The following is a 72089-nucleotide window of genomic DNA, read 5'->3' as shown; positions in this document are numbered from 1 at the left end:
GTATTGACGGTCTAGGCGTGGTTGAACTACAGGCAACACGAGCCGTACCTCCTTCCTGGTGTAATGACAAAGTGATCGGCTGTCGCACCCTCTTCGTCTAATACGTGCTGCTCATGCATGGTTGTTTACATATTTGGGCAGGCTTAGTGACATCTGTGAACAGTCAAAGGGACTGTGTCTGTGATACAATATCCACAGAGAACATCCATCTTCAGGAGTTCTGGGAACCAGGGTGATGCAAAACATCTTAGATTGTTTGTGTATATATTACAGCACACTAATCTAACTTCTTTTACATAATATTACCTATTCAATTGTAGTTTGACGATTAACATCATTATAGGGTGTTATCATTTAACTTTTCATCAACTGTGAGATCCGAGGTATTTTCTTGGCTGAAACGGATTATTATGGGGATGAAAATTATCATTACATTATTCAAAGGAACCATCAGGTGAGTTACAGAGTGGTGCAGCAACTGTCGTCGTAGGAAAGCTGGGCAGGATCAAAATTATTAGTGAACAGAGTAACACAGTAAACACAAGATTTACTTATATTTCTCGAAGTAAACGAAGTGTCAGTTCAAATCATTCTGTAGCAAATTGGGACCAGCTGTCTTAGTGTCAACAAGGATGAAGCACGAACGAAAGTGTCGTAGTATAGTGGCTCGAAGCGCAAGTGGCGTCTGGGGCCGGCGCCGGTCGTTCTATGCTGCAGCAGCAGAGGGTGTTTGTGGTTCAGCGGGTACGCCTCACTGGGTCTGTCAGATACCCCGTGACTGCTATCGGCCTCTGACGAAAACTTAATATTCCATTGCAAACCGTGGAAAGCCAGTGGGGTGGTATCAATACATGGTACCATAAATTTCATGTAGATTAGTGTAATAAATCCATTTAATTTTATCTCTCTTCAAGTCAACGTCCATTATAAAATGCCAGTAGCGACTTTAAAGGGAGCATGAGATACTTTATCTGACATGTAGCACGTGGCATTCGTGTTTGTCACTAGCTGTTGTCTCTTTCGGAAGTAACCATATTATGTCCATCATTACGAAGTGGGATGGTAACTGACTTGCATAGAATTTTTGATGTAACGTTCTATTTACAACGGAAACGTTTTCTCATTTCGGATAGGCGTCGTCACGCGTCAACTACTCCCGTCTTTATTTCATTATACTGCTACCGAGAAAACCCATTTACTTCTTCTTCACAAAGTGGACTGCTTCTTATTAAGCATTTCCTTTGTGTCCAAATGTATGTTCGCAATTTGTAAGTAATACCTGCGCTATAACATTTTCAGTAAGTACTTGATACTAGTCAAGTTATTTCTATTTAACCAAAAGCAATTGAGCACTTTCGTTCTCGTTATCTCGCTCAAGCCAATTTTCGTATTTTCTTGTTACAGGCATCAGTGCAATACACATTTAAGTAAACTACTTTTTTCGTTGTTTTGCTGTACGTATCAGACGTTTGTAACCAAATTACGCAGAACACCCCAGAGTAATGTAAGGAAATACCAACTTGACTGATTATATTGCTGTGAAACATGTTTAGTGCAATCAAGGACTTACCTTACTTGCAAGAGACGTTATCTGTATGATGTTTTCAATCGCCTACCTTTCGACAGGTAACTGCAGTGGTGCGCGCTGGAGGTAATTCGATGTGGCTTACGGTGGGCGTCACTGATGACTACTTGTCAACTGTTCTGTCCTGAGCTGTCCAATTATGACCCTCAGCAGGTGGCGGAAGGTGAGTACTGATCGTACATTCGCTATACATCATCTGATATGTCGTTGTCCTGTTACGCGGAGAAAGTTAAGGTCATTGAAATAAAATTAAAACCAGGATGTGAAAGTGATTCAGTTCTACTTTCAAAAAAGTCGAATATATTCTGATTACATGTGCTTTTGCTAGCTGAAAAGCACCACTACCTAGTATTTTTCACAATATACTTTTACAAGTATATTACTGACCATATAATATTTTATTAATGATAATGTTATGAGGATAGATTACTACTCAGCATATAGTGGAAATGTTGAGCAGGAGACAGGTACAAAAAAAAGAAAAAAAAAAGGAGAGAGAGAGAGAGAAATCCAGACTGCTGAACAAGCAAGCTTTCGGCCAATAGGCCTTCTCAAGTAGAGAAGGAAAACACACACACACACACAATCTTTGTGTTATTTATATAATACTTTCATTATTGGTTCCGGGATACCCTTGTTTAATATTTTATTACGTAGATAGACACGTTTGAAACTTCAGATTGCTTCTTGCTGTATTCTGACCGACATCACTACTTTTAGGAGCTTCTTCCATACCTAGTTGTCATTATTTCAGCAACGGTTGTGTTTGTAAAATTAACAACAAATTAACTTTAGAAACATAATGTAGTATATTAAGACAAATTATTTGATCCTGTGTAATCAGAGGTAGTTACAACGCGTTTTAAGCTTACAATTGTCAATCTTCTCTCAACTATTAGTACACTTAGCAGCACCTATGCAACTGCAAGTGTCACTTCCCAGATTGCTACACCACACCCACTTTACTCAGAAACATCTGCCATTTTGACTCTCTTTTCCCCGGAAAATGCTACGCCACTGAAGTCTGACAGCGCGTCTGGAACCTGCTCGGTCTACTATTGGCTATACACTGTTAAAACGCTCAGGTTAGAACATCACATTATTCGAGTAATTTTTCGGTGCAGTACCAAATTTGACTAGTTATAGAAAAAAGATAATATATTTCGTTTTCTGATATTCTCCGTTTTAGTTACATACCGGTTGTTTCGAATTTGAATTACTCGATGTTATAATACATTAGGTAAGTGCAGCCAGAAACATCCTGAGGCCAGTAGACTGTACTTTTGTCTGCAGTAGCTAATGTTACATTACCTTTGGATGTTCCTATTCATACGGCTGTAGTTTTGAGATTAACTTTAGGTACAAAAATATGGTCCCGGAGATTTAGATTCCGTCACAGGAATACAGCTGCGTTGCTACCGTGTCTAAGCTGCCAGTTTGTTGTAAGTCTGAAATGTTCCGCAAGTCTTTGGTATACCTCAACTTCCACTTCCCTTGAATAACTCTAGTTGTACAGAACAATACGTTAATGCAGCACTGGCAAATATAATGTTACAGATATGAAATTTTTGTGATGAATATATCGTGGCTTGTAGAGCTCTACGGGTTCGTAACAATTCTGGAACTCTCAGTGGCGTGGGGGTTTGTTGGTACTGTTGTAACTTCGTATTATTTTTTGGGGGAAGGGGACGAGCAGCTCGTTTCAAATGCTCATAAATATAAAGTTTGGCACACGACAAAACGCAGAAATGTAGTATCCTTGGCCTCCAATATCAATGAGATATAAGTGGATTCAGTTAATTCAGACAAATACGTGTATGAAAAGGACTATCGTACGTAATGAATGGGATGCACTCAGCCTCGTGATGGCAGCTGAGGAGCTACATAGTGAGACGTAGCGGCTCCAAGATCTAAGAAGTCTACAACGGCCGTAAGAACGGTGTGTTGATATCAAGCCTCCCCATATCGTATTCAGTGCCCCCACTGTTAAGGACGACGTGGCGGTCGGTCGGTTGCAACTGGTCAGTCAGAGCCAGAACGCCGAGTTTTCCTTGATTGCTTTGTCTCATCGAACTATCATATATACCTAGTTGTTGTCGGTTCAGTAGCAGGATACTAGGAAATGCAGTCAATGTACAAAGATTACTCACAAAACACTCATACGATCTTTTTTAGAATATTGCACAGGAGTGTGCGACCCGTATTAAGGTTGCAATCGTTGTGGCACCGACATCGGTGGATTCCGCAGACGACCAACATTGGTCAAAGGCTACCACAGTTTTCAAATCTGCGCGCCACTACGTGCGCGATCACGATACAGCCGATCTCTTCGCCCGGACGTACAGACTTCGGACTACGGTCAGTGAAATTCCAATCAGTTTGTTTTCTTCGGTCGTATCGGTCGACATTCTGACAAAAGAAATAACGACTGTGAGAAACTGATAACTTCATTCCAAGAAATAAGGGGTATGTGACAAGCTACATGATGATAAAAAATTTGTTAATCTGAGAATATCTCGGCATTTATGGGCTGAAATTGCATTATTATAGGAAACCAGACATAGGGAAATACTTTATCGGAAATGTGAGGCTTAAATTATAATCACAAAAAAATTGTCAAGTGACAAGGGTGCCATATTTTATGCTGTAAGTTACCGTACCGGGTATTTTTTCGGTTACGATAGGTGGTCATTATTTTTCTACATTTATTACTGCTTGCTGCGTTTTATCCCAGTAGGATGATTTTTTTTTGCATATGTGGAGTATGTTTTTCGACTTTTCACTGCTGTGGGTGTTCATAGTATCCTATCCTAACTTTTTTTTTTTATCTTTCAGCCGTGTGCTCAACGACGCTTACTGAAGTTTAACTGGCATATGTCTAGTTTGAAGAATTTATTAGAAGATGTACAAAGTGTTTGTTATTTTGCTTTTCATGTCACCACGAATCATCTGTAGTACATAATAGAACGTTTATCTCTTCCTCTCATGTATTCGTAAACCTTGTCTGGTTATTCCAATAACTGATGGAAGAGCGTGCAGCACTCACCATGTTCTTTTCGAGACAGATATAGCTCATTCACACACATTCGACATCTTTTCAATTGCAAAAGCCGCACTGCAGGAGTCGTCTCCAAGCACAGAGGCGCCCTTGCATTTATTCGGTCCAAAGAGGTTGAAATCTAACCTCGTCAATAGAACAAATTCCAACCAGACGTAACCTAGCCTTCTTGACACCGCCAAAAGCTGACGAAGGAGGTCGGACGCACTGTGACCAAGCTGATGGCCGATAGCGTCTGTTGACGACGCCTGGCTTCCGTTGTTGGTGCCACGGAGAACGCATAAAAGGAAAGGCGTCACGAAAGGTAACAGATTCGCTCTATCCATAAATGACAGGTACAGAGATGTTGAAAAAAGTGAAATCGGATGCTTGAAGAAATACACTAGCTGCCTCGTGAAACTCTGCTTACAAACTCTCAAACCAGAATTACGTGAGGGAACTAGCAATACCCTACAATCTTCTAGATACCACTACCGCCGAGATCGCGAAGACAAGGTTAAACTGATGGTAGCACACAAATTACTTTTCAGTCCCTCCATAATTATTACGATAGAAATTACTCTCAGCCATGTACATCACAGTGATTTGCTTAGTATTGATATAGAAGTGGATGTACGTAGTGTAGTAACGGGGATGGGATGTGTTGTTGGGATCGTGCATCAGCACCGTTATCCCTGGCGTCGCGCAAGTTTTTTTCAGTGTGGTCTACTATAGGCGAAGACAAACATAACTCTAAAAATGTTTGTGGTTGGTGCAGTTTTATCATTAAGGTATTCGTATGTGTGGCATGGTTTTTTACGTCCCATCAGTAATGATAAAGCTAAACGTTTAAGATTCGCTGTTGCTACAATTTTAGAATTTCGATATGCAGGGTGTCCAAAAACATTCTGACAAGCTTTAGGGGCAGGCCCTTACCCCCAAAAAAGAAAACATTATCTGGTAAGCACGGGCTCTAAAATGCGTTCCTTAAGACCGATGAGGACTTGTTCACCGTCGATACTTTGAAATACATCTCTTGTACTTCAAGCTCTCTGCTTCCCATAATTTGAGAGGAGGTAGTGTGGACCATAAGAGACATGAAGTCCAGTAAGTCTGGGATCTAAAATCCATACTTTAAGACATGAGCACTTGTACAGTAGAAGAGAGATTTTTCACACTAGCGAAGATGAACAAGTGCTCATAGCTTTTAAGGTATATGTTTTAGGGACCATGTTTGCTAGACATCTCTTTCCTGTTTCGGTGTAAGGAATATGTCCGTAAAGATTTTCGGTGTTTTTTGTGACACACTGTATAGTTTGCTTATGCAATCTAAACAAGGTGTCTATTTAGGTTACTGGGTGGATCAGTATGACCAGCATGTAAATTATTTCCGAATGGTAAAACCCATTTTTGTCATCCGTAGACGGTGACAATTTTCTAACACAGATTAATTTTATTACTTCATGTAGTGCATTACTGACCAGTTTCGACCTGAGGCCATTTGCAAATGCCTGCAATATCAAACACCAACGAACTGATAACGATGTAGCCAGCCGCGGTGGCCGAGCGGTTCTAGGCGCTTCAGTCCGGAACCCGCGACTGCTACGGTCGCAGGATCGAATCCTGCCTTGGGTATGGATGTGTGTCATGGCCTTAGGTTAGTTAGGTTTAAGTAGTTCTAAGTTCTAGGGGACTGATGACCTCAGATGTCAAGTCCCATAGTGCTCAGAGCCATTTGAATCATTTGATAACGATGTGGCAAATAAAAATGTCTAGGAGAACAGACTTCCAGCATATGAGAAAACGCAGCAGAGGAAAGGAAATACAGTACTAATCTGACTATAGTAGGTGTTGAACATTCATCTCTTAGACCCAACTCGCTTTATTTGTTCATGAGACCCAGAAAATATTAGATACAAGCTCCCAGGTAGATGCTATTTTTCTTGACTTCCGGAAGGCGTTCGATACAGTTCCGCACTGCCGCCTGATAAAGTAAGAGCCTACGGAATATCAGACCAGCTGTGTGGCTGGATTGAAGAGTTTTTAGCGAACAGAACACAGCATGTTGTTATCAATGGAGAGACGTCTACAGACGTTAAAGTAACCTCTGGCGTGCCACAGGGGAGTGTTATGGGACCATTGCTTTTCACGATATATATAAATTACCTAGTAGATAGTGTCGGAAGTTCCATGCGGCTTTTCGCGGATGATGCTGTAGTATACAGAGAAGTTGCAGCATTATAAAATTGTAGCGAAATGCAGGAAGATCTGCAGCGGATAGGCACTTGGTGCAGGGAGTGGCAACTGACCCTTAACATAGACAAATGTAATGTATTGCGAATACATAGAAAGAAGGATCCTTTATTGTATGATTATATGATAGCGGAACAAACACTGGTAGCAGTTACTTCTGTAAAATATCTGGGAGTATGCGTGCGGAACGATTTGAAGTGGAATGATCATATAAAATTAATTGTTGGTAAGGCGGGTACCAGGTTGAGATTCATTGGGAGAGTGCTTAGAAAATGTAGTCCATCAACAAAGGAGGTGGCTTACAAAACACTCGTTAGACCTATACTTGAGTATTGCTCATCAGTGTGGGATCCGTACCAGATCGGTCTGACGGAGGAGATAGAGAAGATCCAAAGAAGAGCGGCGCGTTTCGTCACAGGGTTATTTGGTAACCGTGATAGCGTTACGGAGATGTTTATTAAACTCAAGTGGCAGACTCTGCAAGAGAGGCGCTCTGCATCGCGGTGTAGCTTGCTCGCCAGGTTTCGAGAGGGTGCGTTTCTGGAAGAGGTATCGAATATATTGCTTCCCCCTACTTATACCTCCCGAGGAGATCACGAATGTAAAATTAGAGAGATTCGAGCGCGCACGGAGGCTTTCAGACAGTCGTTCTTCCCGCGAACCATACGCGACTCGAACAGGAAATGGAGGTAATGACAGTGGCACGTAAAGTGCCCTCCGCCACACACCGTTGGGTGGCTTGCGGAGTATCAATGTAGATGTAGATGTAGCACTTTTGGCCCATGATCAGCAAGTTGCTGAAAGCGGATCGAAGCTGATCTGCTGGAACTGCTGCAGTCTCAAACCAAATATTAAGCCGCAGTTCTTGAAGACTAAGAGGACTGTTGCGATACACATTAGACTTGAGGGCCCGCCACGCAAAGAAATCACACACTGGCAAATCAGGTGGCCTAGGTAGTCAGCTAGAGCCGTGACCAGCCTGATCTCCGCCAGCAACTCCGCCAGGCACGAAGATTGCGTGAATGTGCTCCAAGGTTCGGCTGGCTGTAGGGACAGTTGCTCCATCCTGCTTCAAGTAATTCAAGGTTTTTCCCTCCTCCATTAATGCCGCCACAACTGGTTTCAAAAAATGGTTCAAATGGCTCTGAGCACTATGGGACTCAACTGCTGTGGTCATAAGTCCCCTAGAACTTAGAACTACTTAAACCTAACTAACCTAAGGACAGCACACAACACCCAGCCATCACGAGGCAGAGAAAATCCCTGACCCCGCCGGGAATCGATCCCGGGAACCCGGGCGTGGGAAGTGAGAACGCTACCGCACGACCACGAGATGCGGGCAACTGGTTTCAAGCTGTTAGCAATGTAACACGCGGAAATCAGTGTCCGATGAAAGAAGATGGGACCAATAATGCACCATGCTGATATTATACAACGAACCTCAAGCTTCTTACCATGCAGTGGTGTTTTGTGGAAGCTATGCGGATTCTCCGCTGCCCAGAGCCTATGATTCTGGGAACTGTCATAAGGACTAAGGTGAAATTAGGCTTCGTCAGACATAAAGAAAAAAATCCATGTCCAAGCCACTTACTGTTATCTCAGCGAACAGCCACTCACAAAACTGAAAGCGCTGAACAGCATGTGCTGGTTTTAATACATTAACAACAGACATTTGTCAAGGATGCATGTGCAGGCCCTGGTGGGAGTACGTTTGGGAATGTTTTTTGACTTGTTTAAAACAGAACCTGCATGACGCCATTCCGGACTAAGCGTTGCTTGGAAATCTTTGCTGGTAATTTGACACCATTAAACTCCTCAGCAAACAGCTGCTCACACCTTTTCTATGAATTTCTTGCCATGTAACTTTCCACAATTAACAACCGCTGCTCTACTGTATCATCGTCCCCCTTTGCATTGCTCCGCTCACACTGACACAGCCCGCATTACGCTCTGAACCGGTGTGGATCACATGACGGGTGTACATGAGGTGTGCACGTCAAGGGGTGTGGTTATATACGTACATTCACGTCCAATCGTAACCACTCGTTCAGGCCACTTTTATTTGCCCTACCCTGAACAAATTAAAAAGGCAACACACTTTTCAACATTGTTACAATTAGCACATTGCAACAGCTTTTACATAACTTGCTATATAAATGTGGATTGTTATATTTAAAAACTGGTTAGGAACCACAAATAACTTAACCTGCATCTTCATTAGTGGGTCTAAGGTGCTCATATCCAAAATGCCAACTATGATTTTTCATCATAAAGCTGTCGTTCTAGATTACATGATTTCTTCTCTAGTTGTCGCAGTTATTCACCGCAGACTGCACAGCAATAAAGAACGTTTAGGTAATTTGTATATATGCATTCTATTGCTACACGTATCGAAAATGGCTGTAGCCACTTTGTATTTGACGCTTGGACACTGTGAAAAAATTGTGACTTAACTATTGCTTTGAAATGACTTAAACAAATTGAGTCTAATTAAACATTTAACACGTTTGTAAAAGACGCAAATTTTGATCTTATATTTAGTCTTAGCGACTGTCTGACATTACCTTTCCACCCGACCATCTTATGACGAATAACTGCAAATGGTACGTGTAGGTGGTAACTGTGCTGTTGTCTTGAGTGGGCATCATTTGTGACTACAAGTCAAATCTCCAAGTAATTATGATTACGATTCTCAACAGATGTCGTAGGGTCAGCTTAAATCTAGCATTATCTGTATATTATCTGATAGCTCGTTGTCCCATTGCACAAAGCTATGAATACCGGAAAGTGGAAATGGTTCACCTCTACTATTAAGAAATCCCAAAACATTGGGAGTCCATGCCCTTTTATTTGCTAAAATTGAACCAAAAACCGAAAATTATTCACAATATACTTTCCCTAAGTCGATTAATGGCACTTTGCCGGCCGAAGTGGCCGTGCGGTTCTAGGCGCTGCAGTCTGGAACCGCGAGACCGCTACGGTCACAGGTTCGAATCCTGCCTCGGGCATGGATGTGTGTGATGTCCTTAGGTTAGTTAGGTTTAACTAGTTATAAGTTCTAGGGGACTGATGACCTCAGAAGTTGAGTCCCATAGTGCTCAGAGCCCTTTGAACCATTAATGGCACTTTACCTAGCCCTAAAGTTAATCCAATCGCTCTACCATAATAATCGAACATTCTGACTATGTACTATTTTGCCTTGAGCAGAGGCGGGCCAGAAACCAACGATGGCCCTTCTTGTAGGGTTTCGATCATCGTTACAGCTGCCCTTCAACTTCAAACTTATTGCTGTTTCGCGTTTGATTGTAACTTGTCATCACTGAAGTAGCTCTTTTGTTTGAAGAACTTACCTACAAATTAACTTCATAAAACACAATCTCGTACATTAATGTGCAAGTCCCCCGCTACGTGTTTCTGTATGAAATGTACCCCAAATTTACTTCCCACTCTGTAAACGGCCTACTTATTACCAAAACTATGTTCCCAAAAACTGTTATCGAACTTAAACTCGTCTGCTAATCTTTGACTAACAGAACCTAATTTGAATCTAAGTGTAACTGGTCTCAACACACCTTGTCTTTTTATTAAATTCGCCACGGAAGTAAAACAAAAATGTGTTCCTAATCAAAATTTCCACTTACCTCTCGTCTTGACATCACTGTTCCAGATTTCTCGAAAGCACAACAGCAAACAGCAAGCAGGTAGCGGCTAAGCTACATTACTATTTTTTAAATGAAATTTCCGTACAATATTCAAACTGTTGCATGCCATATGGTGAAATGTCGTAATGCGTAAAATCTTCTTTAAACAGAGGGGTGGGGAGAGTAACTACTCCTACGAAATGACATCCCAAAATAAATATTTCAGGATAACGTGTATACTCAAGAAGAAAGTAAAACTTAGCGTGATCTTCATACATAACACTGGTCTGAACAGTACTATCCTTAAAGTGAACAATGATTTATGAAGCGTACAATGTTAACAGAGAGTGGGGTGGTCTTTCTCTCGGCTCTGAGCAAGTGAATGAAGTCATTTAGGTAAAAATCATTCCGACAAGCTAGCTGCTTAATGCTGCAGTCTTACCTCAAACTTGCTCTTTTCCAAATATAACATTGCTCAAATTTTGCATTATTTTTGCCTTTCTGTATACGCATTATATTCATCTTTGTGGTCCTTCACAATAAATCTTTCTTCATCTAACAGGTACAATCACATGTCAACAGAGTACTACTGAATACGACCGTCACCTATCATACTTCAATCACAGTTTAACTTAAAAGTCGCGACACTCCGTCTCGTTTATGTTACCCACAGTGAATCAGTTCTCCCAAGCGGCCAAAAAGCGATACTTCTGAAAACGATTACGCGTAAGTGCAAATACTAACGTTTTTGTTGGTCTGTAACCTAGTTTTTACAATAGGGAGTGTACAAAGTGGCAGTAAGTAAAATGTTACACCACATTTGTGATTATCTACTTTCCTACGGACCCTGAGAGATACTAAACCGTGCATTTACAGGACAGTTGATTTACGATTCTCTTGTAACGTACGAACATTTACTGAATGATGTCGTTTTCCTTTAATAACAAAAAATGCTAGTTAACACCAGGAGACCTAATGTTTTGCAGAAAGAAGTCATATCTACCCAACAAAGTAGAAATTTGTTCTCTACACTTTCAGGCGAACCATTGAATGTGGAATGTAGGAAACCTATATGGAATGTAATACCTTCACTGTTTAACGTATCAAATAAGCCACCGCAACTGTAATTAAGTGAAAACCATATAGATATGATAATAAATCGCAAAAAGCAACAAAACTGTATCCCAACACATAAGAAACTAAGTCTGCAATTGTTGCTATATCTGTCCCACCAACGCCAAGAATCTTCTACATATTCGCTCTTGAACAACAGTAATTAAATTTACAAAAATATTTGTGTTTTGGAAAGTCGAGATAAGTGCGAGAAAGGGCAAATCATTAGACTCCATAAAAAAATTTTAGGTGCCAAGGAAAATGCCTATGACAAATTCAACAGTAGACAACCTGCAGCCGGCCGCAGTGACCGAGCGTTTCTAGGCGCTTCAGTCCGGAACCGCGCTGCTTCTACGGTCGCAGGTTCGAATCCTGCGTCGGGCATGGATGTGTGTGATGTTCATAAGTTGGTTAGGTTTAAATAGTTCTAAGTTCTAGGGGACTGATGACCGCATATGTTAAATCCCATAGTGCTTAGAGTCATTTGAACCATTTTGAACAACCTGCAATTTACGATGCTCATGCGTGAAATGTGTTTATACTATCTCGCTTTCAGCGGAATAGGCCTCAAATGTAGACATACTAGAAAGTATTTCGTCATGAATTAGTTGTACGTACGCAATAGAATCAGTGTAATTCGGCTGTTTTTACATGTCCTTCACGATAAATCACGTCTCTGAGAAACTTACTAACGTATGGAACGCAAAAACACAACCACTATTCCGTTAGTTAAGTAGAAAGTAAACACAAACAAACACTATCCTTACGACCCAAGTGACTGCTTTCTCACTGCATGGTGCGCACGTGTCGCTCCAGATGTCAACCGGTAACAACTTTCTCAGTAGAGTGTGTCGTCAATGTACGTACAGGAGTGTCCTTCAACTAAGAATTTATCAGACGACGCAGACGCAAAGACTGTGCTACAACAAGACAACAGTTTGTTTAATAGTAACATCAGTTGCTCTCGCTCGGTGAAGTGCACATGGATAACATACAAAAATCAATATTACATGCCCACTTTCAAAATGTATAGATAATCATTCATGCATATTTTGGGACTGTGACAACGCTTTTTACATTTAAGATTATCGTTCTACTCTGAGTATGTTTGGGAATTTTAGTTCCGCCTTTGCAGCTAGTGGTCTGTGGCTCCCTTCCGTATTCGCCCAGCTAGAAACGTCACTACTCACTTTGCGTCTCCGTATGCATCTTACGCATCACCATTTGTTGCTTCGCTTCAGCTCTAACTGGCAAACGCTGTGACATTCAGCGTGTAACTGCTCATCCGAAGCCATCTAGTTTTATTATCAGATGTAGGGCGTTAATAACAATTTTAAAATTTCTTTTAACTGGAGAAGTGTTCCTTTGGCAAATTTTTCACAAATAATGGTGAACTTTCACCAGTCGCCGAAAGTCATGACCTTATTGTAGATTAGCGTGGCACATAGGAGGCGTACAGTTTCAGTAAGCCAGTATGTTAAACTTGCTAATAATGAATACGCCTCGCTACTCTGGATCTTCCACAGAATACGTATGGAGAACATCTGTGACCTCTAGTTTTAAGCAATGTATATTTATTCCCATTTCTTAAGCCTGTTCTCCTGCTATAATCATATCTATAGCTGTCGACGTATCGTCACTGATATATAGGTACATAGAGTTTAGGGTACTGTTGCTCGAGAACACCGAATTATTCAAAAAATGGTTCAAATGGCTCTGAGCACTATGGGACTTAACATCTGTGGTCATCAGTCCCCTAGAACTTAGAACTACTGAAACCTAACTAACCTAAGGACATCACACACATCCATGCCCGAGACAGGATTCGAACCTGCGACCGGAGCGGTCACGCGGTTCCAGACTGAAGCGCCTTTAACCGCACGGCCACACCGGCCGGCTACCGAATTATTAAAATAATTACTTGCTGATTTGGGAAAGAGTGAATTCCTTTGGTATATTTTGAGACTTTGGCCTCTTGCCTGCACTTTAATGGAAGTTTAGTTTATTTTCTTGTTCCATTCTTAAATTAAGGCACTCTCTTTTTATACGTTATAGTCACTTTGTGATGTTAGAAAAGTAACTCCTGAAAATTAAGATTTTTTTTCCAAATGTGAATACGTGTAGCAACTTACAACGTGGTTGTGTACCTAGTAACAAATATTCGACTGAAATTCAGAAGTGTTTCAATCGCGAAAATACTGTTAGTACTGCATTCAATACTCTGTTACATTATTGATCCATTACACACTAATAATAAGTAAGTGAATTCAAATTAGTCAGAAGTATTATCAAAAACCAGTTGCAACTTTTGCCGTGTACGACCCGGTTATTTAGGGTGACACTAGGCGTCTGCGTTGGCCGGAATACCCTGCCTATGTTGTGGAACTCTGAGTACGAAAGTTTTCTTTCTTTCTTTTTTTTTCGGTTTGTGCCCATACAGTCATCTCAATAGCAGAAAGACGATACGACAGTTTGTTTGAGACGATGTGACGCTACGAATGGAGGAACAACACACCATCCAGTTCCCGAGCGAAGAAATCTATCCGACTGAGAGTCGAACCCGGGCCCCTTCGATTAGCAATGTGCCCTGGTGACGATGCAGCTACCAAGATGGCCGAGGAAAGGTGTTTATCTTTATCTGTGGAAAGGGAGGCTTTGAAGAGAGAAAGATCTGTGGTTGTGGAGAGAGGGGACGGACGCACGGAGACGGAAGGAATGTTGTCGCGTGTGCAAAGCCGGATGCCAAGTGAGTGCGCCGGTGTTTGCTAGATGGAAACTACGCTGGCATGACAGGTTAGCTTCGTCCACAGAGGAAGAAGGAAACACGGTGACTACAAACTGACAGCAGTACAAGGAACGTGCCTCAAGAGGCCCGATACGTGATGTGTTATCGCAGCCGCAGGGTTAATGGAAAGTATGCAAAAGGTAACGCTATCCGTCAATATTATAGAATCACCGTTTTGTTCGAACGTTAAGTTATGATGCGTCGGTACCACATTGCTCATCCTTGTGGGTTAAAGTCTTGTCTTCCGTGGATTGTGCAGCCTTTGACGCAGGAACTAAATGGTTGCTTGATTGTGTTGTGTGAGAGGAGTGTCATAAAACGGTGCTTGTCACTAATTCTAGAATTTGTTGATACTCAGTTGTGTCTGGTTGTTTATTAACTACGCTGTTGTAAGGCCACAGCCGGCCGCGGTGGTCTAGCGGCTCTGGCGCTGCAGTCCGGAACCGCGGGACTGCTACGGTCACAGGTTCGAATCCTGCCTCGGGCATGGGTGTGTGTGATGTCCTTAGGTTAGTTAGGTTTAAGTAGTTCTAAGTTCTAGGGACTTATGACCTAAGATGTTGAGTCCCATAGTGCTCAGAGCCATTTTGTAAGGCCACACGTAGGGACTATGGCGTCAAATAGCTGCTGCTGAAGCTATATGCATTCAAAAATTTTTGTTATTCCTGGTGTCTGCTGATAAACTACTTCAAGTGTAGGAGTTGATCTTGTTGTACTTATGTGGTCTGAGGTAGATGCTTGGAACACATTGTTGGTCAGGGTGTGTGAAGGAGCAGCAGTTGTGACTCAACCAGGCATTACTGAAAGGAATGCAATGTTCCATTTTTACTTGTATCAAAATAATATTAGTAAGCATTAAGCAATTTCGTTACAACTGAGTGTCATATAAGTTCCAAACAAAATTTGTATATTCACTTGTATGTTCTTGTAAGTTTAAAGTTTTGATAGTTGATTTAGTTATTCTTATTGCGCCTCGTGAGTAAGTGTAGAAAAGAGGCAGTTGATTACTGCATTAAGTAAGTTTAAGGTAACTGAAATTACTTTAAAAAAAAGACTTGCGTAGAATTTTCGGTTCCCAGGATGTTAAATTGTCAATTTTATTTATCTCGTTGTAATTTTTTTGAAGATATTTATTTCTCATGGGAAGTGTCTACGCTGTACGTGATAACTGTATTGAGTATTGTTGTTGGGTTCTCAGTGACCATGTTGGTCCGCCTTCATAATTTTAAAATAAATGTTTAAAGTGTTAATGTCGTCCCTACGCAATCAATCGGTCCATCCTTTTCTAGTGTGGCCTTTTATGAGTAACGACATAAAACATTTTGAAACAGAAGCTATTGACAGATAACTAAAATTTCAATTCACGAGACAGGGAAAATTGTTATGACATTCATGGAACACAGTTCTTTTGCAAGTATCACGTGTTCCATGATAAAGTAATTCTGTTTCAAGGTAGGGGATGGCATACCACAAATTAATTGTTATTTCGTAGTCCATATTTTATATAACTAATTCTAAGAGTAATGAAACACAATTAAATTTTGTACCTGAAGAACTACCAATATATTCCTAACACCTGCAATATATTGCACAGCAATTATATGTGTGGGACGGGATATATTTACAAATGGTGCTTAAAATACAAACCCATACCTAATAGCAACATGAAGTGTAGAATGTGACGGAAACGGCTTATGTCAGTCTCTAGTGTACAATGCACACACTGCTACAAACGAATGTTGAAAATTAGTTTGAGTGATAAGGCAAGAAATGAGGAGGTTCTCTGCAGAATAGTCGAGTAAAGAAATATACCGTAAACATTGACAAGAAGAAGGAAGAGGATTGTAGGACAACTCTTAAGACATCAGGATTAACTTCAACGATTGAAGGTAAAAACTGTAGAGGGAAACAGAGATTGGAATACATTTAGAAAATAACTGACGACGGAGATTGCAAGTGCTTTTCTGAAATGAAGTGTTTGGTACAGAGGTATTCGTGGCAAGCCACATCAAACCAGCCGGAAGACTGATGACTAAAGAAAGGGCACAATGTTTAATATGATTCTAAAATATGTCACTAGACCGAAATACCGACCGAAGAACATCGTTTCTTCCCAGCTACACTATCCTCTACGTATAAAGCACTACCCTACTAAACTTGAATAGTTGAGGAAATACGTAACATATTTCGTATGCTCATTTGCTGTCCTTTAGTTCCATTTGGATGCTTAGAATCCAAGTTACCTGATACTCTAAAACTTGAGCTGAGTGTAGCCGAAACGCACCCTGTGACTGGTTAGTAGCGGTTTTCTTTGAATTATCCGATACACTGAAACTAATTTTATATTACACAAGGTTGTCCTTGTTCGTATAGCTACAATTTCGCAAGTATCAAAAAGTGAATTCCACCATTTAAATATGATATTAAAAACATTTTACACTTATCTTAAAGGGCTGTGTATGCAGTGCATTAGACATCACTTAAATAACTCATTTCTGGAGTTTAGTTGTGCAATACGCTAATAATGCTTTGGCTCTGAGCACTATGGGACTCAAAAGCTGTGGTCATCAGTCCCCTAGAACTTAGAACTACTTAAACCTAATTAACCTAAGGACATCACACACATCCATGCCCGAGGCAGGATTCGAACCTGCGACCGTAGCAGTCGCTCGTTTACGGACTGAAGCGCCTAGAACCGCTCGGCCACCGAGACCGGCTAATAATGCTTTATAGATTGATAAATGGAACAGTGTTTCACGTGTGCAGTGTACTTGTTGAATATAGTATGGTTTGCAGACCTATCTGGAGACAGAGTGCGAAATACTTCAAGTGGGTCTGAGCACTATGGGACTAAACTGCTGAGGTCATTAGTTCCCTAGAACTACTTAAACCTAACTAACCTAAGGACATCACAAACATCCATGCCCGAGGCAGGATTCGAACCTGCTACCGTAGCGGTCGCGCGGTTCCAGGCTGTGGCGCCTAGAACCGCTCGGCCACTCCGGCCAGCTGCGCAGTACTGCTGTTTTCCTCAGTCGCACTGACTTTTGTAGGAGGTTGGTTTGCAGTGGTTGTAACTTCGCAGTATTCTGTAAGGGAATGGAAGGAAGTAGGAGCAGCTGGGATTGCAACAATTTTCTATGTCAGAAACGGGGCAAAGGTAGTTCAAAGGAACTGACTTACTGGGAGTGTACTTGTTGCAATGCCTGCATGAGTTACACTTTAGTTAGAAGTGGAAAAATAATTGGCTGAACACTCTTCTTTTTTGGTATTGTGAACCGTATGGACCAGTCGATATATTCACTTTTCGACGCTGGTGAAAGGTAATTGGCTTGTAACACCGTCGAAGGGGTTCTCTGATGATTTGCGTCACTTTTAACAGGAACGGCTGGAATACCTTTGTGTTTAAGACATTTCCGGTTTTCCGTTTGATGTTCTTGACACTTTGTATTCTCGGAGAACAGTAACAAAAATATATAAGAAGAAGAATGAGTGTGGTAAGGGAATATGGAAGAGCGCCAGTCAACAGCAGAGTCGGAGGTAACAGCTGAGATCATTTATAACATTCCACACAGATTCTGACATCTGAATCGAAAACAGCAGACGTCAGAAGATTCGCGGTTAACAGTCACGGTAAACAGACACACTCCCTTGGTCGTAGTGAGACTGTTATTATTGTCTACGCTCTGGTATCTGACGAGGGTGGTCTACTTAACATACTTCCTACGTCTGGCCCCCAGTTCATGTAGGAGAAACACAGGATAGGGGAAGCGAGATTCTTCACTGGAGATAGCGCTGCCTGGTAAGTTAGTGGAGCAGTTCGCCATGATGTCTCCGGGAGCAACTTTCCATATCCTCATTTAGGACAACCAAATTCTGTCCCGGTCCACACAATCGAGCTGGTGTTATACACACTACACACAGCATGTTTCGGTTGTGCAGTGTTCAAATGGACGTTAGCATACATAATGAGGTATCTCGAGCATAATGTCATTCTCAAAGGGAGCCAGCATAGGTCCCACAAACATCGCACATGCGATAACCCAACTTGCGCTTCTCTAACACAACATTCTGAAGAATATGAATTAATGTGATCAGCTGTATGCAGTTTAGACTTCTAAATAGCATTTGATTCAGTATCATAAAACGCTTATTAAGAAGAAGTACGGTGATATAAGTAGTGCATAAAATAAAATTAGTGACTGTAGTGAGATAGTGTCGGAAGCTCCATGCGGCTTTTCGCGGATGATGCTGTAGTATACAGAGAAGTTGCAGCATTAGAAAATTGAAGCGAAATGCAGGAAGATCTGCAGCGGATAGGCACTTGGTGCAGGGAGTGGGAACTGACCCTTAACATAGACAAATGTAATGTATTGCTAATATATAGAAAGGAGAATCCTTTATTGTATGGTTATATGATAGCAGAACAAACACTGGTAGCCGTTACTTCTGTAAAATATCTGGGAGTATGCGTACGGAACGATTTAAAGTGGAATGATCATATAAAATTAATTGTTGATAAGGTGGGTGCCAGGTTGAGATTCATTGGGAGAGTGCTTAGAAAATATAGTCCATCAACAAAGGAGGTAGCTTACAAACCACTCGTTCGACCTATACTTGAGTATTTCTGATCAGTGTGGGATCCGTACCAGGTCGGGTTGACAGAGGAGATAGAGATGATCCAAAGAAGAGCGGAGCGATTCGTCACAGGGTTATTTTGTAAGCGTGATAACGTTACGGAGATGTTTAGCAAACTCAAGTGGCAGACTCTGCAAGAGAGGCGCTCTGCATCGCGGTGTAGCTTGCTGTCCAGGTTTCGAGAGGTTGCGTTTCTGGATGAGGTATCGAATATATTGCTTCCCCCTACTTATACCTCCCGAGGAGATCAGGAATGTAGAATTAGAGAGATTCGAGCGCGCACGGGGGCATTCTGGCAATCGTTCTTCCCGAGAACCATACGCGACTGGAAAATGTTCAAAAAATGGCTCTGAGCACTATAGGACTTAACTTCTGAGGTCATCAGGCCCCTGGAACTTAGAGCTACTTAAACCTAACCAACCTAAGGACATCACACACATCCATGCCCGAGGTAGGATTCGAACCTGCGACCGTAACAGCAGTGCAGTTCCGGACTCAAGCGCCTAGAACCGATCGGCCACAACGGCCGGCGACTGGAACAGGGAAGGGAGGTAATGACAGTGGCACGTAAAGTACCCTCTGCCACACTCCGTTGGGTGGCCTGCGGAGTATAAATGTAGATGTAGATCTATTGACAGGGGAGTGGATGAAGAGTAGTCGACAGATATGTAAGTAATTCGGGTATTCCACAGGGAGTATCGAAAGATATGTAAATAAATTCGGGTATGCCACGGGGAGGGTGTTGCCATACTTGTTGTTCACGTTGTACAGGGTAAATGCATATATTTTAACATGTGGTTTCTTAATATGTACACACATCAGTCTGTTGGAAGTTTTTTTCTCTGCAACACATTCTTTCTACAAACACATCGCAAAATTTACGACCTAATGTTTTGTGCGCAGTCGTAACCGCACCACTAAATCAACTGTGCCTGTCAGTACAGATTAACCATTTTGCGTCCTTCCGTCCACACTTCAGCACCTAGCCTGCTTCCCGTGGGAGCTAAACATTGATTGCTTGCTCTTGCCACATGTACTTGGAGGTATTAACCAGACAAAAAGCGTATGACTTGTAGTAACTATATTAGCTGGCAAATGACGTGAATACTGATGTAATGTTTTCAGTGCACCATCCTCAGTCACCAATAGAAATACCTGCAACTATGCCTGTTGCACGCTGTATATTAATGACCTGGCAAAAAATATTTACAGTAACCTCAGTTCCTGGAGAGGATACAGTTATTTATAACGAAGTACTGGCTGAAAAAAGCTCCAAAATATTAGGTCACATCTGGATTATACACATTTCAATGTGCTGCAAAGACTGGCCAATTTTCTTCAAACCAGGAATATGAAATTAAGCTCTTCGCAAAATGAAAACGTAGTATCTAATGAGTTTAATGAGTCATGGACTATGAGGAAGAAAGACAGAGAAAGGCTGGAGGCTTTTGAGATCTGGACATGGAGGATGGAAAGAATAAGTTAGATGGACAGAGTAAAAAATGTAGAGGTACTGAAAAGAGTGTGATAGAAAAGACAATTACTAGACGTAATAAAGTGAAGAAAAACAAACTGTATTGGGCATATATTAAGAAAGAATGACGGACTGATAAAAACAGTTTTAGAAGGTTATGTAGAAGGGAAAAGGAAGCGAGGAAGGAAGAGATTCCAGATACTGGATGACATGATGGACGGTACAACATACAGCAGCTTTAAGAAGGAAGCAATGGATCGCAGAAAATGGAGAGGCAAAGGACCTGCTAATATAGCAGAAAAATGATGATGATGAGATTCTAATGACTACTTCATCAGTGAGACACAAATGGACTCAGTGAACTAATACAAACAACTACTTATAGCGATAAATGAAGTGCCAGCATAGGTGCACCCGTGGTTAACGCAGGCGGCAGACGTAAGGTAATAGGTAGAATACTTGGAAAATTCAAGCAATGTATAAACGAGATTCCGTACAACACACTCGTAGGATCCATCCTAGAATATTGCTCACATGTGCACGTCTCCCATCTAATGTATACAAAGACAAACAACACGATCGTACAAAGGTTTTTCGACCCACGGAGATACTGGAATAACCTATCTAACAAACAGTTACAGATAAACGCCAATTATTTCGTGACAGCAAAGTTTCATGAACCAGTATCAACTGAGGAATCTACGACTACATGATATCCCTTACGTATGCAATCGAAGGTATCATGAAGACAAGGTTACACTAGATACAACAAATATGGAGGTACGTAATAAGTCGTTCTCCCTGTACCATACCTGAATCGTTAGGTAATTAACTGTGGTACAGTGAGAAGAACCCTTTGTCATGAACTTCAGAGTGGTAGAAAGCACGAAGGAATTTCGGAAAGTAAGTTACACTTGTCATACACGCAAAGACCATTGCGAAACAAGTGTGGTGCAGAGTCAGAAGAGAGTAGAGGGTCTGGATCTCTGCACAGACAGTTCTGCTACGGTACGGATAATAGTGTGGCAGTGAAATGGAGCGACATCGGAAGAAGTATTTCAAACATGTAAGTACGTGGGACAGTAGGAGTCTTGTTGGAAAAATGTCTAAATAGCGCATAGATTACCCATGGAATTCTAGCAATACATGGGCCAAACGAAATGTTAAAATAATTACTGTTACGGTCTTCTGGAAACGCTACTCGCTTCGTACATAGTATAGGTACCTATCGACGTCCACAGATACCTAGATACGACGAGCCAAGGTAACTTTTAATGAATATAGCACTACACTTCAGAGTAACAAATATACATGGCACTCATTTTCCAACGTAGTCTCCAAGTCCCTGAAAACAACGGTCAGAAAGTTTTGCCAGTTGTTCAGATCCTCGAGTATAGGAATCCGCTCCTTCGTCACGGAACAATTCGAGCCCCGCTATGAGAACGTCCTCATTTTTGGACAGCCTGTTCGCCACAAACGTTCTTTGCTTTGCATAAAGGTTGATAACGGATGGAGCAATATCTTGGCTTCCCGATATGCATGACCCACCCATACTTGTGAGATCTTTGTCTAATTGACGCCATTTCATTATAGCTGGATGAGAAATTGCAAACTATCGTACACCGTCAGAATTTCATGTTGACTTAGTGTGGCATTTAGACGTTTTGGAGACAAAAATCATACGGCTTCGAGTACCTGAACTTTGGAGTACGTTTCCAGTCTAGCGTCATTTCCATTGCACGCTATGATGCACCTGTTATCCGTACCGCAGCAGCACTGTGTGTGCATGAACGCTGGAACAAGTACTCTTTTCTGACAAAGCCCCACTCTTGTTACGCAATTGTCTCAGCGTGCGACGACGCAGCTATGCAGTCACGTCTCTGAAGTCTCTACGTAGGACCGGGTGTTGAAATCCAATGCAACAATACCAATCGCCGTTATTTAGGTTTTATTTTTAAGCTACAGTCTCGACTATACACTACGTCATCTTCACGTCTATACAGTGAAGGGTATAACAGTACGTATTAAAATACAGAGCGTATTGTCTAAAAGATGCAAGTGTTACATATTAATTTACACAATTAAAGGAACTCAGTCTTAATTAAAATCTACATGACACAAAGTAAGGCGTACTATCGGAAATCAATTAGTTATTCATGCATATTGTGAAATCCTCATTAACGTAATGGAAGTATTCATAAAGCAGAAGTGTCACAACAATGTAACCATCAGTCGAGTATACCCATTGCCTGCAAAAATGTATGGTTATACGTGGCAGACTACTGGTTGTGTCAAAAAGTAAAAGACGTGTAAAAGGACAGACTAATCGTATGTAAAGTAGGTAACAGGACCATATATCAGGTAATGTAAAAGGGGTACACTATAACCAAAGGGACTATTTATAGTAAGTATACATACAGGAACGATACATTAAAAAGGCATTACATCTATTGCAACACCAAAGCTGTACTCAATGGTTATTTAACAATTCCGCAAGGAGGAACCAAAAGAGCATTCTAGGATGATGACTGTAAGAAGTAAAAAATAAAAATACGAAAAGTAAAAAATAAGAAGTAAACATGTGTGCACCCATGTGGTAAGACATTAGATACCAGAGCCGAAAAGTGAATATTGCGTACGTTAACTTTTCAAAAAGCACATCTTTTCCAACAATAACAAGGGGTTTTGTTTCTATTTGTATGACCACTATTTGGAAGATGGAACCCACATCAGTAATTTGGGCAGAAAATTCCTAACATCATACTTCTGGGGAGTATCTACCGAACAAAGAAAATTAACAGTAGTCTCATTACAGGAAGTCGGGCAAAAAACACATATTATTAGGCTATGTCACTATGGATTTTAAATATTGAGTAGTGCTCAACCAAACCGGACGTTGACTGTTCCACATAAGTTGCAGGGGAACGCAAAAACCAAGAAGTAAACCCAAGTACATACCACGAAATGTTAAATCAAATCAGGGTCCACATTGTGTCCAAAATTATCAAAGTACAGGATTATATATACTTCATCATATAATACCCGAATATCTCGCTCCTTAATCATATAATCGCGGAAAAGTCACTAGAAAATAATCTCCACTACACAGACCATCGATATAACATTTAAATGCAGATGAAAATGGCATAGATGTGACAGTTACATCCATCATTAGGGTACTGTAAAACCGAATGGACAGAAACATCTACGTAACTAACTCTAAAGTTCTCATATTCTAATGGTATAACTGTACGAAATATGTTAGGTAAATCCACTTCTATTTGTTATGTCGGACCTGCATTAAGCCATAATTGACACAAAGACACAAATCAACACTAGAAGGTGTCTACTCATCTGCTTCAATCGAGTAACCTTCGTGTTACAAAGTACAGCAGCACTGGTCTCGTAACGATTATTCTGAAGAGAGAGGTCAACATGAGTAATAAAATAACTGAAAATTATCACAGATAAGGTCTGGTACCCTCAAACACATACTCACACGGGCGTGCGTGTTCCTTGGGCAACTGTCAGCAACTGTCAAAACATCCATTCAAACTAGAGGGCCAAAGATGACATCACAACCTGTTCCATATTGCCTGGAAGAGCCTACTTAAGACGAGTCGATACATCGCAGTTCAGTTACTGGCACAGGAAGGACTTAGGGTATATCATAAGAAGATGGACGCAAACTTGACAAGGAAGCCAATGAATGAACGACAAGCAATAAGTAGTGCCCACCTAAACCTACATATCAGGTACACCATCGTCAACCTCTAAAAATGCGTCGTAAAGATACCAGGGGAAATCGCAAGGTATAAAACTCACGAAAATTTTATAGGACGATATTCCATTACTATTAACACTTCTGTGTAACAAAGGTAGTCAGAAAGAAATGCACGTTACATAAAAACATAAGTGTAATTGATAAATTTAAAAGAAGTCACTAAATATTTCAAAGAACTGCTCATTTAACTGGTCATCAGGTTCATTACCAAATGGATAAATATCTCCATCTCTTAAATTAAATCTATCTTTCCCCCTTTATCTACAAAGTGTAAACAATGCTTTCCACGTGATGCTTATTAGTTTTGAGGTGTTCTTTAAACGTTGTAGTTTTAATTGTATGTAGGGATGTGTGCTCCCTGAATCGTTCCTTAAATGATCTAACAGTTAGGCTAATATAGAATGCATTACAATCACTACATCTAATTTTATAAATGCCAGACTTGATCAGAGGGTCAGTGTCCTCAATGGAATGTGTTAGTACTTTAAATAAAGTATTTTTATTACTGAAACCTACGTTAATATTAACGTTCTTAAACGCACTCGGTATCTTATTAGATATTTGGCCCTTGTACTCCATACATGTATAAATTTTATGCACTGAGTTTTCCAGGTCAAGAGTTATCTCATTTAACACGTTCGAATCTTTCCTCAATTTTCTAATATGAATGTTATCGACAATGTCCGGTGAGAAACCATTACTCACCGCTATGTCCTTGAGTATAGTCATTTCTTTTCTAATCTCCTCACTATCCAGTGGAAATCTAGTAAGCCTACTAACAAGGCAGTAAAAGGAGGACTTTTTGTACTGGTTGAAATCTGCTGAATGAAACGGAAGAACAGCATCTGATATGGAAGGTTTTCCATGAATTGCAAACTTGTGTGCGCCATTGTTGTTAATCAAAGCCAAATCTAAAAAATTAGTTTTAATATTATTTGGTGAAATGTCTCGTGCCTCCTTCCGATGCTTTTGTATATCGCTCCATCTGCGACTGAGCTCCTGATCGTCTTCACCGAGTAGAGCGCTACAGGGTGTGACTGACGTGGACGGGGAAGGAAGGTAGGTGGAAGATCAGGCTTTAACGCACGGTTGATAACGATGTCATTAAGAGGTGATAGGATGGTGAAGGAATTCAACCATCTCATTTTAAAAGGAACCATTCCAGCATTTGTGTTATGCGATTTACAGAAACAAGGAAAAACTAAATTTGGATAGCCGAACAGCAATTTGAACCGCCGTCGTAACGAAAGCGAAACCAGCGTTTTATCCTGTTCGCCACCTCGCTCGGTCGTACTGGAGCCACGAATTAAAAACGCAGGCAGCCGCACTGTGGTCTACTCCCTAAGGCTCCACACAGTTGTTACGCTGGAATACCAGTTAAAAAAACAATCATTTCACAAAGAGCCTGCAACAGCAAAGTCAGGCAGGTGTCCATCTAGTTATAGAGGCCACGTGATAGATGTGGCGCCCCTGGTTAATGAAAATGGACAAGTGGTGTTGTGGCTAATAACTACGGCTGACTCTAGCTCCCATATCGAGATAAAACAACATTTTCAGATAAAAATATATGTTTTTGTTTTACACAAGTAGTAATTAATGATGTAAATATTATTTAATATTGTGCGATAACTATAACCTAAAATATTTTGTATCATTTCATATCCCGAAGCGGCTAAACCGGTTCGTGTGACCCATTACCAGTTGTAAACTCCCTGTTTAACAGATTCCAGGTAGCGCAACTCGCAACTCACAACCCGCAAACATCTAGACTTTGTTCCTCCAATATTTGAGAATAGAGCATTTAGTGACAGCATAATTTCGAACATTTACGAAGTTTTTGGTCGCTGACCACCGCCCCCTTTCTATACACACACACATAAACGATGGAAAGCGTTTGTAGCTTAGTACACATTCGCTGTTGATGCAGTAAAACTGCCGAATCGGACATGACGTTTTAATTCATTTCTCCTTTAAAAAAAAAATAATGTGTGCAATCTTATGGGACTTAACTGCTAAGGTTATTAGTCCCTAAGCTTACACGCTACATAAACAAAATTATCCTAAGGACGAACACACACACCCATGCCCGATGGAGGACTCGAACCTCCGCCGGCACCAGCCGCACAGTCCAAGACTGCAGCGCCCTAGACCGCTCGGCTAATCCCGCGCAGCCATTTCTCCTTTATTACAAGCTATTCGCAACACATTTTTCGGGTAGTATCCACATATACGATAGAATTTACCTGCAAAATTATATCATTGTACGACAAATAATTCAAGAGACAAGGCGTCATGAACTTTGAGATGCGGAAAAAACTAGCTTCTGCCTCAAACCGAGCGTAAGTTAGCCAAGACTGTACTCGTGTAGTGTTCGATAATGAGAGAACTTAACTGCTTCCGGAGAACTTAAAACATAATTACAAAGCTTTCCTGACATTGTTTCTCGCTTGCGTACTTAAATTCAAATCTTAAACACCTTAACTCATTTGGAATGTAATCAGTAGCTCCAAGCTGTTATATGTTCGTATGACATTCCTAAGAGATATGTTGTTTGTTCACGACGTTCTGATAGAGTTCTCAGTGAGACGCGGGAAGAGCGGGAAGCAAGTTCCACCCACCAAAACCCAACGCCAATACAACCGCGGGGAGAACTGAAGTAAGGCTGGGGGGAACAAATTCCACATTCGTCACACGCTGTAGATGTGTTTAGGCTTTTCTGTATGCACGGTACGTCTTGCACTTCGTAATGGCTGCTTTACTCTGTATCGTATTTTTCGATCATCAGTGTTGGCAGTGGCCCGAGTTCGACCGACATACTGACTTCAGCGGATCCATGACTAGAAAACCCTTGTGTAGGACATAGTAAACAAATAGCAGGTTTCTTCCGAATGTCAAACAGATTATTTCTAATGTTGTTTATTTTCTTTTACCTGCGAGGAGAGAGCTCAGAAACAATTTTGTTGTAGTGACAGCGGGGTGTTATTTCATCTGCATCAGAAATTTAAAAAAATTCAATGACACCACTTATACAGTGTTGTACGTTAACACCGCTCACTATAACCCACTATTGTAGCAATAGGCCGAAAATCTCTAATCTGGCATATGTAGAAACACTAATAATTTAGTAAACAAACCGCCAAGACATGCGAGCTGCAGTTGCCTCACTGAATTATAGGGTTGTTCATTACTGTCAGCCAGCCCGCCAGGCTAGCCGCGCGGTCTAACGCTCTGCTTCCCGAACGGGAAAGCGTATCAGTCCCAGGCACGAACCCGCGGATTAGTGTCGAGGTCCGATGTGACGGCCAGCCTGTGGATGGTTTTTATGGCAGTTTTCCATCTACCTCGGCGAATGCTGACTGGTTCCCCATATTCGGCCTCAGTTACACTATGTCGGCGATTGCTGCGCACACACTGTCTCCACATACGCGTACACCATAATTACTCTACCTCACAAACATTTGCCGTTACACTCGTGCGGTCTGAGACGTACCCGGGGCAGGGGTGGTAGGGGGGGGGGGGGGAGCGGAAGGGGGGGGAATCTCCACTGGGGGCCGAACCGCACAGCAACCCTGGGTTCGTCTGAGACGGCGGTGGGGTGAGTGGACTGCTGTGGCCTGTTGTGAGGTTGTGAACCACTGAGGGCTACGACGGGACGAAGCCTCTAGGTCCCCGGTATAATACACAATACAGACTCAGACAGCAGTTTAAAAAATACGGGACTCGCGCGCTGAGGGTTCCTTTCTTTCCGTCTGTCTTTTGAGTTGTCTGATCCGGCCCACCACACATTCCTCTCGTGTGCCAACCTCTTCATCTCGGAGCAGAACTTGCAAGCAACTTCCTCACTTATTTGCCGGGTGTATTCCTGTCTCTGTCTTTCTCAATAGTTTCTATCCTACACAGCTCTCTCTAGCACCATGGGAATTATTCCCTGATGTCTTAACTGATGTCCTACCGTTCTGTCCCTTCTTCTGGTCAGTCTTTTCCATATAGTCCTCTCCTCACCGATTCTTCAAAGAACCTCCTCAGTCCTTACCCTATCAGACCACCTAATTTTCAACATTCTTCTGCAGCACCACGTTTCGAATGCTTCGAGCTTCTCCTCTTCCGGTCTTTCCATAGTACGTGTTTCAGTATCATACGGTGCTCTGCTCCAAACGTACATTCCCGAAAATTGCTTCTTCGAATACTAGTAGACTTCTCTTAGCCAGGAATGCCCTTTTCGGCCAGTGCTAATCTGCTTTTGAGGTCCTCATTCCTCCACCCATCACCGGTTATTTTCTTGCCTAGAGAACAGAACTCCTTAACTTCATCTGCTTTGTGATCACCAGTCCTGATGTTAAGTTTCTGACAATTCTCATTTTTTTGCTACTTCTCGTCACTTCCGTCTTTCTTCGGTTTACTCTCAGTACGTGTTTTGTACTATTTAGGCCGTTCATTCCATTCGCAGATCCTGTAATTCTTTTTCAGATTCACTGAGGATAGCAATGTCATCAGCAAATCTTATTATTGACAGCCTTTCACGTTGAATGTGAACTCCACTCTGGAACATTTCTGTTAATTTCGTCCTAGTTTCTTCGATGTATTAATTGAAAAGCAGAGGGGAAAGAGTAGATTCCTGTCTTACAGCCTTTTAATCCGAGCACTTCGTACTTGGTCTTCCACTCTTATTATTTCCTCTTGGTTCTTGTAGATATTGTACGAGGGCGGTTCAGAAAGTAACCTCCGATTGGTCACAGTGCGGGTTGTGGGGGGAGTAGCGACGCCATCTGTGGGTTCACGCACTCAACAGGTCAGTCGGCATCAAGCCGTAGTCGAGTGAACGTCGTACCTGCGCTAGTTTAGTTTTTGTGGCAGTTTGAAATGTGTGCTGCAATAGAAAACCCCGCCAAATGTGAAGTGCGTGCTGTCATAAGGTTTTTTACAGCCAAAGGATATTCTGCAGCAGCTATTCATCGTGAGCTTTGTGCCGTGTACGGACCAAGAGTTATGAGTGAAGGAGTTGTCCGTGAATGGGTACGTTTATTTAAAAGTGGACGAGAAAACGTTCATGATGAAGAGAGGAGTGGTAGACCATCATTGGTGACTGACGAACTCGTTCAGACAGTTGATGCAAAAGTTCGCGAAAATCGACGTTTCTCAATGTCGGAGTTGTCTACTGGTTTTCCACAGATTTCTAAGACTCTCTTGTACGAGATAGTGACAGCAAAATTCGGTTACCGTAAGTTCTGTGCACGATGGGTGCCCAAAATTCTTACCGACCACCACAAAACTCAAAGAATGGCCTTTGCATTAGACTTTCTGTCACGTTATGAGGACGAAGGAGAACCATTGTTAAACAGAATCGTGACCGGTGACGAAACCTGGATTAAGTACGTGAACCCTGAGACAAAAGAGCAATCAAAGATGTGGGCACATTCAAATTCGCCTACCAAACCAAGAAAAGCCTCGCAAGATTTTTCTGCCAGAAAACTGATGGCAACGGTGTTTTGGGATGCCAAAGGGGTGTTGTTGGTTGAATTCATGGAACGTGGTACGACCATTAATGAAGACGTGTACTGTGAAACAATAAAAAAGTTACGACGGGCTATACAGAACAAACGCCGTGGTATGCTGACTTCCGGTATCGTTTTTTTGCACGATAACGCCCGTCCTCACTCTGCTCGCAGAACAACGGCCCTTCTTGAGTCCTTGAAGTGGGACGTTATCAACCGTCCACCTTACAGCCCAGACCTGGCGCCAAATGATTATCACCTCTTCATGCATTTGAAGAAATGGCTCGGGTCACAGCGGTTTGATGACGACGAAGAGCTCAAAATGCGGTCACAGGCTGGCTCCAGGCACAAGCGGGTGATTTTTATGCAGAAGGAATTTCAAAGCTTGTGAAGAGATACGATAAGTGCCTCAATCGCTATGGAGACTATGTACAAAAATAGTGCAAAGATGTAGTTGTAAGATGTATATATTAAAATATTTTTATTTAACTTGGTGTATTTTTTTAAATCAACCGGAGGTTACTTTCTGAACGGCCCTCGTATATTACCCGTCTTTTCCAAAAACTTATCCCTGTTTTCCTCAGAATTTCGAAGATCTTTCACCATTTTACACTGGCAAACGCTTTTCCCAGGTCGACAAATCCTATGAACGTGTGTAGCTTTTCTTTAGTCTTGCTTCCATTATCAAGTGCAACGTCAGAATTACCGCTGCAGTGGCTATACCTCTCCTAAAGCCAAACTGATCCTCACGTTACACATCTTCATTTCTCTATACTCTCTTATTCCTGTTAGTAACTTGGACGCATGAGCTTTTAAGCTGTGCAGGATAAATCTCGCACTTGTCAGCTCTTGCAATACTCGCCCGGAGACTGGATGTTTATGTTGTCTTCATTATCATCGGCATCATCATCATCATCATCATTCGTGACGGTGCCAAAATTGGGCTGGGTTAAAAATGGGGCTTTGTGCAGGCGCTGATGAGCGCGCAGTTGAGTGCCCCACAAACCAAACAACACCTCAAAACTCAGATGGCGTATCGCAAGGCTTATATATTTTATACACCAATGTGAATAGTCGTCTTCTTGCATTTCACACTATGATTCTTGAAATCCCGATGGAATGTCATGTATCCATTCTGCCTCATGAGAATTTAAGTCTTCCAGAGTTCTTTTAAATTCTGATTCTAATACTGGATCCCCTATCCCTTCTATATCGACTCATGTTTCTTCTTGTCTCATGTCATCAAAGACGTTCTTCCTTCCATAGAGGCCTTCAACGTCTTCTTTAATTGAATTGAATACCTTGAGGGTTCCTTACAAACTTATTTCTCTACGTAGTTTCGCCATTCTGGGAACCGATAATGTCAGCGATTTTTGCTGTTATCGATATCAATACCGGCAAGATAATGGTCCAGGTAGTTCGAAGACCGTATCAAAATTTCTACAGTTCTTCCTTAGACTAGCTAGGACACAAAAAGAAGGGACATAAGCTTATTGAGGCAGAGAGAGCAGATCTAATAAAACATTTTTTATTTATTTACTAAAACGTGACTGCAACTTACGTCTTATGTTTGCATGCAGTAATGTTCGGGTGTTATGCTTTTGACGGGTTATGAATGTAATGTATTTTCAAACGGCAAAAAAATATTTTCATATGATACGATCTCCCCCCCCCCCCCCCCCCCCCTATCAACCATGGACCTTGCCGTTGGTGGGGAGGCTTGCGTGCCTCAACGATACATATAGCCGTACCGTAGGTGCAACCACAACGGAGGGGTATCTGTTGAGAGGCCAAACAAACGTGTGGTTCCTGAAGAGGGGCTGCAGCCTTTTCAGTAGTTGTGGGTGCAACAGTCTGGATGATTGACTGATCTGGCCCTGTAACACTAACCAAAACGGCCTTGCTGTTTTGGTACTGCGAACGGCTGAAAGCAAGGGGAAACTACAGCCGTAATTTTTCCCGAGGGCATGCAGCTTTACTGTATGATTAAATGATGATGGCGTCCTCTTGGGTAAAATATTCCGGAGGTAAAATAGTCCCCCATTCGGATCTTCGGGCGGGGACTAATCAGGAGGACGTCGTTATCAGGAGAAAGAAAACTGGCATTCTACGGATCGGAGCGTGGAATGTCAGATCCCTTAATCGGGCAGGTAGGTTAGAAAATTTAAAAAGGGAAATGGATAGGTTAAAGTTAGATATTTTGGGAATTAGTGAAGTTCGGTGGCAGGAGGAACAAGACTTTTGGTCAGGTGAATACAGGGTTATAAATACAAAATCAAATAGGGGTAATCCAGGAGTAGGTTTAATAATGAATAATAAAATAGGAGTGCGGGTTAGCTACTACAAACAGCATAGTGAACGCATTATTGTGGCCAAGATAGACACGAAGCCCACGCCTACTACAGTAGTACAAGTTTATATGCCAACTAGCTATGCAGATTATGAAGAAGTTGATGAAATGAATGATGAGATAAAAGAAATTATTCAGGTAGTGAAGGGAGATGAAAATTTAATAGTCATGAGTGACTGGAATTCGACAGTAGGAAAAGGAAGAGAAAGAAACGTAGTGGGTGAATATGGATCGGGACTAAGAAATGAAAGAGGAGGCCGCCAGGTAGAATTTTGCAAACAGCATAACTTAATCATAGCTAACTCTTGGTTCAAGAATCATGAAAGAAGGTTGTATACATGGAAGAATCCTGGAGATACTGGATGGTATCAGATAGATTTTATAATGGTAAGACAGAGATTTAGGAACCAGATTTTAAATTGTAAGACATTTTCAGGGGCAGATGTGGACTCTGACCACAATCTGTTGGTTATCAACTGTAGATTAAAACTGAAGAAACTGTAAAAAGGTGGGAATTTAAGGAGATGGGACCTGGATAAACTGACTAAACGAGAGGTTGTACAGAGTTTCAGGGAGAGCATAAGGGAACAATTGACAGGGATGGGAGAATGAAATATAGTAGAAGATGAATGGGTAGCTTGGAGGAATAAAATAGAGAGGATCAGGTAGGTAAAAAGACGAGGGCTAGTAGTAATCCTTGGGTAACAGAAGAGGTACTGAATTTAATTGATGAAAGGAGAAAATACAAAAATGCAGCAAGTGAAGCAGGCAAAAAGGAATACAAACGTCTCAAAAATGAGATCGACAGGAAGTGCAAAATGGCTAAGCAGGGATGGCTAGAGGACAAATGTAAGGATATAGAGGCTTATCTCATGAGGGGTAAGATAGATACTGCCTATAGGAAAATTAAAGAGACTTTTGGAGAAAAGAGAACCACTTGCATGAATATCAAGAGCTCAGATGGAAACCCAGTTCTAAGCAAAGAAGGAAAAACAGAAAGGTGGACGGAGTATATAGAGGGTCTATACAGGGGCGATGTTCTTGAGAACAATATTATGGAAATGGAAGAGGAGGTATATGAAGATGAAATGGGAGATGTGATACTGCGTGAAGAGTTTGACAGAACACTGAAAGACGTAAGTCGAAACAAGGCCCAGGGAGTAGACAACATTCCATTAGAACTACTGACGGCCTTGGGAGAGCTAGTCTACCATCTGGTGAGCAAGATGTATGAGACAGGCGAAATTCCCTCAGACTTCAAGAAAATTATAATAATTCCAATCCCAAAGAAAGCAGGTGTTGACAGATGTGAAAATTACCGTACTCTCAGTTTAATAAGTCACAGCTGCAAAATACTAACTCGAATTCTTCACAGACGAATGGAAAAACTAGGAGAAGCCGACCTCGGGGAAGATCAGTTTGGATTCCGTAGAAATGTTGGAACACGCGAGGCAATACTGACCCTACGACTTATCTTACAACAAAGATTAAGAAAAGGCAAACCTAAGTTTCTAGCATTTTTAGACTTAGAGGAAGCTTTTGACAATGTTGAGTGTAATACTCTCTTTCAAATTCTAAAGGTGGCAGGGGTAAAATACAGGGAGCGAAAGGCTATTTACAATTTGTACAGAAACCAGATGGCAGTTACAAGAGTCGAGGGACATGAAAGGGAAGCAGTGGTTGGGAAGGGAGTGAGACAGGGTTTTAGCCTCTCCCCGATGCTATTCAATCTGTATATTGAGTAAGCAGTAAAGGGAACGAAAGAAAAGTTCGGAGTAGGTATTAAATTTCATGGAGGAGAAATAAAAACTTTGAGGTTCGCCCATGACATTGTAATTCTGTGAGAGACAGCAAAGGACTTGGAAGAGCAGTTGAACAGAATGGACAGTGTCTTGAAAGGAGAGTATAAAGTGAACATCAACAAAAGCAAAACGAGGATAATGGAATGTAGTCGAATTAAGTCGGGTGATGCTGCGGGAATTAGATTAGGAAATGAGACACTTAAAATAGTAAAGGAGTTTTGATATTTAGGGAGCAAAATAACTGATGATGGTTGAATTAGATAGGATATAAAATGTAGACTGGCAATCGCAAGGTTAGTGTTTCTGAAGAGGAGAAATTTGTTAACATCGAGTATTGATTTAAGTGTCAGGAAGTCGTATCTGAATGTATTTGTATGGAGTGTAGCCATGGATGGAAGTGAAACGTGGAAGATAAAAAGTTCAGACAAGAAGAGGATAGAAGCTTTCGAAATGTGGTCCTAGAGAAGAATGCTGAAGATTAGATGGGTAGATCACATAACTAATGAGGAGGTATTGAATAGAATCCCCCCATGAACCATGGACCTTGCCGTAGGTGGGGAGGCTTGCGTGCCTCAGCGATACAGATAGCCGTACCGTAGGTGCAACCACAACGAAGGGGTATCTGTTGAGAGGCCAGACAAACGTGTGGTTCCTGAAGAGGGGCAGCAGCCTTTTCAGTAGTTGCAAGGGCAACAGTCTGGATGATTGACTGATCTGGCCTTGTAACAATAACCAAAACCGCCTTGCTGTGCTGGTACTGCGAACGGCTGAAAGCAAGGGGAAACTACAGCCGTAATTTTTCCCGAGGGCATGCAGCTTTACTGTATGATTAAATGATGATGGCGTCTTCTAGTTAAATTATTCCGGAAATAAAATAGTCCCCCATTCGGATCTCCGGGCGGGGACTACTCAAGAGGATGTCGTTATCAGGAGAAAGAAAACTGGCGTTCTACGGATCGGAGCGTGGAATGTCAGATCCCTTAATCGGGAAGGTAGGTTAGAAAATTTAAAAAGGGAAATGGATAGGTTGAAGTTAGATATAGTGGAAATTAGTGAAGTTCGGTGCCAGGAGGAACAAGACTTCTGGTCAGGTGACTACAGGGTTATAAACACAAAATCAAATAGGGGTAATGCAGGAGTAGGTTTAATAATGAATAGGAAAATAGGAATGCGGGTAAGCTACTACTAACAGCATAGTGAACGCATTATTGTGGCCAAGATAGATACGAAGCCCACACCTACTACAGTAGTACAAGTTTACGTGCCAACTAGCTCTGCAGATGACGAAAAAATTGATGAAATGTATGATGAAATAAAAGAAATTATTCAGATTGTGAAGGGAGACGAAAATTTAATAGTCATGGGTGACTGGAGTTCGAGTGTAGGAAAAGGGATATAAGGAAACATAGTAGGTGAATATGGATTGGGGCTAAGAAATGAAAGAGGAAGCCGCTTGGTAGAATTTTGCACAGAGCACAACTTAATCATAGCTGACACTTGGTTTAAGAATCATGAAAGAAGGTTGTATACATGGAAGAACCCTGGAGATAATAAAAGGTATCAGATAGATTATGTAATGGTAAGACAGAGATTTAGGAACCAGGTTTTAAATTGTAAGACATTTCCAGGGGCAGATGTGGACTCTGACCACAATCTATTGGTTATGAACTGTAGATTAAAACTGAAGAAACTGTAAAAAGGTGGGAATTTAAGGAGACGGGACCTGGATAAACTGAAAGAATCAGAGGTTGTACAGAGTTTCAGGGAGATCATAAGGGAATAATTGACAGGAATGGGGGAAAGAAATACAGTAGAAGAAGAATGGGTAGCTCTGAGGGATGAAGTAGTGAAGGCAGCAGACGATCAAGTAGGTAAAAAGACGAGGGCTAATAGAAATCCTTGGGTAACAGAAGAAATATTGAATTTAATTGATGAAAGGAGAAAATATAAAAATACAGTAAATGAAGCAGCCAAAAAGGAATACAAACGTCTCAAAAATGATATCGACAGGAAGTGCAAAATGGCTAAGCAGGGATGGCTAGAGGACAAATGTAAGGATGTAGAGGCCTATCTTACTAGGGGTAAGATAGATACTGCCTACAGGAAAATTAAAGAGACCTTTGGAGATAAGAGAAAGACTTGTATGAATATCAAGAGCTCAGATGGAAACCCAGTTCTAAGCAAAGAAGGGAAAGCAGAAAGGTGGGAGGAGTATATGGGGGGTCTATACAAGGGCGATGTACTTGAGGACAATATTATGGAAATGGAAGAGGATGTAGATGAAGATGAAATGGGAGATATGATACTGCGTGAAGAGTTTGACAGAGCACTGAAAGACCTGAATCGAAACAAGGCCCCCAGAGTAGACAACTTTCCATTGGGGTACTGACGGCCATGGGAGAGCCAGTCCTGACAAAACTCTGCCATCTGGTGAGCAAGCTGTATGAAACAGGCGAGACTTCAAGAAGAATATAATAATTCCAATACCAAAGAAAGCAGGTGTTGACAGATGTGAAAATTACAGAACTATCAGTTTAATTAATCACAGCTGCAAAATACTAACACGAATTCTTCACAGACGAATGGAAAAACTAGTAGAAGCCAACCTGGGGGAAGATCAGTTTGGATTCCGTAGAAACACTGGAACACGTGAGGCAATACTGACCTAACGACTTATCTTAGAAGAAAGATTAAGGAAAGGCAAGCCTACGTTCCTAGCATTTGTAGACTTAGAGAAAGCTTTTGACAATGTTGACTGGAATACTCTCTTTCAAATTCTTAAGGTGGCAGGGGTAAAATACAGGGAGCGAAAGGTTATTTACAATTTGTACAGAAACCAGATGGCAGTTATAAGAGTCGAGGGACATGAAAGGGAAGCAGTGGTTGGGAAGGGAGTAAGACAGGGTTGTAGCCTCTCCCCGATGTTGTTCAATCTGTATATTGAGCAAGCAGTAAAGGATACAAAAGAAAAATTCGGAGTAGGTATTAAAATTCATGGAGAAGAAATAAAAACTTTGAGGTTCGCCGATGACATTGTAATTCTGTGAGAGACAGCAAAGGACTTGGAAGAGCAGTTGAATGGAATGGACAGTGTCTTGAAAGGAGGATATAAGATGAACATCAACAAAAGCAAAACAAGGATAATGGAATGTAGTCTAATTAAGTCGGGTGATGCTGAGGGGATTAGATTAGGAAATGAGACACTTAAAGTAGTAAAGGAGTTTTGCTATTTGGGGAGCAAAATAACTGATGATGGCCGAATTAGAGAGGATATAAAATGTATACTGGCAATGGCAAGGAAAGCGTTTCTGAAGAAGAGAAATTTGTTAACATCGAGTATAGATTTAAGTGTCAGGAAGTCATTTCTGAAAGTAGTTGTATGGAGTGTAGCCATTTATGGAAGTGAAACATGGACGATAAATAGTTTGGACAAGAAGAGAATAGAAGCTTTCGAAATGTGGTGCTACAGAAGAATGCTGAAGATTAGATGGGTAGATCACATAACTAATGAGGAAGTATTGAATAGTATTGGGGAGAAGAGAAGTTTGTGGCACAACTTGACCAGATGAAGGGATCGGTTGGTAGGACATGTTCTGAGGCATCAAGGGATCGCCAATTTATTATTGGAGGGCAGTGTGGAGGGTAAAAATCGTAGAGGGAGACCAAGAGATGAATAACTAAGCAGATTCGGAAGGATGTAGGTTGCAGTAGGTACTGGGAGATGAAAAAGCTTGCACTGGATAGAGTAGCATGGAGGGCTGCATCAAACCAGTCTCAGGACTGAAGACCGCAACAACAACAACATTGAATAGAATTGGGAAGAAGAGGAGTTTGTGGCACAACTTGACTAGAAGAAGGAATCGGTTGGTAGGACATGATCTGAGGCATCAAGGGATCACCAATTTACTACTAGAGGGCAGCGTGGAGTGTAAAAATCGTAGAGGGAGACCTAGAGATGAATACACTAAGCAGATTCAGTAGGATGTCGTTTGCAGTAAGTACTGGGAGTTGAAGAAGCTTGCACGGGATAGAGTAGCATGGAGAGCTGCATCAAACCAGTCTCAGGACTGAAGACCACAACAACAACAACAACAAACAGTGATACAATTGCAGATTCACAAGTTTCAGATTTTGTACATTACTTGTAGTTTGAAATCTTACTTCCCCAGAATTTCGTGACTCCTGGTCACTGGGAACTAGCCTATAGGTTTTTGATGAGTGCGTTTGCGTGTTTCAAAACATGTAACATATATCGCCGAATCTTTTCATCGCATTGACTTAGAAGCTCAAAGAGATCATAGATCTCAATATGTGATATAAAACTGAACTTGTTACGTCTGTCCGTCCCTGAGGATAAGGGTCTTAACACACGGACAGACAGACATTTACGAAAAATTGACAAAAAATTTCTTTCATGTGACATAGTTACAGATTAATCATTTTCGGGTGTTTGCATTACTTGCAGTTTTAAACGTAGCTTCTTACTATTTACGTGATTCCAGGTCAGCTGAAAGTATCCTATAGATTTTAATGAGTGAATTTGTGAGTTTCGAAGTATGTGACGTTAATGGCCGTATCTTTTGTCTGCATTGTCTTGGAAGCTTTAAAAAAGGGACCATAGATCTTAACGTGTGACACACATATGAACTTCACACGTCCGACTGCTCCAGAGAAAATGGGTTCTTAACATTTGGACAGACACTCAGGGAGACCGACAACAAAGCGATCTCATAAGTGTCCCGTTTTTATGTAGAGACTGAGGCACAGAATCCTAAAAATGGCGTTTCGCACTTTCAGTTTTTAACAGTAACTTCTTCAATAATATTTTTCCCCCCAGTGATTTTAAAAATGCGCAGAACAGCAGTTTCCGGATAGCAGTCACTAACAGAAAATTTGTGGGATACATCACACGCGATACAACAGAAAATACAGATTATGTATTAGTTCTGTGTCGGCAGCGCAAATTCACAAATTAGTATTTGAGTATTAGCCACAAGACATTTTAATATAATTAAAGCTATGACTTGCTTTTTCTGCTATGCTACTAATGAATTATTTGTTTACGTTAGGTGTTAACGACTGTACAGAATCTATACCCGGATGCTGAAATTACATAGATCATGCACTGAGTTCGTACTTAATCAGGGTGTATACGTGGACAAGGAAAAAAAATTCCCGGATTTCTCCCGGATTTCCCGGTTAAAAGTACCCTTTGTCCCGGGTGAAAACATACTTTTTCCCTATTAACTGACAGTATACTTTCTCTCTGAACTGTATAACGTATCAGTCCTTTGAATGATTATGGTTTTATGGTTTGTTATGATTTATGGCGTAGAATTTCCCGGCGCTTTAGAAAACGAAACACAGGGGAAAAAACACGTTTTGGAAAAATCTTTGATGTGCCGCATATTTTCATATTATGAAAGTATAAATTCGAATTCCACCAAACACCGCATGTTACTTTCCGAAGCATTGAAATCGAGATTGCCAGTGATAGCTCATGGCACGTGATCTCGCCAGCCGATGACAGCGGGTATTCAGAGCTTAGAGCACGTGATGCAGTCAGCAAATAGCAACATCACTGTTAAGTAGCGCGAGGACACAAACAGGAGAAGTTAATGGTTTAACTTATTATACATAGTGCCGCTACACGAAACGCAAAGCTTTCACATACAATGTTGGTCTATAAGATTAATACGCTACAAGAGAAGCTAAGCTTTCACATATGATGTTGGTCTTTTATGCACCTATTACAATTTAAGATATATCGCACAAACGTGTCAGTGAAATTTTTAATAACGACATAAATGTCTGATCTTCTGGACTCGAAATTCATCTAAATGGCTCGTCATCAACGAGCTAATTTTTAAATGACAGTCGAACGCCCTGTGATTTAAGAAATTCATCTTACATTCTCGCACATATTTCAACTTGCGTAAAAGGAAGTTTACTTTGATGGTAACGCTTTTCAAACCACCATTCGGAATATTTTCCCGCGACCTGGTAGAAACAGGTTCGTTTCTGCAATTGCTAGAGAGCGCCAGATGACAGGCGTCACCGCGCTTGCGCAGCTACCATGTCGTAGGGAGACCTAAGTTCGTATGTCCCCACTATAGCTCAGACTGCTCTGCGCATCAGCCCCGTATCTGCGATATTGCCGAACCGGGGCAATACCCCGCCACTCCCTCGAGCGTTTGAGATAGGTCGTTAAAAATTTAAAAAAATCTAATTTTCAAAAATATGTTCATTTTTAGCACATATCTTTCTGGAGAGTCTGATGCATGAAACATACGTGTTGGAGGAAATGTAAGACACGTTACTTGGTCGTAAGTGTGCCAAAGTGCAGTACCTCGCCTCCTCACACAGCATTCTTCTATCGCACGTCACTGTATTTCGCTCTGTGGAATTGAAACGTGTATATTTTGTAATGGATGCCATCAAAGCATATTCTGGACAGTGGAAATTAAAATGTCCTGTGGTGCCCCTCCTGCTTACGGTCGGCCGTTTTGACATCCTGTCCCTTTTTATTTTTAAAAAACAAGAACTCTCAAGAACTCTTCAGAAAATTTGCACTCTTTATTGCCTATCAGCTAACAACTTGCAGTTGTGTTTGACTTAAAATTAAGTATAGGAAACATAAACCCAGTAAAGACATGAGACAAGCAAAACAATACACATTTCTTCAGTCCTCGGCTCCTAGAATTTTATTCTCTCTAATGTTGCTACAGTTTTACATGACGTGCTTTCCTTTCTGCGAAAGAATCTATTACCTTATCAAAGTTCGTCAAACGTTTTGCTACATGAAAAACCAAAAGGTCGTTGTCTAATACTGAAAAAGCTGCTAACACAATAGGACCCAAGACTGGAGTGGTTTCCCGATATGATTACGTCTATTTTGTCACTGTCTGCTAGATAAAACAAAATGGGCCTTTCTAATGCTACAATAATTGTACACACACCAAATAAACGAGACTGTTTTGGCACAAACGGGATTTTTGGTAACGACAGAATATAATTTATAAAGCACCAATATCAAATGCGTATTAGGCCTACTACAAGCAAAAAGCTTTACGTTAGGAAATAGTTTCACATTTCATTCATACGCTCCAGTTTCTCAAGCATGAGATCGAGAAGTAGTAGTACGAAATTTTTATACAAACTTGGAATGGTCATATTGTTTCATAATTTGTGTGATGTTCCCGTTTCTTCTCCTTCCTCGTTCTAACAAACAGTCTTGTTATCACTAATTCTATAACTATTCCTGCCAATGTCAAAGCTTATTCATAGGTTAACTTCACTAACTCTGCCAGAATCACCGGTTTAGTTGCCCGCGGTTATTCTCCGGGTAGGCGTTGTTACACGTTCGTATAACGCGATTTCCGCACTTCTTTCAGAATACAACTTTAAGCGGCTGCTAGCCGGGGACTGTACAACTGCCCCTTACTAGTATAGCGATCTGGCTAAACATTTTCTGTCAAAATTTCACTTTCTTGGATACACCAAGCAGGTAATACGTAATCTTCTTACCTGTTATTCGTTTATTTCGACTCCTGTAGTCCGAATCTATGGATTTCGCCAGTAATTATAACAACGCTCATCGTTCGCAAACCTGATCAACCACACAATCAGACGGTGGTTGCCATTCATCCGTTCGGCATTAACTCCGCTCAGCTCGTATAGCCCCTTTTGTCAGTAGAAAAGTTTGTTTCTGCATGCGACGAGGATTCCCCTGACGGCGACATCACGTAAACTATGCACGCATTCACAGATCAATTTACGATTCATTCAGAAATCAACTTAGAATGTGTTTAATAATGTTCAAAAACTGACAGGGATGTATATTAAAGTCATATGAATAATCGATAGACTAACGTGCGCTGGATGCTATTCGCTTTGTGAAACAAGGTTTTTCCCCCTCAAAAATATGAATTCCCCCCCCCCCCCTTCTAGATCTGGGCCTGCTTCGCATGCTTGAATCTGGCAGCTTGGGCGCTCCAGTGAAATTTTTCCCGGTATCATCTAGCTGCTTGCTGCGACTGCTTACACAGCCAACAGCCACATTTCTGTAGCCAGAAGCGGGAGAAGGTATTACTCAACTGCGCATGCGCATGATCCCGCTCGTAACTGCTAAACCGAACCTAATGTAAACAATTGTGACGTCATGCTCATCGGAGGCAATTTGTTGTTAGGAAGCATTGCATAGTCTTCCTAAAGCCTTTGACATATTTTGCTGTTGGCAGACGCTTGTATGAGCACTGTGTTTTGTTGCTGTATATTGCGCATTTCCTTTGCAATTTAAGTTTTATTTTCGCTTTTTCTCTCATTCGTTTTTAATTGCTGCAGTATTATTCTGCAGTAGCAGGATACAGTAATATTCTTTCTTAGAGTATCGGTTCTTACTAGGCAAAATTACAAAAATTTAACTGAAAACAAAAACAATGAAAAATTCCCGGAATTCTGAAAAATTCCCGGGTTTTTCCCGGTTTTCTCCCGGATGAAAAAATTCCCGGGTTTTTCCCGGATCTCCCGGTTGTCCCGGGTCGTATACACCTTGTTATGTAATTAATGCCAAAAACAATTAGTTTTAGCTGCAAATCGTACACGAATGCTACCCCAAACTCTTAAAATGTTATTACTCTTTTGAATTCATGATTAGACAAGAAAAGATCTTAATTTGGGCAATAATGAATATTGTCTGTAGGTTTGAAAAATACAAACTGCATGCATTTATTCACTTTATGAAAGTAAACATTTACAAAATATGTCCATATGAGAGCCTGCTGTGCTTTCAAAGCCTGGTTCACACGAGAGTCAAAGGAAGCGAACGGACATATAAAGTCAATTTACCATTGTCCACTGCCATTAGATTGTACCTATGAACAGCCATTTACGCTACTAGGAACAGAAAAGATCGCGAAATATCCTATGAAAGCTGCCTTATTGTTTTTTGGTGGTAATAAGGAACACACAAGATACAACACTATACAGGGTGTTACTAAAAGGTACGGCCAAACTTTCAGGAAACATTCTTCACACACAAAGAAAGAAAATATGTTATGTGGACATTTGTCCGGAAACGCTTATTTTCCATGTTAGAGCTCATTTTATTACTTCTCTTCAAATCACATTAATCATGGAATGGAAACACACAGCAACAGAACGTATAAGCGTGGCGTCAAACACTTTGTTACAGGAAATGTTCAAAATGTCCTCCGCTAGCGAGGATACATGCATCCAACCTCCGTCGCGTGGAATCCCTGATGCGCTGATGCAGTATTGCATCACAGCCATCCACAATACGAGCACGAAGAGTCTCTACATTTGGTACCGGGGTTGCGTAGACAAAAGCTTTCAAATACCCCCATAAATGAAAGTCAAGAGGGTTGAGGTCAGGAGAGCGTGGAGGCCATGGAATTGGTCCGCCTCTACCAATCCATCGGTCACCGAATCCGTTGTTGAGAAGCGTACGAACACTTCGACTGAAATGTGCAGGAGCTCCATCGTGCATGAACCACATGTTGTGTCGTACTTGTAAAGCCACATGTTCTAGCAGCACAGGTAGAGTATCCCGTATGAAATCATGATAACGTGCTCCATTGAGCATAGGAGGAATAACATAGGGCCCAATCAAGATATCACCAACAATACCCGCCCAAACGTTCACGTTCACAGAATATCTGTGTTGATGACATGATTGCACAATTACGTGCGGATTCTCGTCAGCCCACACATGTTGACTGTGAAAATTTACAATTTGATCATGTTGGAATGAAGCCTCATCCGTAAAGAGAACATTTGCACTGAAATGAGGATTGACGCATTGTTGCATGAACCATTCGCAGAAGTGTACCCGTGGAGGCCAATCAGCTGCTGATACTGCCTGCGCACGCTGTACATGGTACTGAAACAACTGGTTCTTCCGTAGCACTCTCCATACAGTGACGTGGTCAACGTTACCTTGTACAGCAGCAACTTCTCTGACGCTGACATTAGGGTTATCGTCAACTGCACGAAGAATTGCCTCCTCCATTGCAGGTGTCCTCGTCGTTCTAGGTCTTCCCCAGTCGCGAGTCATAGGCTGGAATTTTCGTGCTCTCTAAGACGCCGATCAATTGCTTCGAACGTCTTCCTGTCGGGCCACCTTCATTCTGGAAATCTGTCTCGATACAAACGTACCGCGCCACGGCTATTGCCCCGTGCTAATCCATACATCAAAGGGGCATCTGCCAACTCCGCATTTGTAAACATTGCACTGACTGCAAAACCACGTTCGTGATGAACACTAACCTGTTGATGCTACGTACTGATGTGCTTGATGCTTGATGCTAGTACTGTAGAGCAAGGAGTCGCATGTCAACGCAAGCACCGAAGTCAACATTATCTTCCTTCAATTGGGCCAACTGGCGGTGAATCGAGCAAGTACAGTACATACTGATGAAACTAAACTGAGCTCTAACATGGAAATTAAGCGCTTCCGGACAAATGTCCACATAACATCTTTTCCTTATTTGTGTGTGAGGAATGTTTCCTGGAAGTTTGGCCGTACGTTTTTGTAACACCCTGTATACTCGCAATGCCGAACTTTGATATTAAAAGACTGTTATTCTGCAGCGCGTGTGCACTATATTTCACGAAATAGGCAAAGTTGGGAAACGAAGAATGTATGCATCTGAAAATTTGTGCAAAAGAGTGAAATGCTTGAAACACAATCGTTTCTAGCTTGGCTTAGCTTAACTTTCAACTTAAGTCGCTTGACACTTTTCGCTGGCATCTCCTTACAGTCAAGGAAGAACATTAATTACCGATCACCAACATAACCTGGAAAATGACTAGCATTCACACTGTAGTTACTAGCAAATGGAGACATTAACGTTAGTGACTTTTTCGCATTTCTATAGCTGCTGCATATCACATAGTTTCTGATTACAGTCACTTAATGCGAAGCTCTTTAAGGATTTCATTAATGTACGTACAAGCGAGGTAATGGCAATAAAACATAAGAAGCTATCAAAAACTTTCCGTTTAAGGGCGTTGCAGCAGCGTATAAATAACGTTGCGCTATTCCATTGTGGGTATATAAGCACAGATATCTAGGTCAAGGATTAGATGGCATTCGCTTCTTTTCGACGTGCATGCAGTAATTGCGAAAATGAGAACAACTGAGACGTCATTACAAAGTGAGTCCTCAAACGATCAACGCGCCATTATTCTTTTCTCGTCTGTCGAAGGACATATTCCAATAGACGTTAATCGGAGAGTGTAGGATGTGTATGGGGCAGCAGGTCTCTCGAAAACCACCGTTGTGGAATGGTGCGACAAGGGGTGTTGCTGCCTCATGATAACGCACGTCCCCATATCTCAAATATCGCAACGCTCAAGCTACGCCACTCATGTGAGTGACACTCGGGAGCATTCCATACAGTCCTGATCTCGTCCCATGCGATTATCATGCCTTCGGACGCTTAAGAGAAGTCTGTGAAGGGCCGACGATTTCTGTCGGACGACGCTGTGCAGCAGGCATTAACGGACTTCCTCACACAGCTACAAACGATGTTTTACCAAACAGGTATCTACAACCTGCTGCGTCGGTGAAATGATTGCCTCAATGTTCACGGCGAATTTCTCTGATTGGCTTTCTGACTATAGACTGTGAGGCCCCAGAACGAAAACTTTTTGATCACCTCTTATACAGGGTGATTTATCTGCCCCTTCCGATCTACTTTATAAAACCCACAAAGCATTCAAAAACTGGGTGTAAGATTTTCCTATTCTCTCGTTCTCCACGAGCAAACACTGATTCCTACTGAAAAAAGTTAACAGGCCTTTTTGTATCCAATTTAATGCAGCTAAATTTTGTACTGAGATACGCTTACGCTGAATGCCACGGTTTTCGAGTTACACGTAGAAGAAAAACACGTTTGCAGTTCTCTTTGGCATGTTTTTCTTGAATAATTCGAAAATTACGGTCTGTGGCGAACATGTATCCCAGTATAAACTTGAAATACATTAAGTGTACTATAAAAAGGTCTTACTCATTTTACTGTAGGGCCAACATTTGGGCCGTAGCGAGTGATAGAAGTCCAAAACTAGCGTTTGGTATTTGAATGCGTTGCATATTGCATGAAACCTAGCTGACTCACCCTGTATGATTAACGAAATTTGAGATGTACATACGACATTTACATAAGCTACTTGGCAAAAACTACTATATACTCTCTTAGAGGTGAATAGTATGTTCCTGGATATACCATTTCTGTATAGTATCAGAAATATCTAAGGTAACTGTCGTACATCAGCTATGTAATTACAGCAACCAGAACGTAAGCAAGGAGAGTGATCAGGTCTTCCGTAAATTTTTTAATACCAGTCACCATATGTGATACGAGGGATATTCGGAAAGTAAGTTCCGATGGATGAAGAAATGGAAACCACTGTGAAAATCTAATAAAGCTTTGCACGTATGTGTTCGACAGTGTCTCTGGTATGCCTGTCGGTTGCATAACTTCTCTCGTTTTAGTTCTGACGCATGGTGAGCACATAAAGACGCTTATAAAATAGTGTCTCCCGCCAAGCGTAAGGTCCTGGTGAGAGATTTCGCCTGATGTTATGCAGCCGACATTACAGAACTGTCATACGGTTACTACTTTGTGACAATTCTCGGTCGCAATCTGCAGGGGCAATGAATATGTTCCTGCAGCGTTTTCGATGAGAAGTGTTTGGCCACTCGCACCACCGCCCGTAATTCACTCCCTCTGTGTTTCATCTCTGCTCATATTAACTACCGGCTATGAAGACAACATTTCCGCACAGACAACGAGCTGTAGATGAGCGTAGAGAATTGGCAGGAAGCACAGGCGGCTGCCCTCTATGACGAGGGTATCGGAAAGTTGGACAACGCTACGACAGATGTCCAGTGACTATGTAGAGCAGTGGATGGGAGCTGCAGCTAACTGTTGCTGATAAAATAATTCTGATTTTCAAAGTGGTTTCCATTTCGCGATCAATCGGAAATTACTTTCCGAGTAGCTCCAGTATAAGCGTGATTCAACTTCCCCTACAGTCCACAAAACACACTTGAGGTTTTCGTTTTCTCTCGCTCGCTACGCGCAAACTATTAGTCCCACAGAAAAAAATGAACAGGACTTTTTTGTAGGAAATCTGGTTTACTTAAATTTGGCACAAGGATACGATTCCACTGGAGGCGACGGTTTTTGAGTTATTCAAGGAAAATTTTCAAAAGTTACCTTCAAACGCTCCACCACCCTATATTCATCCCTCACCAGTCAGGATTTCTGGTGTGTTGCACTTAGCACTCTCTCCTTAGACTGCACAAAAATTTCCGACTAGACGAAGTATTCCCGATATTCGACCTTCTTTACTCTCTGCTGACTGGGCTGTTATGCCACCAGCATTGTCAACTATTTCGTTAACATTAGAAATTTAAACAAGCCCGTGAAGGTAAAAGAAACGACGTTTGTAAATGTTGCGCTAAAACTAATTCGTTGAGAATCCGATCCAAACTTATCCCTTACAAGCGCCGTAGAATCGTAATCAGACGGCCTGGCGAATATATCGATGTAATTATTTATTTTATGCAGTTAAAATTCACAAACTGTTAGGTAAAGTTACACAAACGTCAATTTTACTATACGATATTGCACAGCCTGTGTTGTTAAGAAGAACGATGCATTGTTCGTTCGAACACTGCATCGTTCTTCTGAACGACACAGGCAGTGCAGTGTCTTATTTATCCGCGATACTAGGTCGCGACTTTCGATTAAAATGTCCTCCCGTGTGCGGAAATTGTATAAGGTGTGTACGAGTACAGATTTTGACGCAGGAACGACGACATGTGGCAGTCTCGCTCGGGCCCTGATTTGTGCCCGGACAGGCAAAGCGATTAAGGCAAGCACTCATGTAAAGCGTGGTATCTTGAGTCGAGTTCCGATCCGGTAGAAATTTTCACTGTCGTTATTCCTTTGTACTGCGATGGTTGTTCGTAATCTCAGCTGCGAATGCATTTCATGTCAATTTCACAATATGTAAGTGCTCGACTTAGTCGGTGGCGTAATAAGGTCTGTAAACCAACACTAAGACTGTGGGAAATAATTAGTGTAGTGCAAATTTTTTACAGTAGTGGGAGGTAGTGTCTTGAACAACATATCAAAAATCCTAAACGTTGGTGGGTGAGTGTTGGGGGGGGGGGGGGGGGGAGGGGGCTGCGCTTGACTGTCGCTGTTATACATGCCTCTTCAGTAACTCGAAAACTACAACCTCCAGCGAAAACGTATCGCAGCACACAATTTAGCTACATTAAATTTAACATAAAAAGGTCCTGTTTATTTTTTTCTGTAAGAGTAATAATTTTCGCGTAGCAAGCGAGAGGACACAAGAATCGTGTGGGTGCTTTTTAAAGACCAGGTATAGAATTGTGGGGGGCATATAATGACATCGGTAGGGGGGGGCTAAATCACCTCGGATATTCGCATCATCAAGACAATGGTATACTGAGATCTTCCTTTTTATCGCAATGAGATACGAAGTTTGCGCTTAGTCACTCCGTTATCTTCTGACGCAAGAACCTGATCAGTTAATTGTCCTTCTCATATCCTAAGTTGGCTCTTTGATTACTTCGAAAATTTTCTACTATTTCCCTTCGGCATTTGTGCTGTGGATCTCTCCGTCCCGCAGAAGCCAACTACAAGGAGCGATTAAAATGTTGCCAATCGCCGACCCTTCAGTGTATTTTTAAGGGACAGAAGGCCTGATAGTCACATAGGAAGAGATCTGGGCTACAGGTCTGGTGCTCCAGCGTCACCCAATTGAGTTGGCCTAATTTTTGCGTTACGACATTTGCGATATGGGGACGTGCATTATCATAAAGCAGTAGCATCGCTTGTCGCACAATTCCATAATGGCGGTTTTCGACTGACGTACTGTCCCATACAGATTCTTCATTCTCCGTGTGATGTCTAGTGTTTTTTCTTCGGCGCTTCGGCAGCCAACAGAAGAATAACAGCACGCTGATCCTGTTTGTACGCATTTGATAATAATGTCGCCATAGTTCACGGTTCCCCATTTACTGCACGCACATCGGAAGGACACAAATGCAACACTAATCTCTTGTATATACGTCGAAGTTCTTATACCCGCATTGGAGTCGCGCTGCGTTGCATCTTCGCTACAGGAACGTCCTCAAACGGAAATTTTTGACCACCTCTGTAGCTCTCTGAGCTGAATTACATAGTCATTTGACATCTACATCGTCCACGCCACTCATGTCAACAATAAAATAGGTAAGATCGTTTTCTATCTGTATTGCTACTACCGAAGCGAATAGGACGCGAACTTCCTTTAATGATTTTCTAAAAACCAACAACCAGTGGAATGTTAGTAAACCGAACCGAACACGATTGATTGCAGTCGACTAGCGCTCGCCTACAGTTCACACCGGAGAGAATTTCGTTCGCTGACGCTCGCTTGTGTTCACTCCAGTACAAAGCAAACTTAACAACTCGTTACCAAAATCTTATTGTGTTACTGCGTGTTACCTCTTTTCTAGTCCCGGCTGCGCTGATGCTGCCACGATCCCATCATTACAACGAGAGTACAAGATGGCGCCAGCAGCTGCACCTGATTATCTGCTCAACCACTTCCACGAACTATCAGCGCATTTCCTCTTGTTCAAGCCCTATAAGCTTTACGCCCCAAATTTGGTGTCATAAATACATAGCGTTGACAACGAACATTTTTCTACTGTCTGACTCCCTTCAGATTCACAGACCGAATATCTATAGTCAAAATGCACTGCGACCTGGTGTTACTTACCGATCTGAAGTAGATTTTTCTCTTTTGATATTTTTCGATTGCATTCGTAGTAGCCACAATCATTCATCATTGCTGTTACTTAAGCATAAATTAGCAATAACAGGGCAAATACCTGTAACGTCTGACCTCCAGTATTGACACAATATGTCTGTGTGCTCATTTCGGGACCACGCAGTAGATTTTTCGGGAAAAAGTCGGGTTAAAATCATAACAAATGTTTTCCGTTAATATCTAATTTAATTATCAATCAGTTATTAGAATGGTGTCAAAGTAGATAAATCATAAATCAGGTCTGTGCCTGGTGTCTATATTATTCGCGTCGGACCAACTACGTAATCGATTTTCGCCGTTTTTCCATTTCCTCCTCGATGCAACCGTTGCTCTCTTTTCCGCTCAGCTCTGGACTTTTTAGGTTTTCCGGACTGCTTTCGACAAGAGCTTTCCTCTGACTTGGTTTTCGATAAAGCCGAACATATTGACGAGTTGTATGAGACGACATCTTTCATAAGTTCGCAATTTTCAGCTTAATCCCATTTTCACGTATATTCCGGCGAATATTTCTACTGTCAACTTTTGGTCCTGGTTGTGGTCCGTACGCTCTTCACATTGACACCCGAGTAAATATTCTAACCAAACGCATTTCCACGCACAACAGTTTATGACTTTACAGAAAGGAAATTCGTAACAACCATGCACATGAACCTAAACTGTTGCGATGACGTCACAGCCGAAACAAATACTCAGCGACTAACACAGATATGGTCTATCCGTTGTGAGCTCAATCATTGTTCACGCATTGTTAGTCTCGTAGTTATTATCTATTCGTATCTGGCGTTATTTTGTCACACGCGAAAGTTCGATCGAAGAGCAAATAGACGTTTTCATTTCGAAATATAAGCAAATAGCACTGGTGGAAATCACGTAACAATCACAGTCGTATTTTCGAGATGTGCCGTACACTGAATTCAGTTTGTAAATATTTGTACACTATGTATTAGAACAAAGCCAGAAAACAGCGCTTAACACAGCAGATAAAGTTTTTTATTTGTAAATGGCAGCCATTCACTTCATATTTCTTTTTACAACTCTACTGCCCAAATTCTGGTTATGCAAATCGCCGTTCGGCAGTGGCATAGGTACACTGCACATTCTGAGAAAGGCGTCGACTTTAAGTTGCACACTCACAAAAGTACACTTCCACTCACAACAGGATTTCACATTTACATATATTAAATCCACAGTATGTCCCTTTCCTCAGGTTGTGATCGAGGTGTTCCTTGATTGCAACCTAAGTGACAGAACTGGAAATCCTTTCCCAAATACTCCAAATATTGACTCCCTCTGTCCTACCATCAGCTCGCCACGAATTTGGCTAAAAGCATCCTGACTGTACAATTGTTCAACCCTTGAACAGCTTGCACTATCTTTAGGGTGAGAACAAGGATGTTATAATTTTGTTAATGTTGTTAGAGAAATATATTTTGTATTGAATAGTGCTAAATTATACACTATGAAAATCTAAACTATCCTGTCAGCAACATCGTCACCCAAGTGCGCCCCCTTTCGATTATTGCTTTAGATGTCAAACTCTCAAAACATACATCGTATTCAGAGAGATTGTGACCTTCGTATGTTAAAAATGAAAAGGGAAACGTACAGCACAAGGTGTTGTACAGTACACATCAAACGGAGTGTAGCTTTACACCAGAGAAAAAAATGTGCTTCACTAGCTGTTAACTGCGGATGCACTCGCGTATTAGTAGCTTCGTTATAGTAAGTGATGGGGAGTAAGCAAGCTAACAGACAAATACGACGGTTTTCTAGAAAACTTTAAATCCCGATATCATTCTTTCTGTGAACAGTTTTTGATTAAATAAAGCCTATACGATGTCGCCAGATATATTCAAGCGACGGGTTTATCGATTTTAAAATTAGCGTAAAGAAACGGCAGAAGGGATCTATCGTTAGAAGTCTCTTTCATACGTTTTGCTACTACCTAACCCTTCTTCTGGTTGCATAACATTATTAACTGTCTGCCGTCACTTTTTGATCTTTTCTATTCGTATATTGTGTGGGAAATGCATGATGGAGATATTTCACCTTGTTTTAAAACACTGTTTTCTTTCCTATTAGAAAACATACCATGGACAGGTGCGAACCGACAATTTTACTACTTCTGATACTGTTGATTGTAGTGATCATGAAAATGAAATTCTGAAATGAATTTCTCAAATCGCACAACAAAAACGTGCATTCATTCTCTTTCGTTATGCACAGCTTTCATAGTTTTTATTTTTTAATGAAAATACGTATTCTTTCATCAATTTATAATTTGCAGTAGCATGCCTGTATGGCTAGATAACCTTAGGAGCGAATTTCATCCTGGCTGATGAGAGAGAAGGCGAGAAAGATTTTTTTTCTTTTTATGTTTAAATTCAGTTCAGCGGACTCCATGATGTAGCCATGAAGGCTTCCTTTTCCCTCCAGGATCGTTGTTCTCGGCAACATGGGTCAGCAGTTTGAATGCTCTGTAGAGGCCAAAGTAGTCCCTTTTCTTATTCCCACAAATTGCACTTCTCACACACACCTTTGGGGCCATCTCCCTGGCGAAACTGTGACCGAATTCTGAGGAGTCACGAGCCCTTCCTCTAAGTTCGGCCTGCTAGCTAGAATGGCGTCTAGTTCTCGGCAAACACTTTGTCCTCCGATTGGCCGCATTAGAGGTAAGCCAATTCCCGCCCTCAAAGGATCCAGCGCTCCTCTACAGACAAAGGAATAGGGGCCGTTGGTGCTAGTGGGTGGAAGCGAGATGTTCCGGACCTGGGATTGGTATGCATGTGTGTTCTCTGTGAAGGTCAAACTCACTTAGTTGTGATGAGTTTAGAGCGTCAGAGGACATGTTAGTTAGCAACCATTGGTATTTTCCGTTTTCTTTACGGTTCTCTCCAGTTTTATTTGCAATGCTCCCCCGTAAATTCAATGTTTTCTAAGTACTTCTTGATTTAGCGGCAGATTTTTGTTCGTTAAGTAATTCAAAAGCGCGAAGACAGTCGTCGTTTACGTTAGAGTAGAAATTTCGATTATTAATATTATTGCATCACCTTCAGCGTCATTTCCTATGTATTTTCGCAATATGCCTGTGGAACAGATAATCTATAATAGACAGTTTTTTGAGATCGGCCTGAGTTACTTTCTGTTAGAGGGCGCGACCGCGTGCCCGTGGCGAGTGGTCGGTCTTATATAAATTTCATAGCAACTGCTTGCAGTCGCGGTGGTCTAATCTGTATTCCTCATACGAAAACCCGTGTGATGCATTTTATAGAGATTTCCTTAATTTGTGGATGGGAGGATACTTTGCCACTATATTATTCTTGTACTGGTCTTTTCCATTGACAGTGATTAGTTAATGATGGTTGAATGATGATAATTTCTTTCTCTTACAGATCAATAACGACACTGTTTAGTGAAAACGATTGGGTTTCATGCTTCCTTTCCCGTTACGTTTTCTTCGTCATTATGAAAGGACTAGGCTGCTCAGATAATTGTAGCACAATAGGTCTGAGTTCCGAGATAGTTCTGTGTTTGTATAACACCAAGTTTTGTTTGTAATACAAGTTATAGTTGAATTGCACTTCTTTTTTTAGTGAAATCTACTCTAACATAAAAACAAATCTGCAAGAACCCTGCAGATGTTTAGATGTTTTTTGATAATAAAAGAAATTATTAGGTCAATGATTTACGTAGTCGGATTTTGTAATGGTTGTGCGTATCTCGCGTTTTCCGTTGCTAGTGTTCAGTTAATGTTATCGGATTCTTATCGACCATTACACTTACGGAACCGCTGTTAGTCACATCGAATTCTTACCTTCTGATTAAGTGAAACGTAATAGGTCCCTCTTAGTCACGATTAACACTAACAATAGATTTGGTAAAAGTTGGCTGCCTTTTTTTGAGTGGTATGTAATGAGTACTGAAACTATAGAGCTATGATCTTCCATAAATGCTGTTTCCTAAGTCAGATGCGTGAAATCACTAATGTTAATAAAGCTGGAATGTGAAAATAGCCACAGCCAGTACATTTATCTATTTGTTAGGAAATCTATCCAAAACATCCTTATGCTACAGAAATTAAACCGCATGGCAGTGCTTTTAATGGTTAATCAATTACCTCAAACATTTATATCAACGAGTTTCGTGAAGGTTAGTGAAATAATCTCGGAAACATGTGCTCACTGGAGTCGCCAAGGATTCACTCCTTGGTCTAGTGACTTTCTTAACTTCCATCAATTACTTGTAATCCTTATTACACTCTTGTGACTACCATTTATATGTTGACGATATCCAGTTGTACCCAAGCTCCTGTCTTAAGATCATTACTGCTGTGAAGTCACGTACGAATGACGATCTTTGCTCAGTTTCACGAAAACACAAAACCAAGATATTAAAATAAATCCTATGAAGTTAGTCATCGCACCAAAAGTTCAGCAGTGGACATTCCTTCAATGCTCAGTTGACAGTACCCAATTAACCTATCAAAAAACAATAAAAGATCTCTGCATAATTTTGGATGAACATACAAACTGTTAAGAAGAAACTGTTACAGCCTATAGAAAATCTCTCTGTTTCATATATGCGATGCAAAAACTTTTAAAAATGTTTCCATCAAATGTGTGACGTAGTTCAGTGCGGAACAAATAATTAGAGCTCCATACGACTCGAACTGGCCTTGCATCAAATACGTGTGTAACGTTCAGTGGTTTCGTCAAACAGCATCTCAGTCCCGCATATGGTCAGCCAGGGAGGAAGCTACCGGATAGGCACTGCGATTTTCAATCGGTCTGTTTTCTTCATTGGTTTCTTAATCACTGGTGTCTTCAATACTCCTTCTCAAATGTCATACAACCATCATCATTCCATAACTGTAATACGAGATCGAACATGTCCAACATTTTGCCTGTACCTATGAATAACACTGAATTTTTCTACATCCCAGCAGAACACCTCTGGGACAGAATGCCCTCTCACCAACGTCTAATCTAAAAACGCTCTACTCTCAAGACGAGCTTTACATGTTATCACCAATGTTGTTCCCCCTTCAACATATTCCAGTTGTTTTGCTTCTGTCCAACAATGGACCAGTATCTCTGCCACATTTTCAGCACTATCGATGCTTTTCTCATTTCTGCCTATTTTTGTTACCTATCTTCAGTTCCATCTGGTCACCTCATAGTAGTGGTTCTGGCACATCATCCCGTCACTTCAAGTGGTACTACACATTTCTTTTATATGTCATTAATCACATTTGGGAATCTTATAAATAGGGAACTGCTTAACGCAACCTGTATTTTCATGTTTTCGTGACGCAATGTCTGCTCCATTAAATTTAGGCCACATATTGTTCTACTAATATTTCGGAGGTGTACGGTCGGGCCATCTTCAGAGTGAGCCGAAAACCTGACGCTCCACCATTCGCTCCATCCTTTTAAAAGCACAGAATGCGCCAATGCGCATGGGATTATAGACAAGAGGGTGCAAGAGACGTTTCTCGGTGGCGAAGAAGTAAAGAAATTAGATCTGAGAGTATGTGGTCGATCCACGGTGGGATGCCGATGTATCACTGTGAGTAACACTGTGACGACGTCTTTGCTAGTTTATACAAGGAAGCACCATTCTCTATGATTTATCCCAGCTGAAACTTCTAACTCTGTTAACTAAATTAGTAGCCAAACGAATTTTAGCTCTTCCTCTCACTACTGAGTCCATAAAGATGAAGTCAGTGCTAGAATTTAAGCCATACATGAACGTCGAAATTCATATTTCAGATGAAACTGCATGGCGGAATTCGTTAGAGACACAGATTAAGTGTGCATACTGATTTCTGTGTGTGTGTGAAATATAAGTGACATATGCATATGCAGGTCAAGCCAAGGGCAGCACGCTAGTAAATCTGTTATATACATAAAGCAGACTGTATGTGTGTATGTCCAGGATCTCCTCCCAAAGCCCTTGATCGATTTTACCTAAATTTGTCATGGAAACAGCAGGCCTCCTGAGTATCAGCACTGTGGGTTTATAGCCTCCTAACTTCTACAGGAGTGGAGATACAAAGAAAAATCATGATTTTTCCAACCCCTGGTGTATAGGCTGCCCTGTATCCAAGGCTTGTTGTTTGAGAACAGCATCGACCTGCCAAATGAAACAGCTTTGCAGGGCAGCCAATATGCCAGGGGCAAGAAATGGTTTTCTGGGGCCTGAGGTAGAGGCTGCCCTGCATGACAGTATATTGTGTAGAAGTACACTCCTGGAAATGGAAAAAAGAACACATTGACACCGGTGTGTCAGACCCACCATACTTGCTCCGGACACTGCGAGAGGGCTGTACAAGCAATGATCACACGCACGGCACAGCGGACACACCAGGAACCGCGGTGTTGGCCATCGAATGGCGCTAGCTGCGCAGCATTTGTGCACCGCCGCCGTCAGTGTCAGCCAGTTTGCCGTGGCATACGGAGCTCCATCGCAGTCTTTAACACTGGTAGCATGCCGCGACAGCATGGACGTGAACCGTATATGCAGTTGACGGACTTTGAGCGAGGGCGTATAGTGGGCATGCGGGAGGCCGGGTGGACGTACCGCCGAATTGCTCAACACGTGGGGCGTGAGGTCTCCACAGTGCATCGATGTTGTCGCCAGTGGTCGGCGGAAGGTGCACGTGCCCGTCGACCTGGGACCGGACCGCAGCGACGCACGGATGCACGCCAAGACCGTAGGATCCTAAGCAGTGCCGTAGGGGACCACACCGCCACTTCCCAGCAAATTAGGGACACTGTTGCTCCTGGGGTATCGGCGAGGACCATTCGCAACCGTCTCCATGCAGCTGGGCTACGGTCCCGCACACCGTTAGGCCGTCTTCCGCTCACGCCCCAACATCGTGCAGCCCGCCTCCAGTGGTGTCGCGACAGGGGTGAATGGAGGGACGAATGGAGACGTGTCGTCTTCAGCGATGAGAGTCGCTTCTGCCTTGGTGCCAATGATGGTCGTATGCGTGTTTGGCGCCGTGCAGGTGAGCGCCACAATCAGGACTGCATACGACCGAGGCACACAGGGCCAACACCCGGCATCATGGTGTGGGGAGCGATCTCCTACACTGGCCGTACACCACTGGTGATCGTCGAGGGGACACTGAATAGTGCACGGTACATCCAAACCGTCATCGAACCCATCGTTCTACCATTCCCAGACCGGCAAGGGAACTTGCTGTTCCAACAGGACAATGCACGTCCGCATGTATCCCGTGCCACCCAACGTGCTCTAGAAGGTGTAAGTCAACTACCCTGGCCAGCAAGATCTCCGCATCTGTCCCTCATTGAGCATGTTTGGGACTGGATGAAGCGTCGTCTCACGCGGTCTGCACGTCCAGCACGAACGCTGGTCCAACTGAGGCGCCAGGTGGAAATGGCATGGCAAGCCGTTCCACAGGACTACATCCAGCATCTCTACGATCGTCTCCATGGGAGAATAGCAGCCTGTATTGCTGCGAAAGGTGGATATACACTGTACTAGTGCCGACATTGTGCATGGTCTGTTGCCTGTGTCTATGTGCCTGTGGTTCTGTCAGTGTGATCATGTGATGTATCTGACCCCAGGAATGTGTCAATAAAGTTTCCCCTTCCTGGGACAATGAATTCACGGTGTTCTTATTTCAATTTCCAGGAGTGTAGTATCGGCCTGCCTTGTTGATATGCCATTCATGGTGGCCTTTATGTCAGGGGCAAATAAATGAATTTCAAACCCCTGATACTCGTATGAAGCCTGCCCTGTGTGCTAGGTGCATTGTGGGAGTATTGTCATACTGCTTTACGAAACTGTACTTCAAGGACCCTTACGTATAGGCTGCCCCTTTTGACAGTATGTGGTGGAGTAGTACCAGCCTGCTTCATCGACCTGGCATGCATGACGACGTTTATGTCACGGGAAATAAATGAATTTCAAATCCCCGATACTCATATGCAACCTCCCTGCATGACAGGTGTGCTGTAGGAGTATTATCAGTCTGCTTTATTGAACTGTATTCCATGGACTCTGCATGCTGATCAGCATGGATGGAGACACGTTGAGTGGATAGAGGAGGGGATGGACAGAGTGGGGAGAGAGGGAAATGGGTAGAGAGAGGAGAGAAGGGGAGATGCATGTGGCAAGTGGAAGGTATAGAGGGCAGGTGGAAAAGGAAGAGGGGGGAGGCAGAGAAGATGGAAGGATGGGGAGGAGAATATGGGCAGAAGAAAGGGGGACACAGATATGGTCAGAGAGAGGGGATGGATTAAATGGACAAAGAGAGGGAAAGCTGAAGATGAAGAGACAGAGAGAGTATGGGGAGGAGATAGATACATAGAGGTGGGAGGATCAGGCAGACAGACAAAGAGTATAAGAGGTGGACATAGAGAGGGAGAGGAGGAGGTGTGTACAACGTACGTGTCAAACACATACACAGACAAAGCCACAGGGGAAAGTCTGGTCTATAAATAAATAATTTTTTGATTATGTTTACCTTTTGGGCCATGGAGACCTAGTCAATTAATACTTACAGTATACCACTCATGTTAGGTATATTCGTCACCTAAACAGATCTGCTTGGTGTAAAGGACAATCGATCAGTCCCTGAGTGGCCACACCAGGGCGGGTGTAGCTTACGGAGACCGATGGCTCCCACGGCGCGGTGGTTGCCCTCAGTTCGCGACCGCTGAGAGAGGCCATCCGTCGCTGAGGACTCTGGAGCCCCGTGGGCAGCCCCTCGACTCTACTCGGCACGCCCGCCGCTCCATTCGAAGCTAATAATAGCGAGAACGCCCGAGGCGCGACGCCTGACTGTGGTGATTAATCCACGTCGGCGTCCCATGTTGCCCTCGACGTTCATTGATCGCTCGACTCCAGGGGTGCCACTACGTCCCTGATTTCGGTATCTCAGCAGTGAGGAAGTCATACATCTGCTATGCTTTCACGAAAATTTGCATTAGTTTTTCGTGAAAGTTAAATAAAAATCCTTTAACTTTTTGCCCGAACTTGTATTCTTTCTTTACGTGGACTGACGCCCTCAACTTGTCATACTCAGACTTCAATAGAAAGAGTTTCAACCAGCTGTGCCGCGAAATTTTTAATCAAATTTTGTGTTCAATATAATCTGGATTTTATCTTTCGTACCAAGAGTCCCAAAGCATTTCACTTCATCTCGGCAACCTGTCTGGCATAATTAATTGTAATTTTAAAAAATTATTTTCGTTCTATGCGACCTTTTTCTGCATGAATGAAAAATTTAATTATAATATTGATTCTTTTTAAAGAAAGCAATGCATATTTAGAAATGTTCAAGAATAAGGCGCCGAAACTAAGCTAACATTGAAAATAATAATAATAATAATGATTATGACAGTAACAATAATGACAATAATAATAATAAATATGCTGTAGAATAATTTGATTAGTTTCATGAACGTTAACAATGGACAACAAATGGCGAACAATAGGAATTAACAGAGAATTTCCCTTAGAAAACTTCATAAGAACCATACTAAACACAAAGATGTCTGTGTCAAAAGTAGAAACGTGTATTCATTTTAAACTGACAGATTTTTACAAGTTTTACTACCTTGCTTTCAGCTATTCTGATTAAGGTAAGATGTATTCAATTGGGCCTAACTGTTCTGTAGGTTAATAATAAAAATCGTTTCGTGAGGCTAGATTCAGTAGTTACATGATGAACAGTGTGTATCTCTATCCTGTTAAAGAAATGTTGTGCTACAACAATTCAAGGTATAGCCACAGACTTCGAACTATGGAGTGAGTTAGAAACATGAAATAATCAGGACAACATAGAGATTTTCATTACAAAATTTGTGTGTGTATTTTAGTCACCGATTAAAAACCTATAGAATCATACAAATGCGCAATACAGTTAAATTATAAACGCGTGTTTAGTTTGAAGGAGTAATCATAAAATTTTACAAAGGGCGATGAAAACGTTTCCGTTTGAGGGCATTGCTGCAGCTTATACATAGCGTAGCGCGTCTCTGATGCGGGTGTACAGGGATAGACATGTATGCAAGGGACTACTGTGGCTTTCGTGTCTTCTCAACGTGCGTGCGGTAAATTCGGGAAATTAAACTATGGGAACCTTGTCACCAAATGCGCGGTAAAAAGACCAGCGCGCTGCCATTTTTTCTGCAGAAGGGTAAACACCGGCACAGATTCATGGGAGACTGAAGAAAGTGTAGGGGTAACACGTCTATCGAAAACCAACTTTATGGAATGGTGGGGCAAAGGGTGCTGTAGCTTCATGATAATTGAGAGGTGAAGGCTAGACTAAAGGCATTCGGAAGAAAACCGGACTTCATATCCGTTCCCAGGTATGCGCATCACCTCTCGAACAGCAGGCCACACATCGCTGCACTTGAAAACTCATTTGTACAATACTACTTAAAACTCTACGTAATAAAATTTCTTTTGGCGCAGCGTAATATATACTTTCGGCCACTCATAGATCTTCTTCAAATAATGTGTCTCTTTCCATACGATCTTTGAGCTGGTGTTTACTATAACAGGTTTCTTTGTCTTCCTGATTTACCCTTATGATTTCCTTTTTTTATAAATTATCCTAAAATCTACTAACACGTATACTGAAGAGCCAAAGATACTGGTACATCTGCCTAATATCGTGTAGGGCTCCCGCGAGCCCGTAAAAGTGCCGCGACACGACGTGGCATCGACTTGACTAATGTCTGAAGTAGTGCTGGAGGGAACTGACACCATGAATCCTACAGAGCTGTCCATAAACGCGTAAGAGTACGAGCGGGTGCAGATCCCTTCTGAACAGCACGTTGCAAGGCATCCCAAACGTGCTCAATAATGTTCATGTGTGGGGAGTTAGTGGCCAGAGGAAGAGTTTAAGCTCAGAAGAGTGTTCCTGGAGCTACTCTGCAGTAATTCTACACGGGTGGGGTGTCGCATTGTCCTGCTCAAATTACACACATCCGTCGGAATGCACAGCGGACATGAATGGATGCAGGTGATCAGGCAGGATGCTTACATACGTGTCACCTGTCAGAGTTGTATCTAGACGCATCAGGAGTCCCAAATCACTCCAACTCGACACGCCACACATCATTACAGAGCCTCCACCAGCTTGAACAGTCCCCTACTGACATGCAGGGTCCACGGATTCATGAGGTTGTCTCTGTACCTGTACACGTCCATCCGCTCGATACAATTTGAAACGAGAACCGTCCGACCAGGCAACATGTTTCCAGTCATCAACAGTTCAGTGTCGGTGTTGACGGGCCCAGACAAGGTGTAAAGCTTTGTGTCGTGCACTCATCAAGGCTCCGAAACCCCTTGTCGATTATGTTTCGTTGAATGGTTCGCAAGCTGACACTTGTTGATGGCACAGCACTGAAATCTGCAGCAATTTGAGGAAGAATTGTACTTCTGTCACTCTCAATGATTCTCTTAAGTCACCATTGGTCCAGTTTTTGTAGTATCTATATCCAACCGCAGCGATATTGGAGATTTGATGTTTTACCGGATTCCTTATTTCGCGGTATACTCTTGAAATGGTAGTACGGGAAGGTCTCCAATTTGCGGTGTGTCCCATCGCACGTGCGCCGACTGTAACATCAGTTTCAAACGTACATAAATCTTGATAACCCGCCGTTGTTGCAGCAGTAACCGATGTAACAACTGCGCCAGATGCTTGTTGTGTTTTATGGGCGTTGTCGACAGCAGCGCCGTATTCCACGTGTTTACGTATCTCTGTATTTGAATACAAATGCCTATACCAGTTTATTTGGCGCTTCACTGCATTCGAAGGCAGTACCACCTGATATTAACACCGAAATATTAGGATTTGTGGGGGATAGCTTGCACGAATTAAACTCATCAAACTTGATTAGAAGAAAAAGTCTTCTTGATTTGCTAACAAGGGGACCATCAGTCCTGTTAATCATGGATTTTTATGAGTTCAAAAAAATGGCTCTGAACACTATGGGACTTAACTTCTGAGGTCATCAGTCCTCTATAACTTAGAACTACCTAAACCAGACTAACCTAAGGACATCACACACATCCATGCCCGAGGCAGGATTCGAACCAGCGACCGTAGCGGTCGCGCCGATCCAGACTGTAGCGCCTAGAACCGCTCGGCCACTCCGGCCAGATTTTTATGAGTCTAAGATACGTTATAGGGGGACATGTCCTGGGTTGCTGGTTAGCGGCTTCTCTTGCGACGGACCCTAAATTCCGAGAAAATCATTGTTGAAGTCTTACGTGTACCTTCCCTATCTGTGAACTGTAAACGTCTTGCGACAGAGGAGACAGAGTGCGGGGCTATGGTTCATAGCCACCACGCTGCCTCTACGGCTTCAAACTCTGCCCGTGTATGGTTTTCTGAATTTCATCGTACTGAATAACACTAATGTGTATGGCGTGGAAAATTACTGAAAGGTAGTCATTTTCACCGTAGCAATGGCGTTACTGAGTCAGTCATTATAGGATATTTTATTTAAATGCTGAAGAGTACATTGAAAATATTGTAAAGAAAATGCAGACTGATAACACACATACCAATACAAGTCAGAAGCCATAGAAAAGCAACAGGACAACCTTTCACCCATTAGAACACAGTTTTATGAATAAAACGTTAATCGAACTGATATCAACTTCAGTGAAATATAGCAGCTTTTACTCAAGAAAGGGCTAACGCACACAGTAAAAATCCAGATTAAGCAAAAGTAACCTAACATGCCTCATCATACGCACTAAAAAAGCAGCTGACGTAACAGACCTAAGTAGCACTGAGCAGACTGTACTAACTCACATTATAAATAAAATCACCCAGAAACACACAAGCAACCACAAAGAAACCTCCAAAGCAGTATATGAAGAGAGAAAACTTGCAAACTCAATAATCATAGTAAAGCAATGATTGCCAAATCTGACAAAAACAATTCTGTTGTAATCATAAACAAAGATGAGTACATACATGACCAAAACTTCATGTTCCCATGAGGCCTGTGGCTGATTATAGAAATACACCTTCCTTTAAAATCTATCAATAACTGAATGAAATTCTGAAGCATTGCTACATCCCTTATCTGCCATACTCAGTTAAGAACACAAGTGATTTAGCAACTAAAATGAAAGATATGAAAATCCCTCTGTGTGTTAGGTTTGCTGCTTATGATGTACCTAACCTATTTACAAATTTATCAATTGAAGACACAATAGAGAGAGTCCTCAAAAACTTTGTAAAACATAAAATTTATCAGTTTCCGAAACATCAGAGATCCCTGACATGTTGCAAATAGCGTTGCCACATATTTACTTCACTTTCGGAAATTTGAAAAATATGTAAAAATCCGCCAACCGGTTGCATAGGTTTTCTATATACCTTGACGAGGTTTCGTCACCTCTAAGTGTGACTTCATCAGAAGGTAAGGTAATTACCTAAAACGAGTATTTCAGATTAAATATCCTATCTAATAAAAGTTTACATTAATGTAAATGAGTGTAAAACAAATAGTACTTACATGAAGAATATACCGTCAAAGTTAAACAGTGATATAAGAGCTGAGTTCCTCAAGTCATACATTAATATATAAGACATAATGTTCTTCAAAAAGTCTAACATTAAAACATAAGTAACACCGGTGTGGTGTGAGGAGACTGACGGTGTGGCCACTAGTCATGCTAACAAGTAAACGTAAAGTAAGGCGCGCCACAAGCGGACCACTAGTAACGTGAGCAAAACAATTTTGTATATTACACATTTTCTGAAGTAAATCATACGTATAGCCGATATAGCTTTTAACAAAAATTAATTTTACAAATTATTGAGTAACATTTATAAATGAGCTTCAAACGGGATAAAATAGTACAAAGTTAGCTACGTTATACGTAGCACAGGTGGAACGAGAGTTAAATACGACTGGAATTACATACGTAATGAAGAACATCAGTTCATTATATGAAACAAAATATGAAAGGAAAGCTTGCATAACTTGGTCACAGAGGTCATCTGGTGTGTTAGTAATGAGCGTAACTTAACAGGGGTAAAATAATGTTCCTGACAAGGAGGAGAGAACCTGGATTATAAGTATCAAAAAACTGAGAGCACTGGTTTAAAAGCATTAAAGAAATTTCTATTTTTCAACTGTACTTGTTCATTCAACATGTCATCTTTATTTGGCGTGTGAATATTTCAGGTTCTTCCAAGACATCAAGTTTTCTCCCATTCATTTCTCTATGCAGATCAGTCATTTCGTTTAATTTTTTGGGGTTATGTCCTGTTATGAAAAGATGTTCTGCAAATTTTGAATTGTGCACATTAGCGCCTTTTCTGCCTAAAAGATATTATTTGTATCTTGCGTTAAAAGCTCTGCCTGTCTGTCCAATATAAAATGCTGAACATGTATTACAGGGAATTTTAAATACACCTGAGCCACGTAAAGGTTCGTTTGAAGCATTTAGATTATGAATTAAATTTTTTTGTAAATTATTATGTGTGGAGAAAGCAACCATGCAGCCTTATTTTTTAGTTAACAGACACTGAATCCTATACGATATGTTACCTAAAAAGGGTATTGAGAAAGAGTCACTACTTTAGGTACCGGTACAACTAATAATAATGATTTAAAAGTACATCTCAATACCCTTACTTCAGAAAATGTGTAATATACAAAATTGTTTTGCTCACGTTACTAGTGGTCCGCTTGTGGCGCGCCTTACATTGCGTTTACTTGGTAGCATGATTAGTGGCCACACAGTCAGTCTCCACGCACCACACCGGTGTTACTTATGTTTTAATGTTTGACTTTTTGAAGAACATTATGTCTTATATATTAATGTATGACTTGAGGAACTCAGCTCTTAAATCACTGTTCATCTTTGACGGTATATTCTTCATGTAAGTACTATTTGTTTTACACTCGTTCACATTAATGTAAACTTTTATTAGATAAGATATTTAATCTGTCACATTCATTTTAGGCAATTACCTTACCTTCTGATGAAGTCACCCTTATAGGTGACGAAACCTGGTCAAGGTATATAGAAAATCTATGCAACCGGTTGGCAGATTTTTACATATTTTTCAATTTCGTGTATATGGTTGCTGCAAAAGTCAGACTTGTTCAAAATTGTACTTTCAGGAAAGTTTACCAACAGAAAGAGGGTCTTGTCATGTGCAGTACCAAGCCAAGATTCCTGGAAGATATACTTCTCAATCATCTGTAAAATACTTTAAGAAAAACAGTAAGCTGAAAAGTAAAATACTATTTTATATTAGGTATGTTGATGATACATTACTGATATGCGGTGACACGAAAGAAGAGAGTGAGGTGCTACTTGCAGCATGCAATTCTTTCCACAAAAATATAGGATTCACAGTAGAGCACGAGGACAACAGAAACATGAACTTCCTGGATCTTGCAATCATCAACCTCCAACAAAGACATAAATTCAGTTTACTCAGAAAACACACATACACATATATAACAATTGACAGTTCATTATTCCACCCCACTGCACACGAACGTGCTGCCTTTGGGTCGATGCTACATGGAAAACACTCACTTGACTTCCAAAAACCATCCTTAACGGAGAATTGGACGCAACAAATAGTATTGCCAAGAGCGATGGCTATACATCCAAAACAATTGATGATCTGGATACACAAAGATATAAAAATAAGAGAATAAATTGCCACCGTAAGAAAGAAGAGAAAATATTTGCCAATGTCCCCTATCTTGGCCCCATATCACAAAAAATTGCTATCCTATACAAAAAAATCTAGCAGTTGCATTCTCGACTAGTAATATCGGAGGACCCTCACTGGTCCACAACATAGAAATAGATAACAAAAAATACAGTAGGGGTGCAGTGTATAAAGTATCGCACCCCAGTTATCCTGCCTATTATATAGGAAAAAACAAGCAGAAATATCAAAATCCAATTCAAAGAACACACAAATGCTTTCAGGCTCAACCACACTGAAAAATCAATTACAGCATAGCAGATGCTAGAAACCAAACATATTGTCAATAGGATAGAAAATAATTAGGTAATAATGCAGAATAAAGTCAATGGTACGGCCAAAAATCCGTTAGAAAAACTTGAAATATACTTCCCCAAAGTCAAAAGGCGTGAATCTGTGTTAAATGAAGTGTCAGAATTAACTAGCCATTGTTATTTTGGTTTTCTAAAGACCCAAATCTCTGAAGCAATTTTAAAATGGGCAAACAAATGTGCACCTTAAGTGACGTGATTTGCGACAGCAGAATGAATAAACCGAAGTATGCTGATCTCAAAAGTTACAAACGTACATCCTTGCGTAAAGTTTTTCACTGTTTCTTCCACGGTTTCTAGCATGTATTTTTCTCCACTCGATCGACGAAAAACATATCATCAAACTTTCTCATAACAGGAAAACGCATTTCACCTCACTTGAGGACGAATGTAAATTATGTATTAGGCGAATTGCATCTGAAGATGGACCCACAGCGTCCGAACTGCACCGTGTAATTTAATGAACCACACATAAATTTTGAGTGAAGGTATTATTGTACAAAGTTTCGTGTATTACCTTCACAGTTGCAAAACATGGATAAAATTGAAAGTGGAAACGGTCTTGTTAATCTAGAGAACCAATCAGTTTGAAGATCTATGCCAGTCTAATAATTCTGAAAAAATGAAAATTTGGATGTGAAGGACGCTGTCTTGCCGTTCTGCAGGTCTTTAGCGCCTATGTGACGACCCTACCTGTGACGTATGAGCTCAACTTGTAATTCGCTATGATCTATAATTCATCACCCGTACCCTGAAGCACTGTCGTGCCCGCATCGCTAACATTAAAAGATAATTTCAGCTCATTGTATGGAAATAAGGAGCTTACGTCTGTTCCATCACTGGTGAAAACAGACGATATGATCAATACATTTAGTTTTTTATGAGATGATATAATTCTGTACGACATTTTGCTGCGAAGTTTGGCTAAGCAATCCCTGTCACTGATTATTAATAAATTGTATCTTAAATACGGCTATAACTATGTTTATGGATTCTTCCGTCACATCGTAAGAGAACAGTTTCATACTCTCAAGCTGAAAAGCAAACGAACTCCTTTTTTGTTCTACTAACGTTTATTTGATTCGCGCAGGTTTTCGGCTTGTGTTATTATCGTTAGGAAACAATTGGCTAGCGTTGGAAAGAGACATTAAAGTGTAGGAAACTAAACTTTTTCTCAAATACAATTTATTGACTTTTTGCGTCAAACAATACAGCCATTACAATTGCTTACGTTCGTAAGCAGAATTAATTTGACGGACACAGTTATTTTATACATATACAAAATTAAAAATTCATCTTTGATTTGTCAGAACTTGTAACACGGCCGGAGGTGAAAATGGTGGGGGTCCCTTAAACTGTAATCTCGCTTCTCGCTTCTTGACCGTGCGCCCTGCCCACACCACATAGCTGGCACTATCGCGACTGTCGTATTGTTCTGCTCCACACTGCTGCTGGTTTGTCTGAAATTATGTATCTAAATATGCCAGCGGTTTAGGGGAGCCACCCAATATCAAACACAACACTGTCCTACATCTGGGATGAACAACTACATTCTGAGACGATAAGAAAATCGCAGGTAGCACTGTTTACATTCTAAGTCGTAAGTGCGTGTGCCAATTAATATTTTTGATGATTATCTGCCCACAATATCAGTTGGACAAGCGTACGCGTAACCGAACATGGCGGGGGTGATTGTTGATGATGTGGAAGCCGAATAATCGAACGAAAGTTCTTACGCTCGTCACGCCTACACAGATAGCCAATACCAGTCCTCCTTGACTCTAGTAATAATGTAACACTGTTCGTAAAGATAAGTTTTCAGTTCTCAGTTCTCACTTGTACGAGCGTGCGCTTAATCGTCGCGGCGCGGTTGATTGTTGAATTTAATTATTTCTTTGCGCGTTTTTCACTGAAACCCCTTCAATATCTCATTACTTCACTGTAACAGCACTTGTAGCAACACTTGAACTTCCATAACAATGCCTTTTACATGTAGAGCTACCGACAGCACAACATAACAGCTTCGTGTCCTGTGCTCGACTCTGCAAACGCGCTGCCCACAAAGATACTCCTCAACCAAGCCAACGATATACGCTTACAAACTTGATACTCGCTTCTTGTAGGTAACGAAGAATTATACTATTAAATTTTGAGGTTGTTCTCCCTCATTAATACTTTGATATTTTTTGTCTTGGGAATCTTCATTTTTACGAGAGTTTTCCCACAGTTTATTTTAATGTGGAATACATCTGGAACATCGGAATGTGATTGTATTTAGATCTCTGTCATCTCGTGGATGTTCTATATATGTGGGAAGGTCTGTCACTCCAATCCTGTAAAGATGTGCAGGGAAACAGGCGATGCCCAACGTTATTGTAATAATTGATGTTACATAAATCCTTGGGGGATTGTATGGCTGTTCCAGGGCTTCGTTGGAATAGTGCACGTAATGAAAGAAACGGGAAGTCCTTTTTGAGCTGCGATATTTGCGACGAGGCTTCCCATTGATCGTAAGCGTAGTTGATTAATACTGGAAAAGTCGCAATACAGAAGCTGTGTAAATAGTGGCTCCCCTTCTTTGATACTTTCTTTAGCAAGACCGTCTACTACATCAGAACAACATCATAATAAAACTGTTGCCAGCTTACCACTTTCGATGTTCTAATTGCTTCAAACACTTTAAGAGTCAGACAACACCAGTATTTCGTTTCAAAAGTAATTGCTTCTTAAAAAACTTCTTGGCAGATTAAAAATGTGTGCCGGGCCGAGACTCGAACTCGGGACCTTTGCCTTTCGCGGGCAAATGCTCTACCAACCTGAGCTACCCAATCACAACTCACACCCCGTCCGCACAGCTTCAATTCTGGCAGTATCTCGTCTCCTGTGGAGGGGTGGACGAGTCGTGAGCCGGGCATGACTAGCTCAGTTGGTAGAGCTCTTGCTCGCGAAAGACAAAGGTTCCGTGTTCGAGTCTCGGTCCGCCACACAGTTTTAATCTGCCACGAAGTTTCATATGAGCGCACACTCCGCTGCAGAGCGAAAATTTCATTCTGGAAATACTTCTTTATTTTCTATTAGTTCTGCAGTGAAAATTCTGCTTAACGATGGTAATAAATATTTTTTATCTATCTACAACCAACTCCTTCATTTGTGTTTAGAAACATAGCTACTATCAAATACAGAATCTTTAGTCACGATTGATGAGAAACGTTAAAAGAAGCACCAAAATTACAATCTGAAATTGCAGCTTACAAAATGGATGATATCAGACATGGCCCATAGCGAAAATATATAATATTAAATTATATAAGAACGCGTCCGCAGCTCGTGATCTCGCAGTAGCGTTCTTGCTTACCGAGCAAGGGGTCCCGGGTTCGATTCCCAGCTGGGTCAGGGATTTTCACCTGTCTCGAGATGACTGGGTGTTGTTGCGTCATCTTCATTATCATCATTCATCCGAATTACGGTCAGAGGAACGCAATGGCTAACCACCCCCGCTAGTACCTTGTCTCGTACGGTGGTGTGTGTCTCCCGCATCGTTCCCCTACGCTGTGTCAAGGAGTATGGGACTTCATAATCATCACCATGAGAACGTAATATCGGAAGTCCTTAGGAAGAGTAAAGTTTGTTGATACGACATTTCTGTTGAGTGCCAAGCAATATATCTTCAACTTCTGTACTTTCTCCCAACTCCGAAGGTTAGGACGACGGGAAGGACAGATCTGTTACGTGTTTTCAGACCTTAAGCGTCTGATGGGAGAAGACAATCACTTTCGTTCACTTGTGGGGTATGTTAAAGAGTCAAAAGTATCAAAAGGCGTGTTACCGCTGTCTATATGTACCTTGAAGTAACATACTGTCCGCTTCACATCGGTGATATTCTGATACATTACTTGTGGATTAAGCAATTTATGTATTTTCCTGGTTCAAAATAGCTGGTTGGTCGCAAGATAATAGTCACAGGATGTTTATGGACACATTCATAATACATTATGCGTTTCGGGCTGTGCCCCTCTTCAGATGACCTGGTGACAAGTTGGAAACATAGAACCTGTCTTTATAGTGGATGTATGTTAAAAGATGATTTAAGACACTTGTGTAAACTTCCAAGATTGTAAAAAAAAAAGAAAAAAGAAAGAAGGAAAAGTTTCTGTTAGCAATTTGTTTGCGGGTCATATGAAGATGGGCGGAACCAGAAACGCGTGATGAGTGATAAACGGGCCCAGAAACATCCTTTGACTATTGATTCACTACCAACCGTCTATTTTAGAGCAATTTTCAGCATTGCAAGTATAGTGGTCGCACGCCTCTACTGCGACTTTCAGTCACGTCTACGAAAGTATTACTATTTTCAAATAATATTTTCGTCTTAATTTTTGTGGACATCCGTGTATTGACTACCCTGTTACGGAGACTACTGTTGTCATCTGAGCACTACAGTCAAGCTTCACATCCCGAATCAGTGACAGTAACAGCGCCTCTCTTATTCGAAGCTCTCTCATAAACTCTAATAACAACAGCACACTTTTCAATGTCACTGTAAGCGGTATAACCATTTCGTTTCATAGCAGTTCCGCAGAAATGAGTTTTAACGACGTGGAAACTGTCCTCCCGTCCGTTTGGAATGGTCAGACGCTATTTCGTTATGTTCGGGCTTCTGATATGTAACTTGTGATAGCGACCCAGAATAGTTCTCCATCGAACACTTCAGATATCACGGCACGGGAACTGATTCTATTATATAGACAACTGATTTAGCTGCTATCAGTTATTATCACGTTCTGTTCTTAGTTTACATATAAATAAGTATCATCTGCCCGCATGATAAGTCCAAGAGATACAAATTAGAGACAATCACTGTTTCCTGAAGTTCTCTGGAAACTATAGTTTACTTCTGGCATCGTGCAGATAAGCATAGGAGATAACCGGATAGGTAGTGATGGGGTTATGCTCTGATCCAGAATGTGATACATATTGCTGGAGGTCTCTACCTAAGGATAACTCCGATCTGAATTTTAGTCTTTCGCTCCGTGCTAGTTAATCTTCGGCGTCAGCACTGTGTGATTTATCGTATGATATTAATTGCACTGGATTAAACGGCGCAGCAATAAATATTCATAACTGGCTCACCGCTGAGATAAATGATAACATTATATGGCCTTACATGCGAGAAACGGAAGCCATTAGGCTGGATCTGATCCCAACTCCGAATTACATTTGTAACTCAGTTGCTAATGAGGAAGAGCGAATAACAAACGTGAAGTCGTTCCGTGTTGAAACCAGTTGCAGAAACTTCGACCTGCCTTTTTTTGCGTCTTTTAGAGCAGATGCCAAAGTCACAAAATACAGAAATGCAACAAATACAAAGCAGAAGGTGCATTTTGATTTGTGGCTAAGACCTACCCAAGGAGTTGGCCACAAAATAGAGCAAGACAAATCTTTCTATAGCACTAATAGGTATTTACACGTTTTCCCTTACAAGTTAAATTTATTGTCAGTGACAAATTCCGCTACAGCTGTAAGAAATATTTATTTCTAGAAGTAGTTACGCATCCTTTGTAGACTCACATTTTAATAGGCACATGAAGATGGCATGTAGCTGTGTCATGAAACCCTTTCCTTTTTAGAAATAAATAAATTTTACAACTGTAACGGATTTTATCACTGATAGTGAATTCCAGTTTCGGATGTCCTGTTAAGAGAGACATTTGAAACTAAATTTAGAGAAAAACTGTAAGACGCGTAGAAAACTGGAACAAATTATGATGAAGTTAATTGATTATAATAGTGGACCCTCTGTCAAGTAGCGAAGATGTATTCTAACGCAAACTTGAACTGAAAAATAGCGCTTTCTTTGATAGCCTCCTTAGAATGGTTGTTGCTTCATAGGCAGCTCAAATGCTGTAGTTAGTTTAATCTCATAAGATATCGTAGTAATAATCAACATGGATATACTCTTTGTTGCTCAATTCAATCGGGTACTTAGGATACCTTACAGCGTTCTGTATCTTTTAGCACCACGAAGAGAAGGATGAAGAGACTAAATAAACGCGGATGCATAGGGCTGTTTTCAAGCACCGAAAAAAGGCAGTGCTCTATCGTCGTTGACATTGTTTGTCCGCAGTTTGTGCCTGACCTTCATTTAAGTTCTGTTCCAAATTTACAGAAGAATTTCCTGAGATTGTAAAGTTAAT

Source organism: Schistocerca americana, chromosome 7 (assembly GCF_021461395.2).
Source record: "Schistocerca americana isolate TAMUIC-IGC-003095 chromosome 7, iqSchAmer2.1, whole genome shotgun sequence".
NCBI classification, from domain to species: Eukaryota; Metazoa; Arthropoda; class Insecta; order Orthoptera; family Acrididae; genus Schistocerca; species Schistocerca americana.
Note: the sequence above shows the minus strand (reverse complement) of the source record.